This window comes from Vicugna pacos, chromosome 32, assembly GCF_048564905.1.
Source record: "Vicugna pacos chromosome 32, VicPac4, whole genome shotgun sequence".
Lineage (NCBI taxonomy): Eukaryota > Metazoa > Chordata > Mammalia > Artiodactyla > Camelidae > Vicugna > Vicugna pacos.
In genome coordinates, this window is record NC_133018.1 from 8,015,566 (window position 1) to 8,087,493 (window position 71,928).

At 49.4% G+C, this 71,928-nt stretch overlaps 1 long non-coding RNA gene across 3 annotated transcripts; it reads right to left on the reverse strand.

Moving 5' to 3' along the window:
- Positions 1 to 27,252: 27,252 nt before the first annotated feature.
- On the reverse strand, positions 27,253 to 46,844 carry LOC140690943 (uncharacterized). Of its 3 annotated transcripts, none has more exons than XR_012066355.1 (6): positions 46,670 to 46,844; positions 40,074 to 40,147; positions 39,077 to 39,154; positions 33,792 to 34,019; positions 32,524 to 32,680; positions 27,253 to 27,932 (listed from the first exon to the last, which is right to left on the reverse strand). It is a non-coding gene; the product is annotated as an uncharacterized lncRNA (long non-coding RNA). The 3 variants fall into 3 exon arrangements; XR_012066353.1 differs by lacking the exon at positions 46,670 to 46,844 and adding an exon at positions 45,134 to 45,512; XR_012066354.1 differs by lacking the exons at positions 27,253 to 27,932; positions 46,670 to 46,844 and adding exons at positions 31,020 to 31,195; positions 45,134 to 45,512.
- Positions 46,845 to 71,928: the final 25,084 nt, after the last annotated feature.

Here is a 71,928-nt window from a genome sequence, read left to right on the forward strand (position 1 = left end):
CAACTGTCACTCACACAGGGCACAGGGGACAATGCCCTCATGCCTCCCACTGGTGGCACCCTCCTCCCCCTCCTCCTGCCTTGTGGTAAACCGGTGAGCTCTGGTTACCCCACTTATAGGCTGTGTGACCTTGGTCAAGTCACTTGGCCTCTCTGGGCCTCAACTGCCTCATCTGGAAAGTGGAGATAAAAACATTCACACAGGTTGTCAAGAGGATTCCAAGGTACATAGGCTTGTAAATCCTTACCACCGGCCAACGTCCAGCCCGCAATCATGTGTAATCATATTGTATCTGTATCATTATCATTATTAACTCTAGAATCGTGCTACTCAAAGTATGGTCCATGGGCCGGGCCAGGTCGCAAAGTATTTGTCACCTATGCACAGTGAGGTATGGTACAGGGAAGAGAGTAAATATTAAGAAACTTTGGTAGTAATTAGACAGCAATTTGATATGGATTGAATCTAATGATAAAAAAAAAGCAGGGTCCTGGATTTTGTGCCTATTTTAATTTTTCATTTCATATTTATAAAATTCATTCTTTTTTTTTGGCAGGGGGAGGTAATTAAGTTTATTTATTTTTAGAGGAGGTACTGGGGACTGAACCCAGGACCTCGTGTATGTTAAGCATGCGCTGTACCTCTTGAGCTATAACCGCCCCTCTATAAATTCATTCTTTACTGAACTTTACGGAAGTGTCGTTCTGCAATGGATTGGAAATTTAAAAAAAAAAAAATACTGGTCCTTCAGCACAGGTAGCTTGAGAAGCAGTGTTCTCAACAAACTCATCACACGAATCCCGGGAGGGCTTGTTAAAATCTAGATTCTGATTCCGCGGACCTAGGTGGCACCTGAAAGCCTGCATCTCTAACAAGGGCCCAGCGGATGCAGATGATGCTGGTCCAGACCCTGCACGGTGGAGGGGAGCCTATGCTTTATCCCCTCCCTGACTCAGTCCCTCCAGTCCCTCCTACACCACAGATGCTGCCTCCTAGTCCTCCTGCGGCTAGGTGCTCACCAAGGCCTCCAGGCACGGAGGCTCCAGCTCAGACCCCACACTGACAGAGGCATTTGTCAGGAGTCTGGAGAGCAGCGGCAGCAGCCAACAACTAACAGGTGTTGAAACTGATACTATGAGCCAGGCTCCGTGTTCATAGCACTAGGATGCCCTTGCCCAGCACGCCAGCTGCAGCTCTTCTCTCTGCAAGTCCTTGAGACAATGCCTGTCAGTCCCCAGAATGATGCCAGGCAGTCAGCACTCAACCAATGGTAGCTGTTATCACTTTACTATATGACTGCACTTCCTCCTCACAGCACCTTCTTAAGACAGGGGTGTATGAGTTAGCTATTGCTGTGTAACAAACCAAATCAAAACCTAGCAGCTAAAAATGAGACACATTTAGCCATTGTTGCCCTTGAGTCTATTACTCTGCTGGATCTCCTGCTTTTCTGGGTATACCTTGGCACATATTGGCTGGCTCTCTTATGCATCTGTGGTCACCTGGGTTGCAGGGGTTTTACAATGGCCTCAGCTGGGACAGCTCATATCTGCTCCATGTGGCCTCTCATCCTCTAATAGGTTAGCCTGAACTTCTCCTTATGGGAGTGGAGAACAGAGTGAAAATAGCTTCTCAGGACCTACACTCAAGACTGTCACACCATCACTTTCACTATGCCTTGTTGGCCAAAATAAGTCACACGGACAGCCCAAAATCAAGAGGTGGGGGAAAAGACTCCACTCCGAGATGGGAGGAGCTGCAAAATCACATGGCAAGGGACATAAATACAAAAAGCAAGGGGAGATTCAGGGCCAGTTTTACAGGCTTATCCTTATCCCTCTTTCTAGATGAGGATACTGAGGGTCAGAGAGGTTCAGAGACTTGCCTGAGATCAGATAGCAGCTGAACAGCAGGAACAGAGCCAAGCTCCGACTGGACTAGAAACTGTGCTCTGAACCTCTCTTCCAGACTCTTCTCTATGCGCAAAAAAGGGAAAAAAAATACATTTTGGTAACTCAATTCACCAAAGGAAGAGGATTTTCAAATATTTTGACATCTCCAGTGGAGGTTTTGCCTGCTCGGGCTTCTGGGCCACCCCCTGCCCTCTAATCACAGGCCTGTTTTCCATCACCTGCTCTCCTCTTTCCTCCTGGGCCCTGCGGCTTCAGGCAATTTATCTTTCCCTCTTCTTTTTAATGGTCTCTTTAACACACGGGTTTTCTAACGAGACAAATCGAAGGGCTTGGGCGACAAGCAGAGCTTGCATGTGCTCATGGGAGGGGGTGCAGTGAGAAGCAAAAGGGAGTCCAGAGAAGAGACATGCACAGGCTGAGTGGTCCCTAAATTCCAGAACTGGGAAATTGTGTATCTTCAGGCACCCTATTTGCCCATCCTTGTCCCTCAAATCTAGCGGCTCTTGTCCTGGCTTCCCCAGATTCCCATAGTCCTGAAAATGACTACAGAATCCCTTTGGAATTAGTTGCAGTAGCATGGCTAGCCTAGAGACCCAGGCAGTCTGGAAAACTTTACTTTTTTGTAAGTGAGTATAACGTCTGTCCAAGCCTGTGTTCTGCCAGATGGCAGAAATACAATCATAGTTCATTCAGGGTCCTCTGCCTCCTTCTTCCAGGGCTCTGTCTAAACTCTAGAAAGATTACGGTATCCCAACTTGAATGCGTCAGTTATCAGCTGCTGCTACCCCAAAACACAGTGGCTGAAAATGATAATAAACGTTTATTAGGTCCTATAGTTTCTGTAGGTCAGAAATTCACAAGTAGTTAGCCGGGTAGTCTGGCCCCAGGTGTCTCGTGAGACTGCCGTCAGATATAAGCTGGGGCTGCAGGCTCATCTGAAGGCTTGATTGGGGCTGGAGGCTCCATTTCCAAGGTGGTTCACTCACCTGGCTGTTGGCCAGGAGCCTCTCATCTTTCTATGTGGCCATCTTCACAACATGTGTCCTCCCAACATGGCTTTTTGTCAGAGCAAGAAACCTAAGATAATGACTTGGAAGCTGCAAGGTCCTTTGTGACCTGCTCTCCAAAGTCACACATCACTTCTGCTGTGCAGTACTGATCGCACAGACAATCCTGGTTTAATGAAGGGCAGAAGGCATGAAGGTACGAATTCCAGGAGGTGAGGCTTGCTGAATGGCCATCAGGAGTGGCAGTCATCTAATCTTGTTCTTGGCTTCTGCTGGGATGTCCTTGCACACGTGTGGCTCATGGTACTTCACAGATACCCTAATTCACTCCAGATCCCAAGCCTTCCCTACCCTTTCTCAGGATGCACCAGTGTCCCTGTCCCCCTCACTTTCCACCTAACTCTGTTCTGCAGCTCAGGGAATCTTTTCTAGGCTTAGGGGCAGGGCTGCTTCACTTTTACATCCTTCCAAATCTTTTGTCATATGCCCAGTCTTTGGCTGGCTTTTAAAATTCAAAAGCCAAGATTGGATTCCTTCCTTCTCTGAGTTCTGCTGTGTCATTCTTTCCCCGAGGCAACGCATGCTGCATGGTTGGGATGCTGCCTGAGTGAGGAGACTGGCCACAGGACATAAATAAATGCACAGGATTTTTTTTTTAAAGAGGAACTCAGTTAATATTTCAAAATATTTTCCTGCCATGCTGTAAAACACTGTGTTCATGTAAGTTGCCTTTTTCATTTCTGCTGATTTTCTCTGTGACCCAGTAAGAAATACACCATATGTCCCTATTTTATAGATGAAGAAACAGGGTCAGAGAGGTTGGATGGCTTGCGAGGCCCACATCCCGGGATGGTGGCATAAGTGGGACACAACCCCATGTTTTCTGACCCCAGGGCAGCACCCTGGCCACAAATGCACTACTTTCCAATGTCCTCTGCCTTCTTTTCCCCCCGAAATCTGCTTTCTTCAAGATTTTTTCCCCAGCCACTGAAAAGGTACACTCGTGGAACATGATGCCCTTTCTTGGGCATCTTGACCAGACATAAGAATTCTCTTAAGTTAAAGAGAAGGTGCTTGGATGGTGGCATTTTGGGCACAGGCACAAGTGGGAGAGGACCTGAAGGGTCACTAGACCAACCACATAGTCCTGAAATTACACACCAGGCAGGGTCTTGCTTCACCCACAGGTGCGTCTGACCTTCTGGGCAAGGAGGATCAGATATGGAAGGCAAGAGAAACAGATGGACTTACAGACAGAGCAGCAGGAGGGAAAATAAAAAAAGCAGTGGGAGTGACCCACTCCGTCCTCTTACAACAAAGGACCTCTCCAAAAAGAGTGTCAGCATCTGAATTCGATACCAGCTCTAGAAGGTTATTAAGTTTGAACTTCTAATGAAGAACAGATGGGAAATGGAAAAAAAAAGAAAGATCAAAATATGCTTTCCATATTTCTTGCCTAAATGAAAGAATTGTCAGGAACCATCGACTGCCTTTTTCATGGTGTCACATCCACCCAGTGGGATTCCTGAGTCAGCAAAGGGTGTTTCCCCTCTGGATCCAGGTTTGGCTACCACAAGCAGAAAAGGCAGTGGTTTGTATGCTGTCCCTGGAGTGTGAAGGTGGTCACGCCACCAGCTCCCCGAGAGTCTGAAGGTCTATCACATGAGAGATGCAAGGCACAGGCTTCAGAGGCACGTCAACCTGCATTCAAATTCTGAATCTGCCATTGTCTGCGTGACTTCAGGCAGGTTATTCAACCTCTCTGCATCTCAGTTTCCTCACCCACAAGGATCTTTAATGATTTAAATAAATTAGTGTATATATAAAATAGATAAACGACAAGGTCCCACTGTACAGCACAGGGAACCATATTCAATACCTTGTAATTGCCTATAATGAAAAAGAATATGGAAAGGAATATACATGTATATATGTAAGTGAACCACGATGCTGTACACCGGAAACTAACACAACATTGTAAACTGACTATACTTCAATAAAAAATACAATATTAAAAAATAAAAAATCAAATCAAATCATGTTATCGATATTCATATCAATTATGTCCTGAGTGTGACGCTTAGTATATCTATTAATAAAACTTGGGTTTTCCTCTTTTAAAAAATCAACCTAGAGGAATAGTCTTATGGTAACTACTAAAATAACACATGATAGTTGCAGTAAAGATGGTACCATGTGTTCATCAAATGCTATTCCATATTCATCCTTCCCGGACACACAGAAAACTTACCCCCTTCTGGGTAAGTGGGGTCATGTGATTGGTCCTATGCGTGGGCATAATAAGCATCACTTCCAAGCTGGCAGTTCTCTTGCCCTCTGTTAATACAGGAGGCCTTGTGTTGAAACGGGGAAACACAGATTTAAGGAGCCTGGATCACTGAGCCACCACACAGAGTACAGCTGCCCAAGGCCCAGAGTGGATTTTACAAAATGAGCTTTGCTTACGAGGCTTCCTTGAGCTCATCTGCTGATGAAGCAGCCCAGCTTATCCTGACTAATTCAGCAGCATTGTTATTAGTGTTGTGTGGTGTCTGGAAGACCCCTATTTAAATTCAAATAGGTTACCTAGGATTGTTAACTGACTAACTGACCCACATGGAATCTGTGGATGGTTTATTCAGATCCCTGTTGGGAGCAGGCGATGATATGGCAGGTTGATTTGAAGGAAAAGGGGATAGAAAGGGTTTATCACGGGGAACCATAGAGTCTGTCCAAACCCAGTGGTCTCAGAGTATCCTAGTCCTCTCATATCAGATACATGATGTCATCCTATCTACATCACTGCCCCTCATCCCCCACTCCATCCGTCATGCACCCACCTCTTAACCACCCAGCATCATTTCACTCTCCTGGCCACAAGCTAGCCGCTCCAACCTGATGGCAGGTTTAGCTGCTCTAGTTTTGACCTTGACACGGCCAGTACATGACACTGCATCCTAGCACCTCCACTGTCACACTCCCACCCCTGGTGCTCTGCCTCCGTATGGACCAGTATCTCAGAAGAGGGACCTGGACACACTGGTTCAAAAAAAATTTTTTCTTTCTTGGCATAATTGAGCCAGAAAGTCTACATCCCAAGATCATCATGTCTAGAATTAAAGAAATGCAAAATCAAAGGGCTACAGAAGTTAAGGACAGAGTGCTAAAGAATCAAAGAAGACTAAAAACCATGGAATCATAAAAAAAAAAACCCACAGAACTACAGATACCAGCTGAGTCTAAGTGGAAATTTAACATGTTAGGCCTGCTCTACCCTCAGGCAGCTATTTGCATGAGCTGCAGTGCTCGAGGGCTGGGGGGTGGAGGAAGAGCAAGATTGTGCTTGGTTTCCAAGAGGATGGAAGACAAGGTAAGACCGTCTCTGAATCCTCTGGTTCCTAGAACCCCACCGGGAGATCTCTGCAGTCTTTCTCATGAAGCTACACTTACTTCTTGACCAAGAGTCTCCCCTTGAGCAAACTTGAGTCAGGGTCCTCTGAGCCCTCGTCTCAACTAGACCCTCACCTTGGCCCCCATTCTTGCTGGGCGCAGATCAGTCAGCTGTAGTAAAAATCCTGCTCAGTCACTTTAGAGAGAACCCTACATCCTTGATATCTGTGCCCTGGCCAGCCCTCAGCAAGAATCCCCTCCACCTTCGGTGTCTTCTTTTGGCAATTTAACATTCCCACCACCACCCCAAACTGCTCCTTAGCTAAAAATCCCCACTGTTCTTTCTCGCGCCCCTATTAGAACTGTCCTGAATAAAGTCTTACTTACCATTTTAACAAATTAGGAACTATTATTTTCTTTAACATTCTTCATCCAGCGCACTGTGATACACTGAGAGTCAAAATTCATGCACGTGGAACACTTTTTCAAATAAAATCCAACAAGTAAAATGGACAGAGTTGCTCAGCTTGAAAGTAGGAAGTGAGCTTGAAGTCCTTCAGTGCACCTCATTTTCGAACCCCTTGGCAGACCTCACATTTCTGGGGATTCCAAGCATAGCTGGGAAACCACTGGGGAGGTGGAGCGACCAATGAGCCGCATGGCTGGCATCTCAGCATCATTGCTGCTCCCCTGTATCCCACAGGCTAGAAGCCTGGAAACTATATTTTCCTAACTCCCTTGCCAGCTCAGGTTCCCCCAGTGTGAAGTGTTAACGCAATATTTAGAAAGTGGAAGAGAAGAAGAATATATTATTCTTCCACCAGCTGTGGGCAAATGCATGGACTTGGGCAGAAGGGAAACAAGGATTCTTCCAGCATCTTCTGGGTGTTCTCTGATAGACCACCCTCTTTGGTGCTTCAGGCCGCTGAGGGTATTGGTGCCAGTGCCCCGCGATCACGGCACACCCTGCTTTCCCACAGGCTGCAGCAGCTCCTCCCTGACCTCCCAACTGTTTCCCAAGCATTGAATGCCCTGTATTCAGTCTCTTCCTGCTTGAAATACCTAGAAGGGGTTCTGTTTTCCTGATGCATCCTGACTAAAACAGATGGAAGGAAGGAAGGACAGAGGGAGGGAAGGAAGGAGGGAGAGAAGGAAGGAAGGAAGGAAGGAAGGGAGGGAAGGAGGGAAGGAGGGAAGGAAGGAAGGAAGGAAGGGAGGGAGGGAGGGAGGGAGGGAGGGAAGGAGGAAGGAAAAAGGAACAAAGAAAAGAGAGAGGGAGGGGAGGAAAATTATTCCCCACTTTGTTTTCAGTTAAAACACTAAACATGGAGAGAGAGAGAGACTGAGAGAATGGAGGTCATCTTTCCTGCCCCCTGTTTAAACAAATCTCAAGTCTTTCAGCTTTTCATCTATGACCTCTCATTTCTGATCTGTAAAACGGGTGCATAGGTATTACCTTCCTTGCTTTGTTAAAGACCTCCAACTGTGACCTTCAACCGTGACCTTGCCACTTGCGAGCTGTGGCGCTCTGGGCAAGGCTGCTCGCTTCTCTGAGCTCCAGTCTCCTCACCTGTAGGATAGATGTCAAGCTCCTTCCCCGTTACCTCGCCTCCTCACTGTGGAAAGTACTCAGGCACAGCGGAGGTGGAAGGTCTGTGCTGCTGTGAGTGATGCTTTTGCCGGGATTCTGGCTGTGCCTCCTCTGAGGACTCGAGCTACTTCCAAAGCACCCCCCCAAGCTTCATCACCGTTTTATCCTCTTAATAGCCCTCTAAGGTAGCCATCACGGCCTGCATGCCTGCAACTCAATCTGGGCTCCGGTCTCAGCATCGTCACCCCCTCAGTAGGCAACTAAGCTCCCTGCTGAGCCTCAGTTTTCCTCATCTGTAAAATGGGGCCAATCATCTCCCCCTGGCAGAATCACTGCAACGGGTTTGCGGGCACATACTAGGTGGTCGTGTTCTCTCTTCCTGGTCTTTGGGGGCGGGCCAAGGTTACAGAGCACTTTACTGGGGTATCTGGGTCTTGAACCCAAAGTCCCCAAGGCCCAGTCTCATGCTCTCTGACCACTAAAGAAGGTATTGCTCTGCATTTCTGCCGAGTGTCCCAGGGAAATACCTCCACTGTAATTCCTTGGGTTTGAGGCAAATATTAAAGTTGCTGACAGCCTGCCTGTAGTCGTGACGATTTGTAATATTGATGAATCAGGAGCCGGGCCTGGCGCGGGCTGTGGGTTCAAGTGCCCAGAACATTCATGTGCTCTGTGGCCACGCCCTGACCACACCATTTCCCTTTACAGTGTGATTATTCTATTGCACGTCACTTGTTCCAACGTGAACGTCCAATGCCTCCCACACATCCCAGCCTGGGCAGACAGCTCTCCTGCCTAGAACTAGATTTCAGGCCCCAGTGAGGACGGTGGGGCTGCCACAGGTGCACAGGGACATCAGGGGACAAATAAAGGACCAGCACGCCCACCAACATCTAGAAGGAGACAGCCTTCACTCTCCAGGCAGAGGTGAGCATCTTCTCGTTCAAGCCAATTTAACAAAGCAACATTTTGCTAACCCCCACCCACAAGACCTGACCTGGACATTTTGGGAACCAGGGACATCTTTCTCAATAAATAGCTTCTCCCCAGAGCGACACAGCCGACTCGTCCTTGCGCCCTTGGAAAAGCTTGTCTGTTAGATGATCTGAGTTGCCGGGTGCTTTTCTGGTTAAACATTTATACTGCAGCTTTTGTGAATAAATAGATCCATACATGTGTCTGCATGATTAGGATTAAATATTAAGAAGATGCACAGGCAGGGAACTGGTCGGCTTGAATGAGATGAAACTTGGGAGGCGCAAATGTCAGATCTGAGTGGGGCTGAAGGGGCTGTGATTAAGAGCATGGAGGCTGACCTGTGGCTGGCCGGGTCCTGGGATGCCCAGGTGGAAAGCAGCCCTAATGTGGCTGAATCTTTTCTCTTGTCTCCTTCTTTTCATCTCTTTCCTCCTTCTCCTCAATCCCAGGCAAAGCTGGCATGGGTGGCCTTCCCTTCCAGCGCTTGCTGCCCCACTCCAAATCTGACTGCATTTTACAATTTTATTCGATTAGGTTTTACGAGCTGACTTGCTCGACGTGGCGCAAGTTGCCGGATGTGTCAGAGGCCTGGCAGAGACTTGAATTGAAATGATTCTAATTACATGTGATAATTTTTGCATTCTAACATAAAACAATGTTACCCCCCAAAAAAAATCCCATTACAATGGTTAAAAGACAAATCATTTAGCAAGTCTCTTTCTTTATTACTCTACGAGACAATTTACAAGGCAACATTTTGAACGCTGGGATCGGGTGATGGCCCAAGGCTATCCAACTGTAAGTTGCACTAAGAAAAAGGGAGTTCATCTCTTGTCATTAGTCAGAAAGTCAAATGCAATCAAGGGGACTCCATTTGGCTTGTCAAATTAGCCACTGTTTCAAGTCATTAGCATGGCAGAGCATCGCAGACAAGGAGAGGAGGCCCCCAGCTCCGGAAAGAAGCAGTCAGCTGCCACCCATGACGTTTGAGATCACCTCCTCCAAGCAGCCTCCAAAGATCCCAGATCCCTTCCCTGCGGCGCCCCTGCTGGAGGAAGGAGTCCAGTGCCCTGTAACATTCCAAGCAGCCTTGGTCATGTGACTTGTTCTGGCCAATGAAAAGAGAGCAGAAGTGTTCCGTGTCACACAGGAGCAGAATCCTTAAGAGACAAAGCATGCTTCTCTGAATCTCTGAATCTCTTTTTTTCTCCACCTTCAGACCAGCAATGTGCTAGAGAGAGGCTGCTCCAGTGACCAGAGTTGCAGGTAAAAACCATCCGATGCAGGGCAGCAGCCAACGTGGAATGCGGAAGTCCACCCTCTCCCGCCCTTGGGCATCAGTATTCCTGGGTCTCAGGCCTTTGGACTTGGACCAGAATTTACACCATTGGCTCCCCCAGTTCTCAGACCTTTGGGTTTGGACTGGAACCATGCTGCCAGCTTTCCTGGGCCTCTACCTTTTAGACAGCAGATCGTAGGACTTAGCCTCCATAATCATGTGATCTAATCCTTCTTAATAAATCCCCCCCCATATATATCTCTATCTCCCATTGGCTCTCTTTCTCTGGAGAACCCTGACTAATATACAGGCTCTGCTGATGACTGTCTATGTTCCCTCGGGAAAGTGTCACAGGCTGTCCCCAGCCAGCAGAATTTAGCAGGCAGGATGTTCAGTGGAAAGTGCTCTTGGGATCAGAACTCATGGAAGAGGGGAGAAGGATGCAGGCTGGGGAAGAGGAAGAAGCTGAGCTGTGATGATCATCCAACAAAGGTCTCAGTAGACCCCACAGGGAGCTCTGGAGCTGGGATGGTCCTTCAGAGCTGTCTCGATCTGGGACAAGGGGTCACACCTTCATCTTCCTGCATGTGTCAGTCATTGGATGCTGGCTGCCCCCAAAAGGGAGTGACTTTGTCTGAGTCAGCCCCTAAAGAAGGCACCACTTCTGGAGTGAAGGAATAAATAATCCTTCCTTCCCAAAAGTGGATCTGGGCAGTGCACCCAGCATCCAATACGGCAAGTTACTTAAAGAGTCTGAACCTCGACCCTCAGCTGCAAAATGGGACAAGCAGTACATATAGATTGCTAACATGATGTAGATAGCTGGTTGATACTTAAGATATGCCAGGCCCCAAGTTAAGAGCTTTATATACACATCAGCTTATAGGGATGTTTGAGGACTGAATTAGTTAAAACATGTAAATGCTTAGAATAGTGTCTGGTGCACAGCAAATGATATATTGTAGTAACTATTAATACAAAATACCACACATGTGCACACTGGTAGCCATCTCTTCACTGACCTCGTGGGAACCAGGAGGAGCTCTCAAAAAGGCCAATATTGCTAGGTTATTCCTCAGCTCTGAACCCCTCCATAGATCCCTCTTACTTTGTAGATAAAGTCCAAGCTCCTTCCCATAACTTCAAAGGCTTTTGCTAACCTCTTCCCCTCTACTCTGCATACTTCTCCAGCCTCATGGCCAAGTGCATGGAATGGCTTGCTATAAAACCTTATACTTCTGAGCCTTTGCATATGCCATTCCACCTGGAATGACCCCCTATTCCCCTCACCTACATGGTGAATTCCAACTTCTTTCTCGAGACTCAGCTCAGGCATCACCTCCTTCAGGAAGACTTCCCGCCCCCGAGGCTGGTCAGACACTCCCCCCTAGCGCCCCCAGCACCTCCTGGGCTTGCTCCAATCAGGCCACCTGGATTCTGATTACTCACGTGTGAGACTGTGTACCCCACTGCACGCTGAGTTCCATGAGGCTGAGGCAGCATATGTTTGGATTCTGAAAGAACTTCCCCCTCAAAAAAAAAACTCTCAATTCCCACCCCTCATCTAGGGGGAAGGGGAGCCTAGCACACAGTAGGTGCTCAGGAAACACTCCCCAGATGAATGAATCTTCAGCCCAGCCCTTTCTAGAATAACCGTGGGAACTAGGAATCATTTCTCCACGTCTCAATGGAACCTACCTGGAAATTCAATTAAAATCCCTGAAAATTGGCTACAAATTGACTAACCCCTAGAGATGCAGATGAGCGAAGCCAGGCAAGCGGCTTCCATGGTCATGGGTAATGGCTGCTGGGTTTTGAATAAGTATGTTCATAACTTGCAGACTGGGCCCCGTGCTCCCAAGACATGGGAGCACAAAGATCTGCCTTCCTACGTCACTCCTGGCCCTTGCTGTCTGCGTGACCCTCGGAGACCCACTTCCCGACTCAGAACCTCAGAGTCTTATGCTATTAACAGGAGGCCTGGAGATGAACTGAGCTCTAACGCACAGACTTCCTGCTCCAAACAAACAAAACAAACAAGCATGGTTTCTACAGCTCTTTAGCTCATCAAGTCTGAGAGTCCTGTTTCTACCTGAGAACATCTTGGTGGTTCAGCTTCTAACTCCTGCACCTGGCACTCAACGCCCGCACCCATCAGCCCCACCTTCCTCTCTTGGCCCCTCTCCTGGTGCGCCCCCTGCAGGCCCAGAGACACAGCTCACCTCCACCCACACCCCGGCGATGGTCTCCACTTCTAGATAGAGTTTCTCCCTCCCTCATGCTCTGAGCACCATGTGCCAGGTATACAGCTGGTGCTCAAAAAACCCTGCATGATGCTTGTTTTTCATTATAGGCCAAGTATGGGTTGAAATGTGTCCCCTCAAAATATACTGAAGTCCTAACCCTTGGTACCTGGGAATGGGACCTTATTTGGAAATCAGGTCTTTGCAGGTGATCGAGGGAAGATGAGGTCGTTGGGGTGGAGCCTAACCCAGTATAACTGTATCCTTATCAAAGGTGAAATCTGGACAGACATGCATAGAGGGAAGACGACGTGAAGACACAAAGAGAAGGCCATCTCCCAGCCGAGGGATGCTCAAGGCCACCAGAAGCTGGGGGAGAGCAATGGGCCTCGTATCCTTGTGCAGATGACACCAACATCCCCCTGGGCCATGGTGGAGGGGCGGAAGGAACACTGGACCCAGGTTCCAGGCCTGGCTCTGCATGGACTGTGTGTCCCTGAGCAAGTCACTTCCCCCTCTGAGCCTCAGTGTCTCTGCTACAGACTGAACGTTTGTATGTTCGTGTCCTCCCAAACTCGTAAGTTGAATCCCCAGTGTGAAGGTATTTGGAGGTGAGGCCTTTGAGAGGTGATTGGGTCATGGAGCCCCCATGAATGGGATTAGTGTCCTTACAACACAAGATGTGAGAGAAATGATCACTCTCTGCGCCACGTGAGGACACAGGGCAGCCGTCTACCAGCCAGGAAGTGGACCCTCATCAAACACCAAATCTACCTTGACATGGGACTTCCCAGCCTCTGGAACTGTGACAAATACGTGTCTGCTGTTTAAGCCACCTCGCCCGTGGTATTTGTTATAACAGCCCAAACTAAGACAGTCACCATCCATAAAATGGGCCAGGTGCACCACAGAATTTCCAAAGGCCCTTCCTGTTCTAAGACTGGGCACTTCTACTGTATGAGCACCTACTGTATACAAGGCACTTGGCTAGATACTGCAGGAGGAGGAGGAGGATCAAGCACTCATCTACCCATTCAATGTTCTCCCGAGGGCTCACCTATTACCAGGCGCTATGCAGGTGCAGGGAGAGGATGCTGACCAAGACAGACGCCGCCCCCATCCCGGTGGCGCTCAGTCTAGAGTTTCACAGACGTGCAGCCGGCCTTTGCATCACCAAATGGCAGAGGGGCAGGCAGGGGTGAGCTCACGGCGAGCCCCTGTGGGAGCCAGACAGCATCAGGGGGACCTCCGTGCACGAGTGGGCTAGCAGCCCCTGGGGGGCTAAGTGCTTGCTTGTGAGGCTGGCTCTGCGATTATCAAAACAGAAACACGTCCGGTTCCCCCAGTGGAGTGGACATAGGCCTGTCCGCCTGACTAACAATCTGTCTGTCTGGAGGGGCGGGTGAGGCTGAGCCCCCACCATGGGTGCCCCTGGGTTTAGCACTGGAGGCCCGGCCGGCTGGCCAGGCAGAGCAATTCGCTGCTGCGTGGGTCAGCAGAGCCGTGACCAGAGGTCTTCTCATCTCTGGCGGCTCTGCAGTCGGTAATTGCCCTGCCACCTGCGGCCTCTGAGCCGGAATCAATTTTATCCACTCCATCTGCCAGTAGACAGCGCCCTCCATTTCCTGCTGCCCTGAAAATACCAGCTCAGGCTTGTGCCTGGGGGCCTAGAGATGGGGGAAAGGTCTGGCCACCACCCCCACATCACCCCAGCCACGAGTCCCCACTCTTTATCTGTTGCAAAACTCAGGGTTTTTGCATAATCTGGGTTATTGATCATCACAGTAAACAGTCATAAGGACCAGTGCTCACTGAGGACTAAGTCCACAGTCAGCTCATACAAGGCTCAGCTTTCATTCCATCCTCACGGCAACCCTAGAGGCAGAACAAGTATCCCCACTGAACCAACGAAGAGACAGAGGTTCAGAGAGTCAATGTTGTCGCTGGATTTCAGCCCAGATCTGTGTGGCTCCAAAGCCTCTTGTCCTAATGAGGAGCAGGGGAAGTGCACGGTGGGCAGGGGTCTTCCCAAGGTCCTGACTCCACAAGAAGTGGGCCGTGCACCAGGCTGATGCCTGAAGATCCTCGGGCCCGGAGGCGAGAAGCCCTTCTTCGAGTTGCTTTTCAAGATGGGGCTGTGTGACCTCCATCAAGTGGCTTCACCTCTCTGAGCCTCAGCTACAGGAGCTGGGGCAGCCCCAGGGGAGGCCATGTCTCAAGTGGAGCCTGACAGTCTTATGGTTCCTTCTGATCTGCTTCGCTGCCCTCGCTGTTTTCAGGAGGACAAAAGGAAACTCTGCTTTGTGCTCAGGGTCCAGAGAAGAGTTCACTGGGACAGAGGCTCAGGGACTCCCGGCCATGTGCCCTGATGCTCGGCATCTGAGGGCAGAAGCAGGTGCTGTGTGTCTCCGAGTGCAGAGCTCTGCACCGGGCTGGGGTGCGGCAAGTGGGGGCTCTCCGTGCCAAACCCAAAGGCCATCGTCATCCCAGCTATGTCTGTTAAGCACCTTCCATGTGCTTGTCCACCCTTCTTTAATCTCATAGCAACCTCCAGGGTAGGTGTGATTGTCTCCATGGTACACATGAGTAAACTGAGGTTCACAGGCATTGAAGGACCTGCCCAAGTCACCAAAGGAAGTGATGGCCTGGCTAGGATTGGAATTCAAATCTGCTTCATTCCAGGGTCATTATTCTCCACAGCTCTGCACCTGCACCAGCTTAAGACGACCACCAAATCCTGACCAGCTCTTTCCCCAATCCCCGTGGAAGGTCAAAGGCCCCTCCCTCGGAGCAGCGAAAAGAGCACCAAGTTCAAAGTCACACAGAGCTGGCTCTTGGTCTTAATTATCAACACTAAAAGCACAAGCGACAAAAGGAAAAACAGAGACGCTGGACTTCCACCAAGATTTAAAACCTCTGTGCTGCAAACAACATCAGAAAGAAACCAGAAAGACAACCCACAAAACGGGAGACAATATCTGCAAATCATATATGAGATAAGGCGTTTGTATCCAGAATATATAAAGAATTCCAACAACTCAATAATAGACAACCTGGTTTTTTTTAAACGGGCAAAGGATCTGAAGAGATATTTCTCCAAAGAAGATACACAAATGGCTAATAAGCACATGAAAAGATGATGACATCATCAGTCATCAGGGAAATGCAAATCAAAACCACGAGATACCACTTCACACCCACTAAGAGGACGGGAATCAAAAAGGCAGATAGTCCCAAAGCTTGGCTAGAAAGTGAAAAAAAAAATCAAAACTCTCATATACTGTGGGCAGGAATGTAAAATGACGCAGCCACTTTGAAAACTGTCTGCCAGTTCCTCAAATGATTAAATACAATGTTCCCCTGTGACCCAGCAACCTCACTCCTACGTATTTTCCCAGAGGAACTGAAAACATATATCCACACGAAAATGCCACAGATGGTCACAGCAGCACTATTCACAATAGTCCAAAAGAGGAAACAACCCAAACGCCCATCAACAGACGAATGGATAAACAAAATGTACGTCCACACGATGGAATATTATTCAGCCATAAAAAAGAATGAAGTACTTACACATGCCACAACAGGGATGTGCTTTGAAAACACTATGCTAAGTGAAATAATCCAGTTACAAAAGGTCACATGTTGTAGGGTTCCATTTAAATGAAGTGTCCAGAATAGGCAAGTCTAGAGAGACAGAAGGTAGATTAGTGATTACCAGGAGCTCAGGAGACAGGGGAATGGAGAGTGACTGCTAACAGGTAGGGGGTTTCTTTGGAAGGGGGCATAATGAAAATGTTCTAATACTGGATTGTGATGACAGTTGCACAACTCTGTGAATAGACTAAAAACCACTGACACGTACACTCTGAATGCGTGAATTTTACAGCATGTAAGTTATATCTCAATAAAGCTATAAGGAAAAAAATTCCATCTTCAGCAAACCCCAGAGCTCCGTGACCTCAGCGTAAAGACTTCCCAGCTCCAAGCCTCGGTTTCCTCTTCTGTGAAATGGGATAATAACCCACACTACCTTACATGAAAATCAAGGAGAGAGTGGCTGGGGTCCAGCACACAGTAGGTGCTCACCCTGCAGGTGGTTCCTCTCCGAGTGGGAGGCAACTGGGGTCTCCCAGACAGAGGTGCACTGCATGAGGTCCAGCCTGGACTGGGCGGCGGGACTCTGGACAGAGGAGGATGCTCATTGCCCGTGACATAATTTAGATGGATGGCTCGGGCCATCCGTCAGGCTGGGAGCGGGCGGCCCAGGAAGAAGCCGTGGGGGAGCCCATTACGGTACACGTGTTAACAGCGCATCCTTTGTACCAACAGCCGCGCGGCGCGGGCAAGGGCCGCTCCCCGCATTGTCTGCGCGCTGCGGCCCTGCCGTGATGAATGGGCTGCCCGTGCCCAGGTACCACAGGCTGAGGGTGACACTGCGTGGCGGCGCTGGGAACTGCAGGCCACCTGGCCCAGAGCAGAGGTCGCTGAGAGCAGCAAGGCTGCCTTCATTCAGTGCTCAAGAGATATCGTATGTAAAGTACTTAGCACAGAACCTGGCACATAGCAGGTCCTCAAGAAATACAGATGACAATCAGCATCACCTTTATTTTCAGGGGAAAAATACAGGCACAGCCAAGTTCAAAACCTGGGTCGATCTGCCCCAGTAAAATACAGGACAATTCTTTGAATTTCAGAGAAATGGCAAATACTCTTCCAGTAGAATAAGTATGTCCCAAATATTTCATGAGACATACTTGTACTTCAAAAAAATCAGTCACTGCTGATCGGAAATTCAAAGCTAACTGGGCACCCAGTTGTGTTCTGTTTTGTTTTGGTAAATCCGGCAACTGGGTGACCCTGGACACAACACAGCACGTCACTGTGCTTCTGTCAAATAGAGAAAGTGATCATCTATTCTTATATAAAAACAGTATCAACAGGGTTGCCGTTCGGATTAAATGAGATGATACGTGAAAAGAATTTAAAGAGAATCAAGGTCCGAGCTAGTTGGGGTTAAAGTTCTCATGTTCACACACAATTTGCGACGTTCAGGACAGAAATGGCCAAACGTGATGAACGGAGGAGCCTAACAACCACTCAGTTAACGTGGGTCAGCAGGACTACTGCCTCCATGCCTTCGCCCGTGCTGTGCCTGCACCTCGCCCACCCTCCTCCCCTCCTGACTAATTCCTGTAGGTCCTAGAGGGCTCAGCCTGCTGCAAGCTCTCTGACTCTCTCCTCCCCTGGTCCTAATCCCAGTCACATGCTTCCTGGGAGCTGTCATTGTCCACTTCATCTCAGACCCTTACCTCCCACCCAAAAGGAGAGGCAGTGTCTTATTCCTCTTTGCCTACCCAAGCATACAGTAAGTACTCAATATCTGTTGAATGGGTGAATGCATACATAGTACTCAAGACTCAGAGACTATTATCTTATACCCTGAGGCATGGCAATAACCAAAATGTAAGTGCCTGAAGGTGGGGTGGGGTCCGCCCTGCTCTCTTGCTGTATCCCCAGCATCCGGAAGGCACCCAACAAGACATGTTGAGTTAATCCAGATTGCTAACATTGAGCACTGTCTTCACAGCCCTGTGCCAAACCCTTGAGTTAAACAAGTTCTCAACTATTAATTCTCATGACAAGCTAGTGCAGTAGATGCTTGTGTTATGCCCATTCTACAGATGAGGACGCTGAGGCACAGAGCAATCAAGTAAAGCCTTTTGCTCAAGATGACACCGCTGTACGTGGAGGAACCACACCTAAACCAGGACGCTGCACTGAGTCCAGTGCCCACCCTCTACCGAGGCTCCACTCAGGGGCTTCAGAGTGGGACAGGCCTGGCGTGAACATGGATTCTCACCTCCAGAGAGTGACCTCAGCAAATCTCTTCTCTTCCCTGAGTTTCAATTCCTTCCATTCATAAAGTGGAGCAGATGAATTAACCAATGCACACAATGTGTGGGAAATGCACACAGTCGGTGCTCAATAATGGATGGTCTCCCTGGTGGTCATAAAAGTCACGGTAAGGGGAAGACAGAGCGGCCTTCTCTTCTGGGGCAAAAGAAAATGTGGTGGTTGCTAAATTCCTCCTACAGGCAGAAAAATATCTGGAGAGATTTCCATTAAGATTTTTCTCCAGCAATCGGTGTCCTTGGCAGGCTACAGGGTCGGGGAGTGAGTTTAAGATGCCTGGAGCCCCCAGTCCACCAGCGGAGGCTGGAGACAGGAGACAGGAGTAAGGCAGGGAATTCTTCAAGACTCCCAGGAAACCTCCCCCTCATCTGGCCACTGAACCCCACACAAAAGTCAGAGGCAGTGGGATGGAATGGGGGGCTGCTTTGGGGCCTTGAGGCATAGTGGGGTACATCCTGTCGGAATCAGGATTCAGATCCTGTACTCAGATCCTGTCCCCCGCCAGGCAATTTCTGCCAATTTGTTCTTCCACCAAAAGTCTCACTGGTTTCTGACTTCATTCATTTATTAAATAAGTTTTTCTGGACATCTGCTATGTGTTGGTACCATCCACCCCTGGCTCTGAGAATTCAGTGATAAACAAACAGACGTGGTTCTTGCCCCTCATGGATTGCTCACAGTCTAAGACCGGGAAGGGAGGACAGATAGAGTAGGCTGATGGGGAAATCCAAGGGAGCTGTCAGCACTCAGAGGAGACACCTGACCCACTTGGGGGATCAAGGAAGGCCTCCCAGAGGAGATGACATTTAAGCTGAGACGGGAAGAATGAGTGGGATGAGGCATGCAGTGGAGAGAATGCTCCAGAGAGAAGGAATCATGAGACAAAGGTTCCAGATGGAGACTGAACATCTGCAGAGGAGGAAGTAAGCTTGGGTTAGCACTGGGAGATGAGGCTGCTGAGGTGAGTAGGGCCAGATTATGCATGACATTGAAGGCTGCAGTGAGAATGTGTAGCTTTTGCAAGGGTACTAGGGAGCTATAGAGGGTTTTCTGCAGGTGGAGGGACATGGTCAGATTTTTCCCACAGCACTAAATACAAACCCCTCTGCCTCCCCCCTCCTCCGAGGCTAGTATGACCCCACTAGTCCCGGCCACTTGCCTTATCCAGAATCTTCCTGGACCCCCAACTCTACACTCGCTCTCTCTCTGCCTACATCTTCCACCCAGACACACTAACCTTGGCCTTCAGCAGAGCAAACAGTCCCAGATCTGGATGAGACAGACCCAGCTCCAAATCCAGCCTCTGCAGCCTCTGGACAAGCTGAACCAGGCCATGACCTCTCTAAGCCCCAGCTGGCTCCTCTGTAAAATGGGAATAATCATAGTGTCCACCACACCAAGTTACTATAAGGTAAATGAGGGGTGTCTTGAAAGGGCCTGGCCCTGACACCTGTGGTTTTCTTGCCTCCTTCCAAGAAGCATGCCGCCTCCTGCAGGCAGCCCTCCCTCTCTTCTCCAGCCCTCAGAAGCACTTCCTGTTTGCGAGGCCCCCAGGTAACATGGGCAGGAAGTAGCTGGAAGATGAGAAACGTGTCTCCCCACAGCAATCAGAAACCATTTGGGATCAGAGACTGCGAGTCTTTCCCAACAGAGCCTAGGGAGTCTGCCGGGGAAAAGGACATCTCATGATGCGGGGGAGATGGACAGACAGACAAACCGAAAGGTTCTGAGGAGCTAAGCGAGGGTCCCGGTGAACGTCAGGACTTCAGCTATTTATTTTCTGGGAAAACCGCCCTCCTTGGAGCCAGACTGGTAAGCGGGCCGCCAGCGCGTACAGGGCACCGGGGGCGGGCTGATGCCTTCGCAGTGACCGCTCCCCGCGGCAGCCTCCGCGAGCGGACGGATGGGGCTCCTCAGCAGGAGAGGGGCTGCGCCTGAGGCCACTCCACCCCGGCAGAGGGTACCACATGCCCACCACTCCACCCAAATGGCCTCCGGCTCAGAGCTCAGCCTACCTTCCTGCATCTCAGCGTGGCCGGGAAGTAGGGGCTCCCGGGCATGCGCGATGCGGGGTTGGGGGGTGGGGGGAAGAAGAACAGACCCACGGGGGGGGCCCCCCGGGCGCCTGGAACCCACAATGCAGTGGGCTGGACATCATTGCTGCCCTGATGCTGGTCGCCTCTCCCAGGTGTCTCCCTCCAGGGCACCTCAGACTCCTGATCCGGTCTGGGCCTCAGCCTCTCCATCTACATAATAATGATGTATAACCCTCAGCAATAATGACTCCCACCTACCCGACTCCCAAAGTGAAGAATCTGGCAGGAACATCAATGATCATCGATAATCAATAGTTACCAGGAGCTCCCACTTAGCTCCAGGCGGGTTACCTAGAAACGCCCCATCCTTATTTCACGATAGTCACTTGTCTAAATCCCTGTAGCCAGTGAGCAGCAATTAAATGAAACAGCCCCCAGGCAGTTCCCTCTTAGAAGGGGCCAGCACTGTTCCGCTTTAAAACAATCATCTAATATTCACAGCCATGCTGTGGATTATCAGCCCCATTTTATAAGAGAAGAAACTGAGGTTCAGAGAGGGAGAGTAACTTGCACAAGGTCACACAGCAAGTTAGAATAAGGGCTGGAACTCCAACCCAGTTCTCTCCATGTTCTTAGACCAGCTGGAAGAATTTCTAGAGAGGCCGAGGAGGAGAGGCAGGACATCCCACCCAGACCACCCTCCATCCTGCAGTATGAAGACCCCCTTCTTTGCTTTGCTCAGAAGCCAGAAGCCAAATCATTCCCGTCTTTGAAAAGGAAACTTCTCCTCCTGCCCCTCCCTCTCCCCCAGCAGCTGCCCCCTTCCCTCAGTTTCCTCCCTCCCCCCCTCTCTCCCATTCTCCAGCACAAAGAGTTGCCAAGGTAACCGCATCACCAACGACTTCCCTCTTTGTCTGGGGCACTCTGAGGAAATTTATAAACCAAGTCGCTGCTCACTGACCCCTGATGACCCCCACAGGGCAGTGCAGCCCTGGACCACTCCTTCAAGGACCCCTCACCCCACCCCACCCATTTCAGCAGATTATACCCTGGTGGCAACTCCTGCTCACAAACTCCAGGTCCCAAGATGCAAGAGGCTGGGGTCCGGGGGGGGGGGGGAGGTGTTTTGGGCGTCAACTTTTAGAAAATAAACTGCAGGAACACTGTGGGAGGAGGCACAAAGAACACGCTATGTGCTTGGCACTGGGCTGGACATTGTGTATGGTTCAACTGATAATGCCTTCTATGTGCCTGAAACCGCAAAGCACCTTGGGTGCACTGCGAATAGCACCTACTAGGTGCTTAGGCCTTTGCTAGACACTGAATGGGCACAGACTATGGTCCCTACTATGTGCTTCCCTCTGTGCTAAGAGGATGGAGAGGTGTTGGCCAATGAGGTAGATCTGAGAACTAATCATGGAGGGTAGGCATCTGAGCCTAGCTCTGGAAATCCGACTTGGACATACAACGAGTAAGGGTTGGAAAAACTGGATACCGGGGAAATTGATACTCCCTGAGGGATAACCATGTACCAGGCAAGTCCCTTGCACTAAGCAACAAAGTCAGGATTTGAAGTCAGATGCATCTAATTCCACGTCCCCTTGCCCCTGCTAGGGTACCTGATGATATTTCTGTTGGCAGAGCCCCCACCAGCCTGAGGTGGACAGAGGGCATGAACAAGAAGTCAACTTTTGCTGTTTTGTGCCACTAAGATTTGAACCACCTTGATTAAGATTTAGGGGCTGTGTGTTACTGCAGTATATCCCAACCCTTTCTGACTGTTACACCAGCAGTCCAAATCAAAACCCTGAGCCTGGCTCTCATTAGCTAGATTGGTTCATGAGTCCCACCACTGAGCCAATCACCAGAGGCCAAGGGCAGGAGCGCTCTGATTGGCTTAGGTTCACATGCCTGCCTCCAGATGTGAGAGAAGGGCATGCAGCCCCACTTAAACTGGTAGACTGGGGATGGCAGAGGACTCCTTAAGAAAGTGGGGTGCTGTCACCAGAAAAAGGAACAGATGCTAAAGAGGCAAAACCAACAGATGTCCACTTTAGGGGCCTCGTGGCAGGATGCTGCACTGCTTTATGTCTTCCCTCAAATACCCCTTTACTTTAATTACACTGGACTCCTCCCACTCAAAACATTCTACTTTTACTTTCTTTGTTTTCCCTTATAACATCTACTGCCCTCCATATACTATACAAATCTTAATTATCTTCCCCCATCACTAACTAGACTGTAGCTTCAATGAAGTCAGGAATGTGTGTCTGTGTCCACCGCTGATCCCTAGGGCAATCCCTGCACACAGGAGGTGCTTCATCAGAATTTGGTGAATAGCTGCATCTATGAAAGGAGGAGGTGACAGTTCAGTTGGCAACACAGCTCAGACATGCCCAAAATTTTTTTCAGAATATTTGAACCTCTCATTTTGGGAGGCAGCACTCCACTCCGTACAATCTTACAGGATAAGCATGCATGGAGGAAGGGTTGAATGGGGGGCTTCCCCCCAAAAACCACTTTCTGCAGAACTTAGCCAAGGGTTGTGGGGTGACGCCCCAAATCAGAAGGACCTCAAATCAGAAATCCTCAACCCTGACTCTTGCAGCCTTTAGTCCCCTGGATCTACTGGGAACAAGGGTCCAAGAAACTTGGAAGACAAAAGCAGGGTTCCTGGGGAGCCAGCTTGCTGGGGCGGTTCCATCTCATAGTGCTACTGCTGCCCCTGCAAGTTCACTTCCCCAGGTATGATTGATGCTTCCAGATGAGCTTTTTTCCTCTACTTTTTGGATTCTGCTCTGGAATTTTTTTCTCCTTGGCCTTTTCCTGGGTCAATGCAGTCCTGATATTTGATTTACTGTTAACAGTATTGACTGCATAGGATTGAGCCAAGAAATGGAAGAAATTGCTTTTTCGTTCTTTCTAGCTCCTAGTTGACAACTCAGTCTTAGCGCCGGTTTGGCCAAGCCTGGCCAATGCTCTACACAGCAAAGGGAGTGGGTTTTTGTGCCTTTGTGGCTGGAATGTGACCCAGGGAAGGAAATGAACAAAGGATTGTCAGCTAAAGAGGGTCCCGCACCTGCCTCCCAGCCAGGTTTTCCCTCCCAGATAAGATAAAGGCTTGGAGAGGTGGTGCTTCCAATTCAACCAGCCTTGGATTGCAGCTGTGTGGCCTTGGGCAAGTCACTTAACCACTCTGAGCCTCTGTTTCCACATTCATTTGATGGAGGTATAATACACTCCTTACAGGTGAACTGTAAAGTGATCATGCATGAGAAACCCTTTGAATTGAGCCTGTCATCATAAAAGCAGAATCTTCTGTATCTGTCATCACCATCATCTTCACAATCATTATTACTGCGAGATTGCTGTTCTGTCCAAATACAGAAACAAGCACTCACTCTATTTAGAGAAAATGATGTAGGGAGCCTGGAGATTTTTTGACATTTATTTATTGTGATTAAATACACATAACATAAAGTTTACCATTTTAACCACTCTAAAGTGTACCGTTCAATGGCATTAAGTCCATTCACATTGTTGCACAACCATCACCACTATCCAATGCCAGGAATTTTTCCTCTTGCAAAACTGGCACTCTGTGCCCATTAAACACTAATTACCAGCTTTCCCCTCCCACCAGCCCCTGGCAAACCCCGTTCTACTTTCTGTCTCTATGAATTTGACTATTCTGGGTACCTTATATGAGTGGACTCATGTAGTATTCATCCTTTTGTGACTGGCTTATTTCACTCAGCATAATGTCAAGGTTCATCCATATTGTAGCCTGTGTCAGTATTTCATTTCTTTTTATGGCCGAATAATATTCCATTGTAGAGACAGACTACATCGTGTTTATCCATTCTTCTGTGGACGGACACTTGAGTGTCTTCCACCTTTTGGCTACTGTGAATAATGTAGCTATGAATATGAATAAAGCCTAGAGTTTTTTTGTACTTTTTACTGAAATATAGTTGTGCTACAATATTATATAAGTTACAGGTATACAATATTGTGATTCACAATTTTTTAAAGTTATACTCTATCTGTAGTTATTATAAAATATTGGCTATATTCTCTGTGTTGTACAAAATATCCTTGTAGCTTATTTTATGCATAATAGTTGATATCTCTTACTCCCCTACTCCTATATTGCTCCTCCCCACTTCCCTTACCCCGCTGGTAACCACTAGTTTGTTCTCTGTATCTGTGAGTCTGCTTCTTTGTTATATTCACTAGTTTGTTATACTTTTTTAGATTCCACATATAAGTGATATGCAGTATCTGTCTCTGACTTCTTTCACTTAGCGTAATGACCTCCAAGTCCACCTCGCCTAGAGATTTTTAAGATGTAGTAATAATACTCCGTCTTCTCTCAAATGAGAGGTTAGCTGCCCCTGTTCCTCGGTGTTCTCAGCAAATATTCAGAGCTCCTCTCCTGGACCACACATGAACTCACACTCAGGAAATACCATGATGGGGAACAGATGAACAAGCACACATCCAAGTAGAGACATTGTGACAAAGTGTATTGAGTGATAGGAGGGGGAGAAAAGAGGAAGCTGTGAAAGAAAAGGGGAGGGCATTGCTTTATCTGAACTGGAAGGATGCTCATAGGAGGAACCTCCAGGATAAGCTCATTCCCAGTAAAAGATGAAAGCCGTCTGCACAATGGCAGGGAGTTTCTGCCATTCAACACCCAATTATCAAAGAGAACACGGTTACAATGATCTGTGGCATACGCCGTGCCAGCTCATGCCAGCCCATGAGAGCCAATGGCTAAATTTCCAGGAATTTTGTGGACCGGTTGTGAAATGTGCCCATGATTAAAAATTAAATTCCATAAACTTATAATTAAATAAAATAAGCAAAACTTACCACTTCCTAATTATTTGACCACATTTTATTATCATTGCTCTTGAAGTTGTTTACATCCATCGCTCCTATCTGGTGGAAACCCACCTGATGGTATCTGTGCATCTCCCAACTCCACTCTCCACCACATCACGATGGTAGCTTGAAATTAGCCCCAGTAGGAATATTTCCAGACATTAGTAAATGCTCCAAGCCAGGGTTTGATTTATTATTGATTTTATTCTCTAGAAAGTGATATAATAAAATGTTAATAAAGCAGGTTAAACGTAAAGATAGGGTGTGTCCATTGCTATTCTGTGTGGAAGCACAAACAGTGGAGGAAATATTCTTCCAGCCTTGGAAACCCATTATTCAATTCAGGAAGCAGTTGCCCACAACACTGAACCAGTAAAGTCCCAACATCTATCTCTGTTTTTTTTTACTCCTCAACATAAACAAAAACATTAACCATGATCCATATTAGAGCTACACGTTAAATGTGAAACATGTACCAGCACACTGTGGAGCCATTACAATGCCTTTAAAATTACAAACAAGAGCTAATGGGTTTTTGGTTTGGTTTGGGTTTGGTTTTTACTATTTCTGGACATGGAAAAGCATTTAATGAAAGGTAGTTTTGTCACTTCAAGGTAGTGGGCCATTCAGGTGGCCTGTGAGGACACTCGGTTGGAGTGTCTGAAATCAGGGCTGCTCCAGAAAACCCTCAGAATCATCATTCTTAGAAAGCAGCCTGACGACATCAACTGGCTGGCGGTGGGGGCAGAAAAAGGTCAGTGATAGACACGTGCTTAGCACGCACGAGGTCCTGGGTGCAATCCTCAGTACCTCCATTAAAAATAAACAAAGAAATAAACCTAATTCCCCCCCCAAAAATAAGTATGTCATTAAAATGTTAATTTTTTTTAAAAATCAGCTAGTTGTTAGAAGGACTGATGGCTAAGCTGATTCCACTGCCACTGTCTATGCATAAGCTTGGGGAATTTTCTGAGCCCCAGGTTCCTCCGCTATAAAAATTAGGATAAGATGCCTTCCTTGACTACATCCCAGAGAGGCATGGGAATTAGGCACTGCTGAGTGAGTCGGGACTCGTCTGGACGCAGGTGATAGACAGCCAATGTAAACTAGCTTAGGAGAGAAAGGGGGGATTCACTGGTTCTCAACATTTGGATACTGGGGTAGTTCAAACATTCAAAGGAAAAGCTCTTGTTTCTCGCTTTTCTCTCATCTCATGATGGTTTCACTCACCTTCTCTAAATACACCTTCTACCTTCTCCGTGTGGCTGGTACCTGCCCTCCAAACTTAAGTGGAGGAGAAGCTTCATCCAATGGGGTCCATGTATCAATCCCACAGACGGGCTCTCATTGGCCTTCCTTGGGTCATGTGTTTGTCTCTTGCACCAATCACCATCACCATAGGGATAAGACTCTGTGATTGGTCAGACCTGGGTCATGGGACCACTTCTGCAGCCAGGGTGGGCAGAATCTCTTTCTAGAGGAAGGGGGTTGGGAAAGCTTTCTAGGCAGATAAAATTCATCAGTCCTCTCTGGGAGGTGAACGTGTGCTGGAAAGATTAAAGCAATAAGCATGAAGGATGAGAACAATTATTCTCAGAATAAAGGGACAAGGTTGTCTGTATCTTACACATGGACTTAATTCATTTAACAAACCATCTTTTCATGGTGTAAAATTGATCCCGTAGCTCCAGGCTGGAAACCCGGCAAAGACCTCAAGACCCAGGTCCTGCCCACATCCGTGGACTCATTTTGGACCTCTCATCTCTCACAGTGCCCCAGCCCCAGTGGGCTTCAGTTTCATACTGTGTCTCTCCCTTTTCTTCCTCAAAATCTTTCACATGTGTTTCCTCTGCCTAGAATGTTCTTCCCCCTAACTCCTTAACCCCAGTTCATCTTTCTAATCTATTTCCCTCTTAAGCGTCATAGACAATAGAGACACTTGTCTTGCTCACAGGACATCCCCACGGCTGAGCCACAGCACAAGGCACAGAGTAGATACAAAACAAGCATTTCTGAAATGAATAAATAAATGAGTATTTATTATTCCAAGGATAAAAGAGTCACAAATTTCCTGCCTTTACGCACAGATTCATTCATTCTTTCATTCTGCTAATACTGCGTGGGCTGGGAGATACAACAGTAAACAAGAAAGCCTTCTTGCCTTCCAGGAGATCCCGGTTTAATGGGAGAAGGTGGCAGAGAGAGTCACACAGGGAACTGGCACAAAGTGAGCATGAGGGCAGGGACACCGATGGAGCAGAGAACACAATTTGCGAAGACAGCAAACACTTCCCAGACAAGGTGAAGCCCAAGGTAAGTCATAGATTCATAGAAGTTAGGTGAGTGAAGGAGGCAGATCTAAGGGGGTGGTACTGGGGTGAGAAGGAGGTAATTCCAGGCAGAGGGAAGAGTGATGTAAAATTTGGAGGCTCATTGGACAAAACATTGTTTGCAGACAGAGAGGGAAAGAGAGCACACACGCACACCGTAGAGGGAGGTTTGTAAGGATTCGGGAGGCTGACTCTGGAGAGACTGAGGCACGAGGCATACCCAGAACAGCCTTGCAGCCATCCTAAGGAGACTGGACTTGATCCAAACGGGGCCATCAGATCCCACTAAAGTATATTAAGCAGGAGCATGGACATGGCCACACTGTGTATCACAGAGACCTCTTCAGGTGGTCCATCGCCTACGGAACACAAGGTAAGATTAACATCACTTTAAGGGCTTCAATTTAGACAAACTCATGATTCCATGGGAGGGGCAGATGGGGGAGGTCTGACAAGGTCCTGCCTTTGGAGCCGATATTACAATCCCTGCCATTTAGAATCCTCACATTCTAGTTTCCCAGAAGCAAAGACTCATAGAAATAAGAGAAACCCTGCCTCTTAGACCCAGGAAAAGGGAGGTACAGCACCTCCATCTGGCAGAGGACAGGAGGATGCAAGGTGGACACCTAAAGTCACAGCATTGCAGGGACCTGGAATCACAGAATTAGAAGCCAATAACATCTCTCTTCGCCAGCACAGGGGACTCAGTGGCGTTCGGTAGCCCACGCCCTATGAAATGACACAGGAATCCTCTCGGGAAGGTGGCCGTGGTCTCCCTAAACCTCTTTCATGCACGGTCCCACTGGGGCATCTGGTCACCCTCCCATGGCTGCCTCTTACGAAGTGCCCACCCTACACCCCGTCTGAGCTACCCCCCCGCAGCCTTCTGACCTCTGACCCACTCCTTCCTGCTGGAGCATGAATATTTTCTTAGCTAGCATCGGTCCTTAAAGATAAATGCAGTTTTATTTCTCCCTCACCTCCCAGGGTGCCAGAGTTCAACTCAATTTTCTTAGATTAAATAAAATTTCAAAGTGTCAGTCTCTGGCAAACGACGAGTTGGAAGGTGGTTGATTTTCCTAACCCGATCGCCAGTCCAATTACAATTTTTAATCTATATGTAGATAATGGTGAACAAAACCCCACAGAAATGTCAAGAGTGAGGAGGTTATTAGCTTAGTTTTAATTACTGTCCATCATTCTTAGCAACTGGAGGGACCCAGCAAATTAGGGGAAGGCGGCATTCCTCCGGAAGAGTTCAGCCAGGCCCCTGGGCTGCGGTTCGAGGAAACCATCCCCGCAAGGAGACAGTCCAGGGAGCAGCCAGCGCACATCCCCCACACCAGCCCCGCCACGAGTTCCTGCCCAGGGAGGCCTGCGGACTTGGACTTGGGCAGAATCAGTCACAGCTGCTGATGCGATGTGACCGCAGACCTCCCTCCTCCAGCATCCCTGCAGGCTGCGCGCCTCTCCCCCGTGCTCCCACCCTCTTTGTGTCTAAAATATACCTAGAGGTTATACTTTTGTCTTGATGATAAAAGTAACACATGCTTATTGTAGGAGGATGTTTGGAAAATTGGGGAAAATGAAATGGAGGAAAGAAAAAAAACTTATCCTAATCTCACCCACTAAGACAATTGTTAATATTTGGGGTTATTTCCAGTATTGTGAATGTGTGTATACATATATACGTACATATATATGTACATGCATACACAAATAAATAAAATAAAACATATAATACAAGTATTTATATATAAAATATGTAATAAAATATACACTTAATATTAAATTTATTGTACAGTGTATAATATGGTCTTAATTTATAATATTTATATTAGTATAAAAATAATTATAAGTAAATTATAATATATGATATTATAATTATACACACACAGTTTGGAGTTATATTACATGTGGCTTTTTACATCCTTATCAGAAACAGCTTTTCACTTCATGACTGTTACTTGCAAACATCATTTTAGTAGTTGCAGAATATTCTATAGCTTAGACACATTTCACTAATCCATCCTTTATTATTGTATATACAAGTCAACACGTATTTTAATAGAGATGTGACAATACTTTGTTTAATATTGCACTCTGTTTTTTTTTTCACTTAAGCTGTTTTTCATGTTGTTATGAATTCTGTGACTATCATCTTAATAAACGACTCAACCTCTAACAAGTATTTTTGAGGATTAATCTGTGCCAAGCACTGTGCTAAATTCTGGAGATGTAAAAATTAGAATCCAATAACCATTAGAATCTTTTAGGGTGCCTGTCCTTATGAACCATACCTTTCATTAAACTGAATATATATACTAATCAAATTAGCCATTCCGTTACTGGAGATTTGGAGGGATTAATGTTTCTCATATTTGTGCAGAACACTGCCTTGAAAATTTTTGTACATAAACTATTATCTCTATTCTGAAGGATTTCCTTCTTATAAATGCCCCAGAATGCAAGGAATGGGTCTAAGGGTATTAATATCTTCAAAGTTCTCAATGAGAAATCTAGTTTCTACTTAAATGAAGTTTTAGGAGTGAAATTGATTTGTGACCTAAAGTAAACACACACAAAAAAAGTCACATAAAATTAGACCCTCTGTTTTAATTAATTAGAAACAGTGTTATTTTTAATGTCTTAAAGGTTGTCAGAAAGATGTGGTGAAAGAATAATATCTTATTCATGAACAGAGATGGACAGTTTTTTAAATTGCTCACTTTCATCATTTTATTTGTGGAAAAAAGAAAGAGAATTGGAATAAAGATATTAAGCATGTAGGCAGCATGAATACAGCAACCACTGGGTGCTTCAGAGGGCCACAGGAGATGCTGTGCGTATCAGTGTGACACAGGATGGTGCTGATGGGAGACTATTATCAAGGCTAAGCTGATGGTACCAGAAAGTCCCAGATCTCAGGGAGCTCACTATTTATTAAGTATCCACATATAGCAAATCTCTGATGGCCAAACTTTGGACTTCCCTTCACTCAAGAGATTAAAAATAACATTTGAGGCTTCCTTGGCAACACATTAAACTTAGCTGGGGTGCTTTTTAAAATTACCAATGGCTGGGCGCCTCTCTTAGAGGTTCCATATCTGTGGCTCTGGGTGGGGTCTGGGCACCAGTATTCGTAAAGCTTCCCCAGTAGATCTAACATACAGCCAGGGATGAAGACTCTCTCCGGGTGTAATCCTCCACAATGGGGGCTGGACACGCACCCCATTGATCTCTCCCCACTTTGGCATTCTAAAATTTCCCCAGCCCTCTGCTCGCAGGATAATGAGGCTAATGGCCAATCAAGCCTTAATGAGGATTGATTCGTTTATTAAGCTGCAATTACATGCCAGGTGCTTCCCGCTCCCCAAGCCCAGGAGACTCAAGGGCAAGCAGGATGTGGCCTGGGAACGGCTGGGGATGCAGGGACAGAGAGAAGGCAGAACATCATCAGGGGTTCACAGGGTGGACTTGGGGTCCAAGCGCCAGGGGAATCCCAGTGGCAGAGCAAATACATACCAGTATTGAATGAGTCTGGGCAAACTCAAGTCTGAATCACTTGGACGTGTGGGGGTCCCATCAGAGCATGGACAACAAGGTTCTGGTGGACAAAGGGCTGGAAGATGGGTTGGGCAGAGGGGAAGGGGCAGTCTGTTAGGGAAAAAAGCCCAACCAGAAGCAGAGGGCACTCGGGAGAGAACCCACTCAGTTAGGCAAACTATCAGGGTCCTTCCTGAGACTCTAGTCTTCCAGAAGAGCCCCCTTCCCTGTAGTCCCATAGAAGAACTGGTGTGAAAATCAGCAAAATTGACGTGAACGTTCCTTAAGGAGAGGGGTTAAGGTTTGGGAAGGGATTTGACGGCCAACCACCCACTCCTCTTCTTCTGCAGGGAGTCCTTGCAATATACCCCAAAACAATATCCAAACAGGTAGCCAAATTCTTCTTACTGACAGCTGGACAGTCACCCAGTCCTCCTGCCCCTGGCCCAGTGAAAAGCTCAGCTAAAGGATGCAGCAGGGAGGTGGGAGCAGGCACTTCGTGAGCCAACAGGTCCTCTCTCCCCAAAATCAGGGCATATAGCTCATTCATCCTGAGACATTCAGGGCTCCGCATCCTGGAGGCACACTGTAAATATTTCCAGGCATGAGGAATGGGAACGGGATGGGTAGGGACAACGTGGAATGGGGTAGAAAAAGGAGTGAAGTGGAGAGAGTTGTGTGAACAGAATAAAATGACGTGCAGCCGAGTGGAGTGGGATGACAGAGTGCAACAAGGGACAGGGTGTAACAGGGTAGGACAGGATGGAGAGGACGGAATAGAATGGGAGGCATTAGAATGGGAGGGACTAAAGTGGAATGGACTGGAATGGGATGGGATGAGATGGAGGGGTGGGTGGAATGGGACGGAATGAGGTAGAATCAGATAGTACAGGAAGAGACGGGATAAACGGAATGGAACAGAAAGGGGTGGAATAGAATAGGCTAGAAGGAGATGCCAGCAGGACAGAAGACAGAGCTGAGGGCATCTAGACCTGTGTCCACTCACAGGGGAACCCTGAGCAAGCCCCTTTCCCTTTGTGGCCTTAATTTCCCCAGCTGTGTGTTGGGACTAAATTATACCCAAGGGCTCACCAGCTCTGAAGACGCTCTAGTCTTTACAGCAACCACGTAGTCATAATTCAAAGAATATTTGCTGAGTGTCCATCCTTTGCCAGGCCCCGGCTAGATACTCACAGCCGAGTCAGGGAGCCAGACCACCCCCACCCAGAAAAACGCATACTGCTCACACTGAGAACTGCTCTGGGGTGATCTCATGGATCTGGTGACTTTAACTTCTCTCCAGGTTCTGATAGGCACTTGATTGATGCTCTGCTTTCTAAATAACCTTTCTCATAAAGAAGAGAGAATCCATGGGGAGGGTACAGTCTTTCCTCCTTCACTCACCCTTCCCATGCTCCAACCACTGTCCTCCATCCGTCACTGGTGGAAAAGGAAGGAAGCTTTGAGAGTGACCATTGCCATAAAAGGTCTGGCTTGGTGGGGACAGATGTTGAATGACGTCTCTCTCTCCTTTTCTCAAGAAGACTTTCGAGATCCAACCCTCGGAATGACATGAGCTTTGAGTCACGCGCACCATCATTATTCTCACTCCTTCCCACTCCCCCTGTCCCCGGCACTCCAAACAGGCTGTCCTCACTGGACAGACGGATTTGTGGATGGATGATCTTATTAATTCTTTGGTAGGTCAGACTAGATCACCTTCCACTCCCATCTGCGAGCCAGCCCAGACATTTCAAAATTCTATAAGTCCAGCATCGTGCCCCAGAGAGAGGAAGGAAAAACAAAAAAACAACAAAACAAAACAAAAAAAAAAACAACCTCCCAGGCCCTGAACCATCAGCCACTTTTCAAAGAAAGTCAAGACTCTGTCACATTTTTTTCTTCCCTCCCAAAATTAAAATGTGCCTCTAGTATAACTTGTTATCAAAAATAGAAGCATTTTATCTATCTTTATTGCAGAACAGAGATTACATGGAGACATTCAATTTGGAGTCAATTTAAATTTCAATTGTCTGTGAAATCTAAATCAATAGGGTATAGTTCAATGACGCTTTAATAAAACAGGACATAACAGAGAAATCATTAGGAATTACATATGATAAGAGATTGGAGCAAAGCCTCTGTAATGGTGGAAGGGACACTAGAAAATTACCCCCAAGCATTCGCAAGTAAACCAACTGCTTCCTTCCCCCATGAGATGCCTGAGAAAGCTTAATTGTGCTGTGAGCCCTGGGAATCCATCTCTGTCAAGCCAGTGATTGGGGGACAATTTACAGTGAGTGACAAAGGCAGGGGGTTTGTCTCGACTAGAATATGCTGATCAAGTTTCTCCATCCGGATGCCTTGAACGTGTGTTACGCCCTCTTCAATTCCCGACCTTTCTCTCTTGTCTCCCCACCACTGGCCATCTTTCCCCTGAGATCTGTCCTTCAGGGGACCCCTAGAAGGGTCCACCTTGGGATAGGATGCTCAGAGGCAGGGAGGAGGGGAGACAGCTGGACACAGTGGATGACAGACCAGGCTTTGGGGAAAGATAACTGAGGAAGGAATCCCAGCCCCTCTCCTGCGTCTTGAGCAAGTTGAAACAACCCCAAAGAAAAAGCCCCCTCCCAAGAGCTTACATTTTCTTCCTCCCTCAGTGCTAAACTTACCCAGATTTCTGAAATTTCTCAGGCAGAAGAGCCCTTGCCGTTCGTCTGCACTTGACTCACCCATGACCTGGAGGATGAAACTAGCGAGGGCGGGCCGTTCACAGCAGCAGCGAACGTTCGCTGAGCCGTCTCACCCTGTGCCACGCGCTGAGCCTGCTGACTGAAGAGCATCATCTCAGCTGATCCTCATACAATCTGTGAGGTGGGGCTGCTGCTGATCCCAGGATCCTGGAGGAAATTTAGGCCCAGAGTGGTGGAGCCACCTCAACCCGCAGGGAAGCCCAGAGTCCCACAGCTGAAGGCAGAAGAGCTGAGGGGTCAAACCCAGGCCTGACTGGCTTCAAAACAGGCAGTGAGCTGCCTGTTGCTGAAGGTATCCAAGAGTCTGGGTAATCACATAGCAAGAAGGCAGTGGAGGGAATTCAGGGAAGGGGAAACACCAGGATCAAAGCCATATGAAGAGGCTCCCTCTACCACAGATTTTCTCAGCCTCAGTACTAGTGACATTTTGGACTGGATAATTCTTTGGGGGACAGGGGAGAGGGCTGTCCTGTGCACTGGCCTCTGCTCTCCAGATGCCAGTAGCAAACTGCTAGCTGTGGCAACCCAAAATGTCTCCCGACAGTGCCACGTCCCCCTCCCCTGGGGGGAAGGGGGCAGGAACAAAACCTCCCTAGTTTGAGAAACTCTGCAAAAATTTCTGGAAAAGTCAGGAGACATTCATGAAGACCAGCGCTGACAAGGAAGTGCAGTCTTACACCCTGGCCATTCCTTCCTAGGAGACAGCCGTGCACTGCAGCAGCCCTTATATCACGGCAGAAATGCTGTATATCTGGTCCCACTGTCAGCATCCCAGAGTGGCAGAAGGATTATCTGACTGTGTGTAGAAAATAGAGAGAGATAGAGAAGGAGAGAGGGAGGGAGGAAGGGAGGGAGGAAGGAAGGAAGGAAGGAAGGAAGGAAGGAAGGAAGGAAGGAAGGAGAGAGATCTGAATATAGGCATTTGACCTAAATGCAATAAATTTGTGCCGTTGGTACTACCAGCCCCCAGCCCAAGTCTGAGCTGCTACAATAGGACGTCAGTAAGGCTGGACGTATTGAAGAATCTGAGTGCAACAGAGCTGGAAGGATCCTTAAAAAGTTGCAATCAGGAAGCTAATCCTGGGCTGTGTGTTGCAGGGTCAAGGGTGTTGGCCACAGGCATCTTCCTTTGCACTGCTCCCATTCCCCTCCACCTTTTCCCCCTGATTCTTCTACCCTATAGGCCACCACGTGTGGACTGCAATGGACCGTCTTGTTTTCTGCCTTCTGGTTGGGCTCTGCCAATGGGAGGTCCAGAAGGAAATGAGAGAGGGTGGGGATGGAGGTCAGGGTACCATCTCTCCAGCTCCTGCCTGCCAGGGTCTCTGAGTGGTGGCTGTATCCCTCACTAAAGGTCTCAGCCCTTGCCCAGAGACCACATAACCCTCCCCAGTCACATCTTGTTTAGGAGTGATGATGGTCCCCTCTGTTACTAGATCCCAAAGCCTGCACTGTCCCGTGTGGTTTCCCTATGCCCTGCCCACACCTTTGTAAGCAGTTCCTTTATTAAACTCTTTACGAATTATCCCAGTGTGTATGTGCCGTGCGTTTCCTGCTGGGACCCTGACTGATGAACCACATGATTCTTTACTCAAACAAAATCTCATGTAAAAGCACCATAGACAAAACAGACCAAGACAGGGCTCCTCCAGCCATTCAGCATGCATTTGTCTGGTGTCTGTCCTCTGCTGGACACCGTGTGCTGGGGGCTGAAGAAACCCCGGGGAGGGAGGGAAGCAGGGGTCCTGCCTGCTGGAGTGTAGAGTCTCACAGGAGGCAGAGGTGGGAATTGTAACCGGAGCTCCTTGTCCCCCAATGCTGTCCATGTAAACACCTGCCATCTGATTCCATCCATCCCATTCCCATTTTTCAGATGGGAAAACTGAGGCCCAGAGAGGGAAAGGGACTTGCCCAATATTTAAGACAGTCCAGGCTTCTGGAAGTCGATTCTACAACTGGAATCCAGCCTTCTTCATTTCTAGTCATGGCTGGTGTTTAGTGAGCTGTTACTAAGTGCTGGACCCTCAGCTACGTAATCCCAGCGTTTAATCTCCTAACAACAGTCGCTGGTGGGAACGGCTGGCATTGTTTCATTCTTTTTTAAGGCTGAGTAGCATTCCACTGTATAAATATACCACAATTTCTTTATCCAGTCATCTGCCGATGAGCATTTAGATTGCTTCCAAGTCTTGCCTATTGTAAACAGTGCTGCTATGAATAATGGGGTGCATGTATCTTTTCAAGCTAAAGTTTTCTCTGGGTATATGCCTGGGGTGGGATTGTAGGAGGGAAGAGGAACCACCTCTTGAAAGCACATGCACTTGAGCCAGTGTCTAGGTATGAATGCTGGCTCTGCCACTTGCTAGCTGTGTGACCTTGGGCAAGTTGCTTAGCCTCTCTGTGCCACAGTTTGTCATCTGTGAAACATTGTCATAGAGTGGCTAGGAGATTCTAAGTGTGTCAGTGTTTGTATTTAGAACACTACCTCGGATATCATGAATATTCTTCACATGTTTCACATTTTTTAAATACATAAAGGAAGAAAGGAACAAAAAGATAAACCAACTTATTTCACAGGTGGGGAAACTGAGGCCAGGATAGGAAGGACTTGCCACATCTGAGTTATTATCAGAGCTGTTGGGCTCTTTCCAAAGATGGCACAGGGTGAGGCTGGCACCAGAGAATCCAGTCCCAGCCTGTTGTGATGACTCAGATGCAGAGACGCACAGTGGAGGTGGCAGGAGACCCAAGAGCAAACACACAGTGTGACCCAGGGACCCACCGAGACTTCTCCGTGGGAGCCTCTCCCCCACCCCCGTCCCTGCCCTCACACGCCCCGAACGTGCCGCTCCAAGACACGGGCCAGATGGATTCCAGAGAGTTCTAAACGTGCGCCTCTCCATCTCGCCATTTAAGAATAACTAGGGATCTCCAGGCTGTACGCGGAGGAACAAGAAATACTACCAGGCCTGGGCGGAAACCTAATGAGAAACCGAACACGGCCAGACAGAAGCTTAGCAAGAAATACTGGCCCGGGCTCCCAAGAAGAACTGCGGGCCCCGGAGATCGGGCGGGCGGGCTGCCATCTCCCCCCACGGATCGATCGCGCGCAAGGCTGCCGACCGCGGGGAAGTAGATAAACGGGAAGATATACGACAGGAGGGACCCAGGGCTGATGAAAGGGGAAGAGAAGGCAGCTTAAATCAAGGGGCAAGTGCTGCGAGAGAGAGGAGATAACACGATTTGTGCTTATGGTTAGCAGGGAGAATCGGTCGAGGAGCGGGCGCCGCGAGGCAGGGGAGCACTCGGGGAGGACGACGAGGAGGGGCCGGGGGGAGTGCGCGGTGCTCCCGGGGAATCATGGGTGCTCTGGGAGGCGAGCCGGAAACAAGTGACTAAACCGGCAAAATCGCTCCTGGTCCGTTTGGTTGTGGCCCCAACTGCCTTTTAACCTCTGCCCTTTTTTTCCCAGCTTTCCTGGGCCTCCCTGAGGGCGCTAAAAACTGCCCACAGCTGCCTCCTCCTCCCACAGTGGGCACCATCAGGACAGAATTCAAAGCCCACGTCGGGGCGATGTGGACAACAGTGAACGCTTACAGGGAACGTCCTTGGTGCCTGTGGCTGAGCTCGGAGACTCCTATGTCTTATTCCAGCAGACAGTCACTCAGGACTGAGGCACCAGGGTTGTTCCCATTGTACAGAGGAAGAAACTGAGGCTCATGGAAACTAAGGAACTGCCTCCAACATGGTAGAGTGGCTCTGGATCTCCAGACTAGGCAACTCTGGCTCCAGAGCCCACCTGCTTAGAATCCCAACCGTGATTCTAAATGGACTGGATTGCCATCCACAGTAGCTGGGGGATGAGCTCAGAGGGACATTTCTGCACACAGCTCCTCAGAGGAAGGCTCACAGGGTGGAGCCCCGCTGCCCAGTGAGATAACCAGTGCCCTACAGTGGGCCCTCCCGCATGCTTCCTGCACTTCCTTACAACTAAACCTCAGAACCCAGACCCTCGTCTCAGGCTCTGCTTTGGGGGGGGGGGGGAACCAGACTGAGACAGGACTCCATCTACCTTAAATACAAGAAAATGTAAGAATCAGGACTGCCTAAGCCAAGCCAAGTCTGGGGGACTATATGAGGAAGGCGATTCCTCTCATGTTCTCCAAATGTGTTCTCCAGCCCAGAAAATAAGAACCCTGGCTGTCACCTTTTCTCCCCTCAGAGAAGTGCTGGGGGAAAGGCTTCCATCTTTCTTTTCACTCTTGACTTTTTGCCGAACCTGCCGATGCATGCAAGCTCGTTATTCAGTGCAATGTGGAGGCTCATGTGAATGTTTAGAACTATTAACAACTTGTCTTGAAAGTACACTGAGAGCAAAACGGTCTTGAAAAACTCTTAAGACTTAGAAATGGTTGCCACATCTTGTAAAAACAACTTCCCAAGAGAATCATGGCTCACCTGATATCAGGCTGCCCTGGGAATGATGCTGCAGTGGGCATCTCTGTGTTCCCAACAGAACAAACCAGAGGCGGGTCATTGGCACTTTTCTCCCTCAAGATTGATGGAGGGGAAGGCTTATGACTTTCACAGATTCTTCACTTTCAGCAAACAGACTAGGGAGTCTAGTTCTGTTTTAAAAAATGATTTTGAGTTGATGATTAGGGAAGGTGATCTCTGTAGAGGTGGCAAAATGCAGAAAACCTGAGACCCAAGGTTAAGAAGTCCAGCCATTAAGAGCAGGAAGGACAGCATTCCAGGCAGAGGGGACAGCACGTGCAAAGGCCCTGGGGCAGAAGCAAGCTAGGTGTAGTTGGGAGACCCAATGGAGTCAGTGGAACTGGAACAGAGAAGTGAGCAGAATGTACCCTCCGCTCAAGAGTTTGTGGAGTGTGTATTTTAGTCCTCTAATGATGAGAGCCAATAAAAGGCTTCAAGCAGGGGAATGAGCTTTCAAAAAGCAGACCCAGAGACTGGCATGGGTGGAAGATCAGAATGCAAGATGGGTCAGTAGTGGTGCTGACATTTCATTCTGCTGTTCACTGGATGCATAACTGCAAAGATTTGATCCCATCAGCTGGTGGTAGCTTAGCACAGACGAATTTGATTTTAAACTTCTCATAAAATCACTTGCATGCTACAAACAATCTGATTCCCCTGGTCCAACAGAATCAAAAAGAAAATAATTTATAAAGAAAAAAAATTACCTGTTCACACCTGAGAGACTTAGAGTTCAGAACTAGACTTCTTCTTGCCCTGAGCCCAAGGGGCATGCTGTCTGCTGCCTTCACAGAGTGAGAAAAAAAAAAAAAAAGGTGATCAGAGTTGGCTCTCCACAGGGGAACATCACTCTTTGCTGAAACTGTCAAAGAAATCACACATATTTGGCAACTGCAATGCTGTCTGGGTAATGCCTGACACTCTGGGGGCCTGTATTCTCTCACCCTTCAAAGCCCAGTTTGCACTTACACATCCAGCTCACCCACACATGCCCAGCTGAATGGATAACATGAAAAAGACCAAGGACATCAAGTGTTGGCAGGGATGTGGAGGAACTGGAGTGCTCATTTATGGGTGAGAGTACAAAATAGCATAGTCACTTTGGAAACCATGGAGCAGTTTCTTTAAAAAAGTTAAACATATGCTTGTTGTGTGACCAATTAATCCTGCTCGAAGGAATTTACCTAAAAGAAAACATAGACTCTCAAAAAGTCTGGTGCAAGAACATTCGTAGCAGCTTTGTTCATGATAGGCAAAACCCAGAAATAACTCAGATGTCCATCAACAGGAGGAAAACAAACACACTGTGGTATATTCATATTCTACTGCAATAGAAAAGAAATGAGCTATTGACACTTGCAACAGTATGGATATATCTCCAAAGCATTCTGCTGAGTGAGGGAAGCCAGACGGAAAAGGCCACTTACTGTAAAAATTCTATTTACAAGTGCTAGAATAGAAAAAACTATGGTGATTGAAATCAGATCCAGAGTTGCTTCTGAGGATGGAGGGATTTCCTGGGAAGGGTACAAGGGAATTTTTCTGGTGTGGTGGACATGCTCTCTCTCTTAACAGGGACATGGGTTACATAACAGTAAGCCTATATCAAATTGACCTAATTGTATATTTAAAGATCAAGCATTTCACTGAATGTAAACTATATCTTACATTTTAAAGATGTAAAAAGAAACAAAATTCACTTACTTTTGGCTATCTTCTCTACCCTCTCCAGACTAGATTCGGGGCTCATCTTAGCCTGGAAGCTCCCAGAAGCAGACCTAGAGATGAATATTTGCATGCAGATAATTTATTTGGTAAGAGAGAAGGGAAGTCAGCCAGTAAAGGATGTGTTATCAAGCAGGTAATCACCGTGGGCAATAAGGCTCAGTCCTGTCACCCAAAGAACACACTGTCACCCAGAGGGGAGGGAGCTGGGGTATTTATACACCAACTTCTATTAGTCATTGTTTGAGGCATAATTCATTAGCCTTTTTAACTGACCAGAGTGTGGGCAGAGCAGGTCCAATGGCCAGAGGGAGCCCTCCTAGGGAAATAAATGCAGAAATGTGGGTGTCAGGCTGGCATGCACTGAAATGATGTGGGATGGGGTAATATTGGCAGGGCCCCAAAAGCATCCACTGCAGGCCTCGTCTTGGTTGCTCCCATAGCCTCTTGCATGCATATTTATCCTATAGGGATAGAGTGATTAAAGGCTCAGGTGATGGAATGAGGCTGACTTGACCTCAAATTCCAGCTCTGTCCCTTTCTTCATCACAACCTGAGCAAATGGTTCTTCTTCTACAAAACAGGAGTCCTGCCTTGTTGGGTAATTCAAAGATTTATCCCTGTTCTGTGATTGCCACAGCACCTGGCACATCACAGGAACTCCATAAACACTAACAGCAATGAACAGTATTATTACTATGTCATTCATTCTATTTGCCCAAAAATAAAGTCCAAATTAACATTTTTTCCATTAGGATTTTTTCCCCTTCGATTATTTTTAAGATTTAACTGTTGAAAGAGAATACATTTACATAGTTCAAAATCCAAAAGGTATTAAAGGATAAGCTGTGAAAAGTTTCCCTCCTTTCACACCCAGTGGCCCTCCTCACAAGGGACCAAGATGATCAGCATGTTTGTGTGTTTTTCCAAAGATATTTTCATACAGCATTCTAATATATTTTGGGCTTGCTTCTATTTTTCTATGGTGGAATTCAGTACTTGCTGGTATTTGATTTGGCATAAATAACATATGCATTTTTAACTTTCCATTTTGAAATAACTTTAGATTTGTAGAAGAGCTGTGAAGATAATATAGAGTGTTCTGGTACATCCTTCACCCAACACCCCCCGATGTTAATATCCTACATGACCATAATACATTGATCAAAACTAAGAATCTGACATTGGGCCATGCTATTAACTATAGTACAGATTTTATTTGGGTTTCACAGTTTTTTCACTAAAGTGGATCCACCCCCAAGATAGCATGTTGCATTTAGTTGTCACGTCTCCCACATCTCCTCCAATCTATGACAGTTTCTCAATATTCCCTTGTTACCATGATCTTAACGCTTTTGAAGGATCCTATGCAATTATTATAAATTTAATGAATCTATATGTCTTCTTATCCCTGAACGGCACCAGGACACCCCCAAATTCCACACTTAGAATTGCTAGTTCAGGGGAGGGGCATTGAGCACTTCATGGCTGTCACTGCCACCAGAAGGCTGGAAATTCAGACCTCCACCAGTGCTGTGTGACCGTGGACAAGTAGTGCTCCCTCTCTGGGCTTCAGACTCCCCTTCAGTACCATGAAAGAGTGAAATCATGTTTGCATCTCTGAAATTGTATGGCAAAGCAGTCTACACACTCTAAGCCCTCTTCAAGATTTCAATGTATGTTAGCATATTAAAGACTCTGGAAAGTCCTGCAGTAAAGACACCTGTTTTAATAGAGTTTAACCCAGCATTTCTCAGATGTATTTGACTTCTACCTATTTATCTCCTGAGAAGATCCTTTGGGACATGGGGACTAGGTGATACATAAGACCTGTGAACGGAACTTAAATTTGTTGGCAGCCCAGGAGCAAGTACACTGCCCAGAAAAGGCTGATCATGAAACCAGAGCTGGGGAGAAAGCTTGGAAGGAGGGACACGAAGGGGAAGGCTGAGTGAGGTCATGGACACAGACTTCTCCTTGGCTTCTCAGCCCTTCTGAGCTGCCCAGACCCTGGGCATTGAAGGATCCACACAGAGACGTACGTGGTACCCCCTGGGAAGGAAATTTGCAGCATCCATTAAAATTGGCAATGCCCTCAGCATTGAACTCAGTGATGACGTGTCTAGATCCAGCCATACCTGGATCACTAATCACTGCCTCATTGCTTGAGGCTGAAAAAGAAAGGAAAAAATGTGCATGTATGCACGTGTGTGTGTACACCACATAATATACAACCCATCTCAAGAAGGACAGTGCGACACTGGGAACAGTGGCTGCTTCCAGACTGAGGACCTGAGAGGGATCTGGAGACAGAAGTGGGAGAAAGTGACTTTCCACTGATTACCCCTCTGCACCTTCTGAGTTTTATACTTATGTTAGTGTTACCTGCTTAATGAATTTGAATGATAGTTTCTAAAGAATGAAACACATTTTGATTTACCCATACAGTGGAATGCTGTACTATATGCAGCTGTTAAAAAAAAAGGAAGGAAAGAATGTACTAAAATGGAAATATCTCCAAACTAGACATATATAGAATATCACTCATGTAAAAAAGAGGGGTAAAGAATATAAATATATGCTGAATATATATATATATAGAAGGATATAAAAAACTAGGAATCATAGTTATTTGTAGGGGAGGGGCTGGCATAGAAGTTGGAGGGAGATTTTTCACTGTCTTCCTTCAAATATATTTATATACTTTACACATAAATACATTTAATAAATTTTATTACATATGTGTGAACAGTGAATATGTTACCTCTTCAATTAAATAGATAAACATGAACGCAGGACATCAGATAAACTGTTAAGTGAAAAAGAAGCAAGTTTACAGAACAGTGTATATAACTTCTTTGCCCCCCCAAAAAGTGTTTGTGTATATATGTGTATATGTGTGTATATATGTGTGTGTATATGTATTGTGTGTAAATGTGTGTGCGTGTACACATATTTGAAAGTACACACTCTTTCTGGAAAATTCCAGAAAAAAAACTGCTAACAATGGATTCTCCTGTCAAGGGGGCCAGGGGACGCCCAGGCCTTGTCCACCTGGGGAAACATTTGATTGTTTACCATGTGCATAAAACATTTTTTTAAAAGTTTTTATGGCTTCTATGAAAGGGTGATCACCACACCAAGATTTTTCAAGCAAAAATTTAGAAATGACTTTGGCATTTCTCCCTTGGGGTGGGTTTGTATACATTGCAGCCCATCCATACTCTGGAAGATTCTTCAGATATTAAAATACTTGAGAAACCAAATGTGCCCTTACTTAGACGGACCTAAAGAGATGTCCACCATGTACTATTAAATGAAGAACAGTTTCCGAATCAAAAATAGAGTGTAATTCAATTTTTGTGGGAAAAAAAAATCTGCGTAACTAAGTGTACACATGCCTATGTGTTACTTTTTGCAAACACACATGGAGGATTCAAATCCTGACTCTCACTTATGAGTTGTGTGATTTTAGACAAGTGACTTAAAATCACTGGGCCTCAGTTTCCTCGTTTGTAAAATGGGTGCAACTATCCCACCAGCCTTGAATTAACCCACTTGATTCTTCTAGCGGTGGAGGGCATAATGCCCACCCCACGGTCAGCACTGTGTAATTAAGAGCTGTTATTCTCACACACAAGTTTTAAGTGCATCCTAGGGATGAGGGACCGGTGGTGTTTACACCACATTCTGCGCTGGTTACCCTAGAATATGGGACTTGAGTAGGGCAGGAAGAACCATTACTTTCTATTGCTTGAAACCTTTTTTAATAACAAGCATGCATTCTGTTATAATTAAGAGACAAGAAACAATAAAAGTAAATTAGTTGGGGGGTGAGGATGGGGGAAACTCCATCTGAACCACAGTAGGGGAGAAAGGAGCTGCATGTACGTGACCATGCCTCAGACCTCACACCTATAAAGAAGACAGGACCCAAAGCAGCTGCCGCACATCCCGCTGCTAAATCTGTCCACCTTCCTCCCGCTTGCGAGACACAGTGACCGGACTCAGGAATTACATCTGGGATGTTCAAATTTGTGGCACTCAGAGCACCAGAACTTTCGGCCAGTGCCACTGTTTATCGAGCATTGTTTATGACCCCAGAGGAGGGTCAGGGAAGAGAGGGGACATGAGGACTGCAGCCCTGGACTCTGGGGACTGACCCAGAATTGGGTTCAGCCACCAGGGTCTAAACCACTGATCTCTGTGGAAGGATGCTGGGGGGGGGGGCAGTATTTCTCCAAGTGCATTTGCAAAGGGCTTCGGTACAGAAGGCTTTGAAACCATCTGCCGTGAAATCCTCTCTGCAGCCCCCAGTGAAGAGCCCCAGTTGATAGACCAAGAAATGGATTCTGAGAAGAAAAAGACTTAACTAAGGTCACAGCTGGAGATCAGAGGAGGCTGCATTCAAATTCCGGTCCGTCCACCCCAAAGCCGTGCCATTGACACGACACTGCAGCAGGAATGGGATCCACCAGACCACAGAGAACCCATTCATTCATTTCAGCACCTATGGGACCAGTTATTTTGCACCTGCAGTGAGCCAGGGCCTGACTCAAAGAGTGCAAAAAATTCGTTCTCCACTTGACATTGACTGACTTAACACCCACTCTGTTCCGGGAGCTGGGTGAGGCACTGGAGCTACAGTGGAGAGGACAGACAGGCACGGCCCTGCTCTCAGGGACCTCTACAGGGGAGACAGTTGCTTATCCAATAACAAAAGCAATGACATAACCTACAAAGAAGAGAACCACAGAACTGATAATGAGAATTTGACCTAATCCCTGGAGAAGTGAAGCTTGTGCTGAAATCTGAAGAATGAGTGGGTGTGATGAAGGAGAGGAGGGAAAGAAAGGGAGTCCAGTCAAAGAGGATGGCATGAGCCAAGGCCCTGTGGTCAGAAGGATAAAGGACCCAAATGTGATCCTTATGGCTGGAACAGAGAGAGTGAGGGGGAGTGCCACATGAGGTCACACAGAAAGGGAGACAATGCAAACTCATTCAGGGAGCTGGGACCAGAGTAAGGATTTGGTCCTCACCTTGAAGCAATGGGAAGTCTTTGAAGAGCTCTGAGCAGGAACTGACATGATCAGTTTGTATCCTCAAGGTGGTGACAATCAAATGAATGTGAGGGGCGTGTAACAGCCAATCAAAACCAAAGAGAGACACCGATGGCAGTGTAATCCAGGTAGCTGGGCAGTTGCCTGATGCAATCTGAGCAGTCAGGAGGCTTCCAAGAGGAGGTGATGTCCTGAATGGGACATCTTTTAAATCTATCATGGACTCCCAGTTCTGAAAGGTTCAAACCAACTCCTTCCAACAAGGATACAGGCCCATTTCAGAGACGAGGCCCAAGGACTCCAGGTGACTCTAGTGAAGACACACAGTCTCGTGGTGGCAGACCAGGCACCCTAGGGGGCTGGCAGGCTCTCCTGGTGGGATGTCCCTCTGATGTCACAGAGACCTGATGATGTTGCGGAATTCCGGCTGACCCTACGGTCTGAGTCTCTAACCCATTAGGTGGGAGATGAGACACTCCTCCCAAGAGAATCTCCTTCTCTTGGCTGGAGAGCTCCCTGAAAGCTGGCTGAGCAGCCCCCAAGGAGGCATTTAGGTAAGAGGACCCCCAAGGAGCCTTCAGACTGAATTTCAAGGAGGGCTGAAGCTGAAGGAAGAAGGGATTATTGGCTCTGCTCTCTGGAGGGAGATTGATGGAGACAAGTCAGCGAGTGGGCAGCTCAAGGGAAGGAACATTTCTAGCCCCTTTCCTGCTAAACAGAGAACACCCATGATGCCTGCAGATCCAGGCAGAGCCCTGCTGGGAGCAGAGATAATAGCTCAACAAAAATAAATCGATATGAAGAACTCTTACAACTCAACAACTAAAAGAAAAACAGTCCACAAATTCAGTCCTACAACCACAAGGAACTGAATTCTGCAGACACCCTGAATGAGCTTGAAAGAGAACCCTGAGCCTCAGAAATCAAAGCCCCACTGACACATTGATTTCCACTTTGGGAGATCCTGAGCAGAAAAATCTAACTGCATCATGCCTGGATTAGTGACCTACAGAACTGTAAGCTAACATGGATGCTGTTTAAAGCCACCAAGTTTGGGGCTATTTGTTATGCAGCAATATAAAGCGAATCACGCCCCTCACCTCTGTAAGTAGTACCTTTACTAAACTAGGCTAATTTGAATCTGCCGTCTGTTTCCTATGGGACCCTGTAGGGTGCATTATTCAACTTCTCTCTGCCTCGGTTTCCTCCGCTGGAATAGGAGATAATGGTAACAAAGCTATTGCGAGGATGCAATAAGATGGTGCACGTATGATCAGGTGTGGCCGCTGTCTTGCTCTCTGTCCATCCCCTGCTCGACCCCTGCTCCACCTACACCCTACTCAGGTGGACATGCCTGCCTCCTGCCACTGCCATTGATGCTTCTAATCCCTAGGCCAGAACGTCCCCACCTGCTAGTTTATCACAGGGAAGCATCTACCCTCGGGAAGCTCGTTAACCTGAGGGGCTGTGAGGGACGTGCCCAGCCCTGGTTCCCCCGGTAACAGATGAGCCCACCTGACGTCGTCCCCCCTCTGTGGCCGCCTCCTCCCCGAGTGGGGCAGAGTGCCGTCGAGTCCTGTGCTGGCGGCCGTACACGGTGGGGAGTCGCTCCAGGACCCCTTGTTTGGGGCGTGTAAGGCCCCCTGTCCGATAACCTCTGATGTCCCTGTCACTGTCTCCGGGCTCAAGGCTCGCGGCCCTGCCGGGCGCGACCCAGCCGGCGGCCAGCCAGTCAGGAGGCGAGGAAACTCCCGCGAGAGCCGAGACTTCAGGGGAGGAAGGGCGGGAACCGGAAGTTGGGGTGTGGGGTCCCCAGGCGGCGTCCACCAGCGCGTGGGGCCCTGTGGCAGCGGAGCGCCACCAGAGGCGTTGTTCTCTTTCATGATGTCGAGGGCGTCCTGTTAACTCAGCGTGTGCTTCCAGGTTAAAGGCAGCAGCCCGGGCTCGTGGCCCTGCTGACGCCCGGGCCTGGCTGGTGGCCGCGGGCCGAGCGCAGGGGCCGGGCGTGTCTGTTCCGTGCTTGGCGGCTGCCTGGTCAGTGAGACAAGCCTGCCCCCCGCCCACCACCCCTAAACAACTGCAGACACGGGCTTTAGGGCTGTTACCTCGGGGACAAGCTTGTGACTTGGACGTGGCCTGTTAACCCGGAGGGGTTTGGTTGGGGCCTGCGGTGACGGCGGGATAACCAGAGTGCCCTTGGGCTCCGGGTCCCAGCGATGCGAGGGGCGGAGCAACGACACAGTGATGGGACTGCAGCTACACGCCGCCTACAACGCAGTGCAACAGGTGGGAGACCCACAAAGGGCCAACAAGTCATCCGCCATAAACCACTATCGGGTCTAGAACAGCTGTGCGTGACCTGCGGGACCCCCGTGGGCATCCATAGTGACCAGTGGCCATGAAGTCCAGGAATGGGCCGACAGAAATGCCGTCCACTGGCTTTTCCTTACAACCCCACTGCTGCCAGGCTAGGAAGGGACTTAAACACAACTGTCGTGGGAACCGGCTCTCAGCACGTGGGCTGGGAGGCTAACTCAAGCCCCCGGCACCGTAACTGGCCATCCCAGGAGCAGTGGTCCCAGTGCCCCCGCCGCATTAGCCCAGAGGCAACCAGTCAACACCATCCGAGCTCAACTGTTGACCATCAAAGGATTGTTGACTTGCTTTTGCCCTTGACACGGGATCTACCCCCAGGGGAACACGTTATAAAAAGGCCCTGAGACCAGCAGGTAAGTCCCCTGCTGTTTGGGTTTGCTGCCTTGTGGGGAATAAAATCAGAAATGGATTTACAGATCTCACTTGTCTTCCACCTACCTAGGACTGCTGCGGTAGTTAACCCGGGCCCCTGCTGGAGAAAGGCACCACTGTAGTACCCTGTGGTCCGTCATTACACCGCCTCTCCAGTATTGGGCACCGGCCGTGCGGACTGGGGCGGGCTGGCGGTGGGTTCTGCAGGCCAGGACAGAGCCACAGGCGGGGGTGATGGAAGCTCCGAGCGCTGCTTCTGCTTGTCTCGTGCTTAATGGCCATGATCTTCTCAGCCTTGTGCCTGTGTGTGTGTGTGTCAAACATCTTACATTTCATCCTGAGTCTGAGTGGAGGGAATCTGTTTGCAGTTGAGGTAACAAATGTAGCCTCCCTGTGAGATGGATCTGACTGCTGAGTCTGCTGCGAGAGGCTGTGGTCGTCCTCTGAACTTCCTTGAAAAGTTGACCCGTTAAGCGCCTGGCTTCCTCTTGGCTCTTTAGCGGCTGGTGTCTGTATTGCATCTGTGGTATTTGGTTGCAGGGCTGAGTGGACTGGACTCTGACCAGACCCCCTTTCCTCAACGCCCAGCAGAATCTTCCGGGTCTCCAGTCTCCTGCCCTGTTGTCACACCTGCCAAAAGTCAAAGCTCCAAATGTGGGTGGTCCAGTCTCTTCCAGATGCCCAAGTGCCTTTGAGATGAATATACCACCCTTCATGGTCTAATTATTTTGACTGAAGATTAGTGGGATCTTACTGCTCCTGGGGGGTACAGATCCATTGTGAATGGTTTATGCATGCTGAATTTAACCCAGTTTCCAACACAAGAGCTCCCTCCACAGAGAAGCCCGTTTCAATTGCCTCGGCACCGCTCTCTTCAGTGCCCTGGGGCTAAGGCAGGGGTCCAGCAAGGGGAAACTTCTTAGCCAGTTCTCTCAGGAGGGGGCTTATACCTGGGAACCGGTTAAGAGGCTAAGATGGGGACCACAGGAATTTCCCAATCTTCCTGGACTCCTGAATATCTCTGTTGCTACCTGCAGGTCTGGATACCTGGTCCTAGCTGTGCTTATTTCCCTGTTGCCATCCATTCCCCACTAGGAAATCTGCTGTGGGACTCCCAGCACAATCTAGATGTGCATATTAAAGGCAGTTGGATACACACACATCCCTAGCCCAGTGCTGGGAGACAGAAACCACGGAGAGCCTCAGCAGGTCACGCACCTCGGTCCTCTGGGATTTCCCCTTGGCAGAGCCTCTTGGGGAAGATCTGGTTTTGCACTTTTCCTAACATGCAGGTGCAGATGCTGGAATGGCACTCAGGGAAGCCACCAATGAGATGGCCGGAGGCTGGAGGTGGGGCTGTCTGAGGGGTTCCTGAACTGGGCAGAGGGTCATGTCTCTTGTTCAGAGATGACTTTAGGAGACATTCATTTAGTCAGGCTCTGTTTGGGGGGATATTGTTGTTACCAGCTGGAGCCGAACTTAGATTCAGTTGCTCATTGCACAAAAGTCAATATTTGAGAGACAAGGGTTGGTGGGAAAAGATGCTTTATTTGGGAAGCCAGTAACCTGGGGAGATGGTGGACTAGCATCCCCAAAACTACCTCCCTGTTGCCAGTTAGGGGGCAAGAACTTTTAAAGGAAAGCTTCAAGGGTGTGCAAGCGGGGGTTGCTACATACAGAACAGTACAGTCAGCTCTGACAGTCATCTTGAAACTGATCATGCAGTGGTCTGGTCGGCACCATCTTGATTGTTTTAACCACAGTCTACTCTTGAACTCCAGGCTTGGTTTGTTCCCATTTCCTGGAAGCCAGTTCTTGGAATTTTGCTTGACGGAGAAGCTTATGTCGTGGGTGCAGTCTGGTCATCACGCAGTTAGCTTTTCCCCTCTGGTGGCAGTTACAGTATCGGCAAAACCACTCAGGAATGTTCATCAGACACTGTTGGTCCTGCAGGGAGGAACTAAAGGTTCTGTGACTCTGTTGTCCTAATCATTAACAGCTTAAGCCTGCTCTTTTGTGACTCAGCGGCAGCCTGGGAGACTACAGCTTTTCTACAAACAAAGAGAGGTGGGGACATGATAGGGCCTTTGTACTTGGGAGGGCCCTGCAAGGTCCTGCTCGGTTTCATTGTAAGACAGATACTATCCTTGCTCTTAAGTAGTGAACAGCCCAGTGGATTCAGTAAGAAGAAACAATCATAGCGATGACTGGGTTCTAGGAGATGATCTTTAAAGGCAGGATTTCTTGCCATGTCTGAACTCCTGGCCCTGTCTCTCCTCTGAGGATTTCAAGAGGTTGACCTCAACCCTGCTGGCTAATTTTCTCCTGGGGCCCCCACTGGCTTCCTGGCTTCCAACAGCCTTATGCTGGTATTTACAGCAAAGCAGCGCCCCTCTTTAAGAGTCTGCATAGGGTGCTGGACAGTCACAGAAATAGTCAAAATAAAATCACATCCCCAGTTCTTCTCTGGACAAGTTCATTCCCAGGCCTCAGGTTCCTCCTCATCTGCAAACAAATATAAATAGAATAACAGCCACTTCCCAGGATGGGAGAGATTAAATAAACGACATTGCAGAGCACCTCGTGCAGAGCAGATCTTCCATAAATGTGAGTTATCCCTTCCTCCTTACCCCCTTCTTGCCCCAAAGGGCTTTTCATTAGTGAGTCAGGAGGAGGGGAATGGTTCTGCCAGCAGCCTGCAGGGTGATGCTGGACATCTCTTGGGTTCTGAATTTGGGGGATACTTTCCTTGGAAAGAAACAGACATTCAAATAAACTCAAGTGAGGCAGGTAGGGAGAAAGAATTATTATAAAGGTGGTAGGGGTGGCTCATAGAACCTGAGCTGGAATGCAGCCAGTTCTCAGGAAAGGGCTGGAAATAGGGATTAGGATATGCTAGGAAATCAAAGACATCCCCTCTCTCTGCCTTGCTCCTTTCTCCCCTCTTGGCCTTGCTTCCGTTTGTAACCACTTCCCATCCCACAGGCCGGATAATGGCCGTCACCACTCCCCTGAATACCCACACTGAGCTAAGGGACTGCTTCCCTTAAACCTACTTCCAAATTCCCCAAAGCTTTCATTGGTTCAGCTTGGGTTGGGCCCTCCCCCTGATCCATTCAACGGCGTCCGGGGTGGGGCCATGGTGCACAAGCATGGCGATTCCTGCTTAACAATGTAGGTGTAGAGTCAAGGATCGTCTCCAGAGAACTGGATGTGCCAAATGGTAATTGACTTGCTGAGATGAACGAGACACAATACCTGGCCTCAAAGAGCTCAGTTTCAAGAGGGAGACAGACCCAGAGACAAGTTCCACTCCTACTTAGGGAAGGACATCACAACAATAGGATTCGGAGGTCCACATCAGCAGCACGGGGTGGGAGAAGTCCCCAGAAGCTGCACCGACCGCCACCCCGAAGCCATCCTTGGACGTGATGAGCTAATTAATCACAATTATTATCTATGGCAGTGCCAATCCACCTGCTCATGTCACAAGACATTAGTTATTGCCAAGAATGATGAATCCCAGGATGTAGAACATGCTAAAAATATTAATCTACAAGTGAAAATGATTTTAATTGGATTTCGCCCTTGGGGTCGTGTCAGGGTCCCGCTTTCCATCAGACTTGTCCAGTCAGCACAGCGGACCCCAGCCTTTCAAATTGAAACCGTGATTGGCTGGCAGAGGTTAATAGAAATGTTGGGAAATAAATAGGTTATTGATTGATCATAACAATCAGCTGACTCCCAGCTTACCTTGCTGACCTCGCCCACCCAATTTTACAGCCAACTCAGTTAGCATTTAATTATAGATCACTTTTACAATACTGTGTATTAATGAGCAGATGATACGGCGGGGGGTAGGGGAATTCTTACTGAAGAAGTTTCCCGGTGGCAGAGAAATGTGATGAGACCTTCTGTCTTACTTGGGGACTCAGAGTGAGAGAAGGGAGGGTCCTAAGAGGAAGAGTTACTCTCCCCACATCCCTGCTAAAACCTCATCCCTTCACTCCCACATTTAGTGGGCCTGAGTTTTGTGCAGGGGACCTCGAAACACAGCACCATATTTGAAATAGCCCCTCCACTCAGGACCTCACTCTGGGATGCAGAGCTTCTCAAAAATCTGCGAACACAAGAAATAGGTGGCAGACGGCTTATTTAAAAAGGTTGATTCTGAAACACACCCCCGAGATTCTGATTCAGAGGGGTCTGCCTTTTGAACCATCCCACCCAGCCTCAGAAATTCAGAGGCAGAGGGGAACCTCATTTAGAGACACAATGGCCTGATTGGGGAGGGGGAGAAATTCACACGAGGAAACAAACAAAAGCCAGAGCTCTGGGTGCCTGGCTGGCAACTGGTCCAGGGTCCACTGGGACCCAAGGAAAGCAAGGTTGGCTGAACCTGGGAGCCATCGCCGAGCAGAGGACGCTTGCTTGAGTAGGAATCTCCCAGGTAAGCCTGAAGAACAGTTTGCCCCCCTAAAGGGTCGCTTCACACAGGCATCAGTGGTGTGGCTGGCACTCCCTATCAGGGGGACAGTCAGCATCTGTCTTTGCCCTTCAAGGGGGTGGCAACCTGGTTGGAGAAACAAGCGTATAATCTAGAATTGCCTCCTCTATTCTAAGTGGCTCCCTGCTCGCCCCCCCTCCTCATGCTCCCACCCCAGCCTCTTGTGCCCCAGTCTTGCCTCTTTCCCTTCCACACATCAGCTCATTCCTATCTCACTGTTTTCCCCGCCTGACCCCTCTTCCTCCTGTTGTTACGTGGCTGACTCCTCCCTAGCAGCTCAGTGCCACCTCCTGCCACCATATGACCTGGTGCACCCCTAGGCCACACTGCCCCATCTCCTTTACTTCTTCCATAGCAACGAATGGTGGGAAGTACCAAACACATTTGTTTCCATGTCTGTGTCCCCCACTGCCTTGGGAAGGGGAGGGGAGGGACTATGTCCAGATAGGACATGGTGGCCAGAGGGGCCTCATCCTGGGCTCTGAGGAACAAAGAGGACCGGAGAAGACAAAGGAAGGTCGCGAGCTGAGTCCCAGCCCTCCAGGCAGGTGAAATTGCAAGCCGAGGGTTTACCTGTTCTGCACGTCGTGTACATAATCAAGATCTGTTACACCTGAGAAAACGAGAGGCTGGAGAGGAAGTAGCCACGGCTACCCAAGACAGAGGTGCTGGAGGCTTGGACCAGGGGGATGACAGAGGGATGGAGCAAAATGGACAGAATCAAGAGATATTGATGATTTCTCCCCAATTTCACCTTTGAGCAACCAGACATGAGATGGGGGTGCTCTCCACTGAGATGGGGGATGCTGGCAGAGAACCAGGATGAGGGAGGAAACATCCTGAGTTCAAGTGAGAGAGAAGCAAAGATGTACCTTAAAAGAAACCATATCTGTGGTCTATTTCTGCGTGAGGAACCACCCCAAGACCTCATAGCTGAAAACAATCAGTTCTTTTGCTCCTGAACCTGGAATCTGGGAAAGGCTCGGAGGGGACAGTTGGCTCAGCTTCACGCAACAGCAGCTGGGGGCTGAGCCAGGGCTGTGGATGGGAACAGGTCCTCGACATACCTCTTCACAGCCACTTGGGCTTCCTCACAGCATGGTGGCTGGGTTCCGAGTGAACATGACTCAGCCTTGGAAGTCGTATGCCACCATTTCCTCTGTACGCACAAACCTACTGAGATTCAAGGGGATGGGAGGAGGACCAGAGTCCCATATGAGCAGAGCCTGTGGGATGGGAGAGATGCTGGCAGCCATTTTTGGAAAGTGCAACCAACCACAGTGACAAGAATAATGAACGGTTACTGCACATTGACTGCACCAGAAACTTCATGTGCCCCAGGGTCCCCCCCGCCTCACGATAATCCCAAGAAGGAGGTTCCATTGTTAAACCCCATTTTACACAAGGGACACAGAGGCCTGGACAGGTGAAGTGACTTGCCCAGGTGACACAGTGTCTGAGTCCAGATTTGAAACTGCCTCTCTCCCAGCCCCGAGTGGTTCAGGGCGGAGCTCCAGCTGATGTTTTCTGTAGCCCTCAGTGCCCAGCACGGGACCGGCCCCAGACCCCAGGGTGCTGGCACTGGGCAGGAGGCTGAAATCAAAGACTGTGAGGCCAGAAGGCCTCCGTCACTCCCAGCCTGAGAACCTGGGAAAGCTTCCAGGCGGTTGAGGCCTGACCCCGATGCCAAAAGGTGATGTCTGGTATGCGCTCCCTGGTGGCCCAGCGGTCCTGGGATCATCCCTGGGAAAGTGCCCCAACGGCCTGGGCTTCCATGGTGCTCCGGTCTGGGGCCCCCACCCCCCATGCTGGAGGTTCCAGAACATTCCATACATTCCAGGGCTTCTCCATGGGAGGAGGCCTCCTTCCCATAGGAGAGGATCCTTGTGCAAGGATTAGGAAACTCATTGTGTTTCAGGCCAGATAGCACCAGCTCCCCCCAGGGGCCTCTGTCCTCCTGGCTGTGTGGCTTTGGCCCTGTTGTGGTCACTTTGCCTAGAATAATCTGTTTATCTGCCATGGAACCTGGCGGACATGCCCATGGAGAGTCAGCCACCAGGACTGCCACTCCTGGGGTGCCCGCATTCAGGTGGGCTCAGGAGCTGGGAGACCGGGCGGCCCAAGATGCAGGGGGGCTGCCTGTCAGTTTACTCAGTGACTTGACCTAGTTGCTCCCCTGCGGACCCTTAAGTGGGTCTACCTTCCACGTGGATTCTGTTGGCAAGTCGTAACCTGCCCGGGGCCTGGAGAAACCACAGGTGTGTGAAAGAGGGCCTGGGGACCCATCACATGCTGATACATTGCATCTCCCTCTCATTGAAGCCTTCCAGCCTCTTCGAGGCACACAGTGTTATCCCCGTTTTACAGATGAAGAAACTGAGGCTGAAAAGGGAAAGATCACCAGCTCTCAGTCACACAGCCAGCAAGGGGTGGAGCTGGGGCTGCTCTGTGCCAAGCACGGTGCAGAATGCCCAGGCCACAGCCATGGTGCAGGCAGGCATCATCCCTGCCCTGATGGAACTGAGACCAGAGGCAGCAGCACATGAGCAAAATAAGTATGAAATCACAAGCTGCTCAGTCCTCCAAGGACACAGGGGACACACCTCGCAGGGAGAAGGAGTAATAGGAGAGAGAAGCCGGTGTGGAGAGAGTGACTGGGCTCAGTCTAACAGAGAAGACGGGCTCAACACTTGGGGATGATGTGCCCCCGTCGGCATGGTAACAGTCTTGAACCCAGGATTCCCCATCCTCCAACTGTGTGTCTTTGGGCAAGTCTCTGAGCCTCTCTTAGCCTCAGTGTCTCCCTCCTGTAAGACACGAGAATAGGGACGCCCATCTCTCAAATGTTGTGAGCGCTTTATGAACCAACATGTAGGATTCACTTAGCACAGAGCCTGGCACACAGTAAGCACACGGAAAATGGCAATAGCGTGGGCTAGCGCAAGGGGTTTGGAGGCAGAATGAGGAGAAATGGTCACCCCTGCAGGCAGAGCCCCCAGAACCATCTTGGTCCTTGGAAAACTCCAGAGGGAGGGTTAGGGAGACCCTGAGTTGCCAGAAACACTGGCATCATCAAAATGAAGTGAACCCTGCCAAGAGAACAATGATGAAATGAAAGCCAAATTCAAAGTTTGCCCATTTTGCAGGGAAGACCAAGGCTTCAAGAGAAGTCACTCGGCTTCTGTTAAGAACAGAAGCCCTCAGCAGAAATGAACAAAGACTTTCCCAAGCTTCTGTCCAAAACTGCGTTCTCCCCAGCCTCTTTTCTTTCTCTACCATCCCAGGCCCACCCAGTGCCCTAAAACTCTGGAATCCAAAGGGTATCCCCAGAGAGCCGCCTCAAATGCCCCGAAGGGTAACCAGGTTTCTAAGACCAGAAAATGAGGCGGTCTTGGTGCAACCCCGCCATCTGCTGGCCATGCTGAGAACTGCAGCTCTGGCTTGGCCACTCTTGAGTGCTTGCAATGGGCTCAGACCCTGCGTTCCAGGAACATACAATACACAAACCAGAGACAGACAATAAACAAGGACTCAGACAAGTAAGCAAGGTAGTTTCAGACAGGCACAAGTTTTAAGCACGATAGAAGCAGATTTTTGTGATTGAGCAGCGGTTCTCAAGGTGTGGTCCTGAGATCTGGGTCCCAGAGAGAGATTAATTTGTCTGTTTCATCTCACTCCACGAGTGCACAGTGGAGTTTTGCAGAGGCTACATGGATATGTGATACTGTAACAGATTGCATGCAGAAGCAGATATCAGAATTCAACAGACTCTGTTTTCTAGTAAGCCAAACTTAAAGAGATTTACCAAAAAACAACAATGCTGTCTTCTCATTAAATTTATTTTGTTTTGGAAACAATTATCTTTCATAAAGAATGTGTAGTTTATGTCAGCATGCAGTGTTTACCATTGTTATTGTTATTTTTCAATGAATTAAGAAACAAATCTTTTTAAAATCTCAGTTTTCATTCCCAGTATGGTAATGAATTGATACACAAGTCTTTCTAAAATATCTCAGTTCTAATTTCTATATGGTAGACTCTCTCTATGCTAATACCTCTCTCCTCTTTCTTTTCCTCCCTGTGAGCTGTTCCCTGTCCTTGGAGAACTGAGCACGGCTGCCTCCCCTAGACTGAGCTCCATGAAGTCCAGGGTGATGCCCATCTGCTTCTGACTATACCCTGGGCGCCCCACCCGGTGCTTCACACAGAGGAGGGACAAGGAGATTTTGTTGAATGAGTGAAATGAGGGGCTAGCTGAGCCTTGTGAGTGAGCAGTGTCCAAGCAGGCTCGAGGGTGACCATTCACTATATGCTAAGAGGATAAAGGGGTCTTAGGACCAAAATGTTTGAGAACTGACACAACAGACTTGCTGTGGATGGTGTGGTCCAGGGAGACATCTCTGGGGAGGTGACATTCGCCTAAGACCTAAGGGCCCCAAAGTCAGCCACGTGAAAAGCGAGGAACACATATTCCAGGCAAAGGGACCAGCCGGTGCAAAGATCCTCAGGAGAGAACAAGATAGCTGTGTCAGAGGAGCAGAGGAACAGGTCGGCAGCCTGGCATCCCTGAGAGTGGGGCAGTGCCTCTGTACATGCTGACTGCGTAAACGGTTTCTAGGTGAATAGAGGGAGGGAAGGAAGGAGTCAGGAGAGAGAAGCAGAGAAGAGACATGGCTTTTCTGTGATGCACTGTCCTGGGCACAAAGTAGTGCTATTTAAAAATACAGCAGTAGTATTTTGATGGTTACACAACAATGAGAACGTACTTAATACCACTGAACTGTGTATTTTAAAATGGTGAAGACAGCAGATTTTATGTGTATTTTCCCACAATTATAAATACCCAGTTGTAGTGACTTTAAAGGTCATGGTCTTGAGCAGAGACTGGGAGAGCCTACTCCTGTGCCACTGGTTCCCCCCTCCCCCAAATTACACATCCCTCTGCCTCCTAAACTACAGCCATTCCTTGGGTGTGAATTGGTTTCTAATTTCAAAATGGTAGTTTAAACAAGAGAAGCTGCATTCATGGGTGAAAAGACAATGCTCAGTTCACACTCCATGGCCGGATCTGTGTAAAAATATTTTTAATCTACAGCAGAATTTCCATCCCTGGGAGGCAAGGACATGGAAAATGTCTTCTGCAGTCTGTTAAAGTAAAACAGTGGGTCGCTGGATAAACTCTAAAGAGGGCCTTCGGGGTCTTTGGTTGGAATGGAACCAGTCTCCCCTGCCAGGCATCCCCCCAGTTCAATATGTCCCCATCTACTCAAGCACAGCCCTCAGGCAGGGACCACAGTGGCCCCTCCCTCCATGCTGCCTATTAAAAGACTGAACTGCCTCTTTCTACCGGGAGGCCGGCTTCCCAGCCCATGAGGTCCTGCTCCTAATGACTTGATGTTCAGTGGCGTCAAGGCCAGGGTGAGCATCAGCAGGCCTGGGGCCAGGGTTAGGGGGAGGAGAGTTGCCTACACAGGTAAGAGTCAAGAACACGAAAACACACACACACACACACACACACACACACACACACACACACACACACACAGAATCTGAGACTCCCACCACCATCATCAGTCTCAAAGGTGGGCGAGTCCCATTCCTTCTGCCTCCAGAAGGTTCGTTATCCAACAAGACACATTTTTGCCTTCCTGGGGCCAGGACCAGCCTCTCAGAAGCTCTCCGTGCCTGCATGGCCCCCTTGCAGCCATACAGGACTCCGAGGCTTCCTCTCTAGTAAGATTCTCATGTAGACTTCCAGCCCATGCCCACGTGCCCTCGGATGTCTTCCTGGAGCGGAGCATCACCAGGGGACTGGAGTGATGTGCTTTTCAGTCGGCCCTTCTCCCAAGACATTGCTGTCACCTGCCTGGCAGGAACACGGCCCCCTCTGCTTTCCAGTCATTGCATAACTACCTCCAACCGGGGAAAGCGTTTCTAGGTCTTATTTCTCTTAAGATGGACCTAAGGATGGTCCTCCTTTCAAGAGGTTCTAACCAGTTTTCTAAAATTTGACCAGAACGTAATATAAGCAGGACTCTGAGAAATGTTTCTGAGCCTCTTGCTTTGTGTGCAGTGGAGCAAGGTGGCCACAAGAGGGCAACAGGCACCTGCTTCCCTGATGCAGGCCCCATCCCCGCCTCGCCAGCAGCCAAGCCACCTCCTCCAAGCTCTTCTTGATGCATCACCTCTTCTTGCCTTTGCAGCTCAGGCCTCTGGATCACCCCTTCAGGCCTCACCGCCAGTTCCACTAGATTGGCTCTGAGTCCCTGGCTGACAGTGAGGCTCTCAACCCCAGAGCAGTATTCAATGACCTGAGCCACCTGCCTACAAGGCCACTAGGTAGGCCTCTGACCCTGCCCCTGAGCGGATCCAATCCTCCAGGCCCTGCCATGAGCTGTCCTCACCCACAGACCCTTACTACCAGACTGAGCCAGTAAAACTGGTCCCTCTTCCCACCCTCCTCGACCTGGTACCCCCTCTTACCCACACCCAGGAATCCCTAGCCTCCTAGCTTCTCCTCTCTGCTCCCAAAGGATCCTCCCCCAGCCTTGCAGAGATCAAAACTCCCTTCCGGCCAAACTCTCATCTCAGGGCAGCTAAATTGCATAGAAATTAGAAGAGGAAGCTGATCTAATTTATACCAACGTGTAAATGGGTGATAGATTTATAACCCTTCTGACTATCTCAATCTAAAGTTTTATGTCCTAGGGCTTCCAAAACTCGAAAGTCCCTAAATCAAGGACTCTAGGCCCTGGCCTGGTGACTGATGAGTCCATACATAAAGGCATATCCTCTGTACACACCAGACAGGCATAGGCATTTTTAGGGCTACAAAAGCTGCGTCCACGTGTTTGGACTATTACAACTATCAGGCTATTATTTAAAAGAACCAAAACTCAGATGCAGGTTATAAGGGGTTAATAGGCTATGTCCTGTGGCAAAACCTTGAAAGTTGACTATGCTTCTGAGCCCACCCCGGCAGACACCACTCCTCCATTTGGCCTGAGCCTCACCCCAGTCCCGGCACCTCCTTTAGAGTACTGAGATCTTTACTGGCTTCACATGGCTCTTCCCCAGAGCAGTCACCACGTCCGACACCACTACCTCCACCTCTCCCTGTGTTAGTTAAGTCCAAACCTGTGTTAGCCCAGTCCCAGCCATGCCGATATCCAAGCTGTTAATAGTAATTGTTACGAGGAGTGTTAGACCTGTTGTTAGTCAGAAAGAAATCCACAAGCTGTTAGTTTCTGCTGAAAGGAACAGATCAGGAGGGCAGGAGTTAGTCAGGTGAAGGAGAGGTTAATTAAGAGCAGGTCAGAGCCAGGCCAGGAGCCTGGAGCCCCCAGATGGGCAAGGTTGGCTGTTAGTGGTCAGCCCCCCTGGGGCAGCCAGGGCAGGCGGGGATTAGCTGGGTGAGAGCAAGAGTTAGTGCAAGGGAGCCAGAGATTAGCCCAAAGAGACCAAGGTGCCTACTGGAGGTGAGGCATAAAATCACCCCCAGGTGTGGCCCTGGCTTAGCGGCTGGCGGGCTCTGGGGGAGGCACACTGGGGTCGGGCCATGGGTGCGAAGAGGGCAAGAAGCCAGGGATGAATTTCTGGCTGGCCTGAGGGGCTGTGGGACCCTGTGGGCCCCTAGGGTTCATTTGTTGCTTCCCACTTCTTCCCCCTGCCAATCCTGAACCCAAGATCTGCTTTCTTCCCAGCTTTCTCAGATTTCCTGGTGTAGACAGTCCTTCTCAATGACTTCCAGTGGGAAAAATGACTCACACCTACTTCCAGTGTGGGAAACCTGGATCTCCCACCTCTGGGGATGGGGAGGGCTCTAGCCAACTTCCTGTTGTAGGAAAGGCCCCTCTCACTGATCTCCTGGCCATTCCTTCTCACCGTCTGGTGATAAGGCGAAATCCCCCTCTCACTGACTTCCAGTTTAAGAAAAACCCTTCTTCCCATCCCTCAAATAGGAGAAATGCCCCCTCACGCTGACTTCCTGAACTAACTACTCAGTGATTCCCAGTGTGGTTAAGACCCTTTCAGTGACTTCCAACTGGGGAAGTCTCCACTAGCTGACTTCCAGTGTGGGACACGCCCTTTGCTGACTTCCGGTGTGGGACGCCCCCCCCCATTGATTGCCTGTGTGGCACCAAGCCTCTACCGGCCACTTTCCAGTGGAGAGGATTCTACCCTTGCTTCCGTCCAAAGAAAGCCACACGGGCGCCTTCTCTGCTCCCTTAGCTGGGAAGAGCCCTGTGCTCCACATCCTAGACCCACAGGCCTCCCCACAGTCACACCCCAGAGGTTTCCCGGCTCCCGCCCACTCCTAGTAGCAACCAGACTTCTGTGCAGAGGTGAGATGCTGTGCTCAGAGGCCAGCCAGCCTCCCATATCTCCAGGACCACCTCTTCCTCTGGGCCGCTGGTGTGGATAATAGGGCCGTCCATCCCCTGCCTCAGACGTGGCCCAGTGGACTCTGAACTCACAGCCAATTGGGGCTGCAAAGTGGGGCATCTGTCTCTGCCAGGCCAGCCCCAGGACCTCTGCTTGCCAGAAGGAGGGGGACCAGCCCCCAGGGGAGCCCAGAGCTCGGCAGGGCTGGGGTTAGTAAGAAGAGAAAACAGGGTTAGTAGGGGCTGGGTTAGTAAGTCAGAGCACAGCACCAGCGGACAGGGGCACCTCAGCAGACACACACGGGAGGCACTAGGAGAAAAGAAGAACGCACACAGGTCCATTAGTTCGTTAAGGGGTGGTCGGGGTGCAGTTGAGGCCCCCCTGGGGTTAGATGGGTTAGTAATTGAACAAAAGAGCTGCCTACGGGAAGGAAGCTGAGGAGGAAGTGTGGGGAAGAGATGGTTAGGGGTTCAAAGCGAGTGTCTGGCCCCAGGCAGAGGGGTCTGTGTGCAGACCACCCAGAGGGACCAGGGCCTGCCCTGGGACATGAGCGGGCAGGTTTTCCGAGTCTCCCACCCCCACCCTCATGCATATCCAGATGTGTATTCAGTATCTGCCCTCTGTCAAAAGCTTCATCTTCCTGGGAATCCTCACTGCAACGTGTGGGTGAGGATCAGGCCACTCACTCTGCTGCTGAGGAAACCGGGGTTCAGAGAGGGCAAGTGACTGGCTCAAGTCACCCAGCGGGAAGTGGCAGAGCTGGCGAGTCCGATTTGCATGCCCTGTCCTGCAGTGTGGGTCTGCACAGAGCTCCCAGGCCTCGGGCAGGGCCTTCCGGAGCCTCGTCTGCCCCCACATCCCAGCCCCTTGAAAGGCCCGTGAGCTGCAAGGTTAGTAGGGTCTGGCTGCGGGGGGTTAGTAGGGCATGCTCGGGCCTGGTTAGTGGGTTAGTCGGTTGGCAGAAGGCCAGGCACCTCGTCACACGCCACAGCGTCCCGGCCGAGCCCTGGGTTAGTAGGTTAATCACACCATGCAACACTGCCCCCAGCCCCTCCAGCTGCAGCTCCAGAGGCCTCCCGCCCCCAACCAGCCAGGGAGCTGGGCCTGACCAGGGCAGGGGGTCTGCCTCCAAGCTCCTCAGCCCCACCCGAGAATCAAAGCTATCCACGTAGACCCGGCCCCCATAAATTTTTCTTCCCTACTTCTCAGCCATGGGTCTCCGGGGCGCTTCCCCAGACACTTCAGTTCCCCTGAAAATGGACGCTGCTCCTTCCAGCTGGAAACCCCCTGCCTGGTTCTGGTCATCCCCTTCCCGGAAGGCTGGATCCTGTCACACTCAGGTGCACGCACACACTCGTACACACACCAGCATATTCCCACAAGAGGTCTGAGGCCCCGGAGCCACTGTGTCCAGTGGAGAGCTCCTCCATCACCAACCGCCAAACCTGTGGCTACTCCAGCCCCTGGCCTGCCCTCCCCGCAACACTGAAACTGCATAGAGCTCGCCTGACCCCCGGCACCAAGTTCACACTTCCTGGCCCCAGGGAAAGGGCTGCCTTTCCAGCCGATGCTGCGAAGCAGCTGAGTGTGCCCTAGTTTTGTCATCTTTTATCACAGTTGCAGTTTTCCCACAGAAACCGCAGCCTTGGATCCAATAGTTCCAACTGATGCTCTGGAAGAAAAGGGTTCTGTTGCCGGTAAACTTTGGGGGGTAAACACTTAATCCTGTATCTGTCCTTGAATATTCACAATACCCAGCAGCACTTTTAAAGGCTCTGATAAGTCCTGCACTGCAGAAACCTACCGAATTTGAACTTTTTTTCTTTTTTCTTTTTTTTTTTTTTGTAAGAGCAATGACATTTCCTAGAACTTACTTTGGGGCTATCTGCACTCATTTCTCCCTGAGGCTCTCAGCTAAGCCACCTCTTTCTCATCCTCCAAGGTCCTGATTAGTTCAGCCTTGCTGGGAAGTCTTTCCAGCCTCCTCCAGGATCTTACTCCCACACACTCAAGCACTTAGAACCTGTGCCTCAGTAGACTGCTTCCTGCTCCATCCTCCAGTTCTCTGTGTGAGCTGGTTTTCTCCCACTCAGCATGGCTGTGCAATCCTGAAGGTTTGAATCAGGGCCGTAACTTCAATTATATTCCCCTCAAGTGAGTCACACAGGGAAGGGCTCACATTAGGTGCTCAATCCTGATGAGAAGAGTAGATAATAAATTCCCCAGGAAGCATTTGGAGCTACTAGGGAGGCCATGCAGTGCCACCGATTCCTCGATCTGATTAGGGAGAGATATTAAGAATACAAGAGGGGGAGGACTAGTCAGAAATGCCTCTGGATCAAAGATGCTGGGCTTACCGCCCAGGGGGCTCGGAATAGATGTAAACTACACGTAAACTCCCAGAGGAGCGTTAATTGAGCACCTACTAAGAGTCAGTCGCTGTGCCAGACACGTGATTTCACTGATTTTTCCCTGTGCCCCTACGGTGAGCAGATGGCTCATTTCAGAGCAGAAATCAGACTCACAGGGGTGAGGTGACTGGGTGGTACAGCAAAATGCACACCCTCTGGCTCCAAAGCCCAAGATCTTCACAAGACACCCCTCTCCCGGGAGCTCCTCCTCGCTGCACTGGGTCTGGCCGGTTCTGTGTCTCCCCAAGGCACCCGGGGCCACCCTAGCACGTTACCCCCCAATACTGTCTCTATTACCCATACCTCTGCCCCTCCACCCCCTCCCTTTTGGGGACAGGAATTCTAAAGGGGAGATGACACCAGCTTTCCATGCTTGTGGTGACCACCTAATATGGACTGAATTGTGTCCCCTCCAAATTCATAGGTTGAAGCTATAACTCCCAACATGACTGTGTTTGGAGATAGGCCTTTTAAGGAGATAATTAAGGCTAAATGAGGTCATAAGGATGGGACCCTGATCCCATAGGACTGGTGTCCTTATAGGAAGAGGAAGAGACACCAGCTAGCTAGCTATTTCTCTCCCTCTCTCTTCCTCCCTCCCCCTCTGTGTGTGTGTGTGTGTGTGTGTGTGTGTGTGTGTGTTTCTACCTGTGAGCCAAGGAGAGAAGCCTCACCAGAAACCATCCCTGGCCCCTTGGTTTTGTACCTTCAGCCCCCAGAACTGTGAGAAAATCCATTTCTGCCGGTTCAGCCCTCCACGCATGGTATTCCGTTAATGGCAGCCCAAGCTGACTCACCCAGGTCCCCTCCCCACCCCCAGAAAAGGACACTGGGCTCCTAGACTTGCCTAAGGAAGGCCACAGCTGCTCCTGTGCGAGCACTGGGACCGGCCCCTCTTAAGGAGCTGGAGGGAGTGAACAGGGAGGCAGGCAGGCCAGTGAGCCCGCAGCCGCAGCCGCAGCCACGTGATGGGGGAGCTGCCTGATGTGTGTGGAGCCTGCCGCTGCTCCCCAAGGGCAGGAGTGTGACAAGGAGCAGGAGTCTGAGATACGGCTGGGGTGATCCCTCAAGCCTTGGGGTGAGGCTGATTCCAGACCATTCCCTTTGGAAGGCGAGAGCAAGGCTCAGCGTCTGTCTCCTTCTGGCGAGCCTCCCCAGCCTGGGTCTCCTCATCCCCTGGAAACTCTCTCCGTCCAGGATAGCTCTACCCCTCCAGCTGCCCCTCCCAGAGCTCCACAACTCAAGGGGAAGGCCCAGGCTGCCCCCCACCCCGGTCACCATCCAGGAGAGCAGAAGCGCAGGAAAGCCCCATCCAAGAAGCCCCCACAAGAATGAGCGTCACTCACTCACACAGCCAACGGCACAGGGCAGACCCAGCCGGCGGCGCCCCGGGAGCTGCGTCCACCCTCCCTCCCACCGGCAGCTCCTCTTTGACACCCAGTCCTGTGATCCTGCCCCTGTCCTATAAGGTCCTTTAAGACCCAGCCTTGGCGAGGTGTGGTCAGTCAGGCCCTGGCCCAGGCTGAGCTCTGGTCTCCAGCAGGGCTGCCAAGAGAAATCAGGTCCACTCGGGGTCAGGAAGGGCCTCCAGGCCTGGACAGAGGGCCCAGCAGGCAGGTCCAGACAGACGCAGCGGGGACGGTGGGCTGCCGGCCTCCCTCACATCCCTCGAGCTGTCCTCCAGAGCCAGGTCCTGATCTCAGCTGAGAACCATCCCAGAGGGGCCTGTACCCATGGCAGGCTCCATCCCAGGAGTCAGGAAGGATGAGGTCTTCAGGGAATTGTCCAGGGTTCCAGTATTGTCCAGAAGGCCGCTTCCTGTGTCACCATGGCCAGAGTCTAGGGTCACCCGGGCTCCAAAGAGAAGACCTGGTCAGGAGTCCTGAGATGCAGCCAGGGCAGAGCCGCCTGGAGGGGGCACAGCAGTCTAGAATAAGAGCACAGCCTCCATCCCCCAGCTCCCCACAGCCCAGCCCCACACCCGGGGGGTGGGCACCTTCAAAGACGCCCAGTCTCCCTCCTGTGCCACCAGCACTTAGACAGGGTGCGGTGAGGGCTTGGATGCTAGAAACACGTAAAGAGGATGCCCCACCTGGACAGGGCTGTCACAGGGGATAGAAAAGCAACAAGCCCAGGGTCAGCCCCGCGGGCGTCACGGGCAGACAGGGAGAGTCCAGGTGGGCAGGAAAGGCCTTCACAGCCTCCCAGCTGAGGGGCCCTCTGTACCACCCTCCCCCAATACACACACACACACACGTGCACACCTCCCAGGACGGGGAGCTCATCTCCTCACTGAGACGATGACAGAGCATGTTCTTACCTGAAGATCAGAGAGGGCGGAACCACATCTCATGTTGCCCTCTGGGGCCTCAGCATCTCGCTGGGAGAAGGCGCTTGGTCCACGTTTGTGCTGAATGAAGGAACGGGCTGAAATCTCTGCCAGGAACCCACCCGGAGTGGTCTTGATTCAGTCCCACCCCCTCCACCGAGACCACACAGAACAAGCCTTCCAGCCCCTCGACTCCAGACAGGAGTGTTTGGGCCAGGTCTGGGTACCTGGGGAAGGCCCTGGGTGGGGAGACAGTTATCCCCAAAGAAACTCAGCCTAATGGAACCCCCTTGCTCCACACCTACCCAGGCTTACCTGGCAGCGCCCAGCCAACACTTTGGCAGCCCGAGCTCAGCTCCCAGCTCCTCCCCCACGTAGACCCCCGCAGGCCCATCCTGGAAGACAAAGGAGCCAACCACGGCGCAGGAGAAAACCGCGCCCAGGCCCCCTCTCCATCCCGGGCCGGGCCAGAACTCTGCTGACAGGAAGGCCCCAGGAGCTAGGGAGGCTGGGCCCAGACACACCGGCCCCCCACCTCCCTTCCTCCCACCCCCGAATACCCTCCTTGCTGCCTTTGCCCACCTCCCTGTTGCCCGCCAACCACAGAATGTGACCCCTGGAGAAGGCAGGACAGACTCAGCTTGACGACAGTTCAAGTGAGCACTGAACAGAGCCAGCATCCAGAGCTCTGATCCCAGCCCTGCCATCCTGTGCAGTCCTGGGAATCCGGCCCTCTCTCTGGGCCACAGGGCCCTTCTGGTCCTGACACTCACCCACGGCGCACGGTAACAACCCCGAGTCTGAGGCCCTTCCACTCAGACTCAGTTACCTTTCTGCCCCGCGCCCCCGTCCCCCTCCCCATCTCTTTTCTGAGGCCCCAGGCACCAGAGGAAGCTTGCAGAGCCAGAGGATGGGCTGGGACTCTTTGATGACCACCCCATGTTACCAGTCTGAGAAGACCAGAGAATGCCCACTCATCGTGACCCAGCATTGTCTCCCAGGGTTTGCTTTCAGTGACAGCTAAGCTCTGTTCATCAACTGGCAGACCTGGGCCTGGGAGTCAGGGGTCCTCTCAGCGTATTTTTAGAGCTTGCTGTCAGCTCCCGGACTTGGCTCACGGGTCCAGGGCTGGAGAGGTACTCAGACCCTTACACTGCCAAGCATGTGCCCGAGGGTCACGGTGCCAAGGTCCCCACTTGATTGCCACGCGAAGGGCCCCTAGCCAAGTTTGAGAAGATGTCAAAGGGCCAGAACTGAGAAGGGAAGGGCCAGCCCAAATCACCCGGAGTCCCCAGCCTCCTCCTGACACCGGGTTTACAGGTACTCAAGATGAAGTCACTCAACTCAGGTCCTCAGAAGTTACTGAGAGTGGAGTTTATAAAATTCTAGCCTTGATGCCAAAAGTGGGCTGTGAAAGTTACTTTCTGGGGCCCCAGAAAACGGAGACGAGCTCTTTGTGGCCTCAGAGGTAGGAAAGTGAGTGAGCCACATCGCTGAGTTCTTCCCCCACCTTGGGGATTCTGGGATACTGGACTTTCCTGCACCGACCAGGAGAGGGCAGGCTGGTAGGCTGGGGGCTGGTACTTTTGAATACTTATCTGCAAGGCTCCTTCCCAGGGTGATCATGAACATCTCGAAGAACCCGGAAATTCCCTTCTTTCTCCTCTGTCCCAGGAACTTGCTGCAGTCTGTAAACAGACCGTGCACTGCTCAGAGCAGCACTGTTTGAATACAGTGACCCTCTCCCCTGGCCCTGGGGCCCCAGAATCCCTGATACGACAAACGCAATGGAGATTTCAAGGGAAACTTTAGCTCCTGCATCAAGCTGACAGCTGTCTAGGAGGGTATCAAGGGCTTTGAGGTCAGACAAATATTGGTGAGACAGTGGCTTCCAAATCCAAGGTTAATCATTCTCAAAGGCTTAGCCCGTGCCTGGCACAGAGTTAGTGTTCCAATAATTATTTTCCCCAGTTAATGATTTAAATCTTTGGGTAACACTGATGTCCCAGAAAGGTGGGCCACATTTATCCTGCAGGATTCTATGCCTCCTGGGGCAGGGGGCTGTATATACCTCACTTAGGAAGCACAGATCAAATTTCAATCCTCTGTCTCGGTGAATGGATAAATAAGCGGGAGTACGTCATATAATGAAATCTACTCAGCAGTGAAAAGGAACACACTATTGATACATACTATGACAAGGACAAACTTCAAAAATATTACCTGGGGTGAAAGAAGCCAGGCACAAGAGACCACATGCTGTATGATTCCATTTACACAAAACGTCCAGAAAAGGCCACCCTCTACAGACAGAAGGTAGATTTGTGGTTGCCAGGGATTAGGAGCAGGCTGGGGATTAACAGTAAATGGGGGTGAGGGATATTCCTGGGGCAAACTGGGATATTCTGCACAGGATATTCCTGTGCAGAACTGGGTAAATTTACTAAAAGCCATTGAATTCTGCACTTGAAATGGAGGCGTTATATGATATGCTTACACGAGGTTAGACACAAAAGGGTTGAATTACTGACACATGCAAGAACAAGCCTGAATCTCAAAAATATGTTGAGCAAAAGAAGCCAAGAACACAAGATTCCACAATAATGGAATTTTAGGGAAAATATCTACTTTACAGGCGTAGAAGGTAGATCAGTGGTTTCCTGGGGAGGGGATTAACAGGGGACCATTTTGGGTGATGAAAATGTTCTGTATCTTGATTGTGATGGTGGTTACACAGATGTATACATTTATCAAAGCACACTGAAATGTATGCTTGAAATGGGTGCATTTTACTGCATGTAAATTATACCTCCGTCCAGTTAGCTCTTCAAAACTCATTTAGATGTGATGACACAGGACAAGAACCAAGAAGGGTCCAATCAAAGGCCACAGGGAGACCTGGTGGTGAGCTTCTGGGTCCCAGCATCTCAGCTCCCACTAGCCCACACAGACCCCACCCCACCCCTGATTCAAGTCCAGGCCTGGGGCCCCAGCAGGGAAGCTTTGATCGAGGGTTTGGACCCCAGAGCATCCTAGAGGTCCTACCACCTCTGAAATTCACAAGATCTCCCGCACATACGGATGTTGTGGTGGACCTGACCACACAGCCCGAGGCTGGTCTCCACCACCCCCAGGGGTGCACAGAAAGAGAGGAAGGGTCACCTGGGTTACTCCTCTGATGCTGTCAAGGTCATGGTGGCCACGTGAACGTGTCTGGAAGACATGGGTGGGCAGGGAGATGCCTCCAGCTGTCAAGGAAAGAGAGAAAGGGATGGGTGGATAAAGATGTAGCCATGGGCACATTGGAGAAGAGATGCCAGGGTCCTGTTCTGAAATTACAGCATTTGCCAAAACTGATCTCCTTGGATGTGGATCAGAAGAAGCAAAAGGAGAAACCAAGAGGTATCTTGGCCTGTCCAGTACCAACCAAAACATCCAAACGTGTTGGAAAGGACCTGGGCTTCACTGCCCGGCTTCCCATTCTGTTCTGCCACCTCGAGCAAATCTGTTACTCCCTAGGGCAGGTCTTCTTATCCACAAAAGCGGGGTGACTACGGTGCTCACCCCACAGGGCTGCTGTGAGGATTACATGAGATGAGAACTGTTACCTATTAGCTTGCATTCTCTTATTTTCTCACTTTATTATGACTACCATTGTCCACACTGCTCATTAGCACCATCCATGGATATTCATTTTTTCCCCCTAAACTTTGCACTATTCTTGGTAATAGACAAACAGCTACCAGGGAAACGTGTGTTTGGTTGCAGTTTCAGGACCCCCTTGGGTTTTAGGGTGTTTTTTTCCACTGACTCTAGAATAAAATAGCTGCTCAGAGAGCTGAGGCATGTGAGAGACGTTGGCCTAAATTGCTTTGGATGAGTGAGTGCTGAGAGATGGCAGGAGCTCCTGGGAATAAGATGTGCCCAGCGCCTCGCTGGAGACAGGAGGGAGAGGCTTCTGCGCAGGAGCAAAAAGCACCATTTTTTTTTTTTCCTGGACGAACTCCAACACAACCTACCCAAAAGAAGAGCTTCACTATTCAAATCTCCCTCAAATAAGGGAACCCCCGAGCTGCGGGTGGGGGACACCTTTACCTGACAAAACAATGGGTTGGGTTTTTTAATTCCCATTTTACAGATGAGGAGACTGAGGTTCAGAGCAGTGTGACTTGCGCCAAAAATCACCCAGCTAGGAAACGGTGCAACGGGATTCTCAACACGCCTGTTGAACCTTTAAGGGGCAGAAGGCTTATGTCCGGATATGGGGGTGGGGGTTAAATGAGAACGGACCTGGGGAAGGTAGGTATAAAGTGCGAACGCTCTGGTCGCCAGCGTTACTGTTATAGTGGAGGGAGGAACTGGCTGTGATTGCTAAACCATCAGGGTCGGTTTATTCCAGTTGCTTCCACGGTCTTGAGGCAACTGATTAAGTTCACTTTAAGAAAGGAAGGTAGCGTAGTGTAGTAGTTATGCCACCACATTTCAGAGCCAGACTAGTTCTGGGTTCAAATCCTGACTCTACAGCTAACTGACTGTGTGACCCTGAGCTTGTCCCTTCACCTCTCTGAGCCTCAGTTTCCCATCTGGAATGCCCGATTCCCAGCCTTCTCATGGGGTCTCCAAGAGGCAGCACCCAGCAGGAACCTTGGTAAACAGTTACCAGCCGGTAGCTGGACTTGGTTACGGTTAATCATCTAGCCCATAGCCCTGAGTCCAGGAGAGTTCAGCCCCTCCCCCCACGACTCACCCAGTAGCTTCCAGACGGGCCCACCTGGCACCATAAGGGAGCAAGGGACACCTGTCTCATCTGATGAGATCAGCCTGGAGAGGAGTGGGGAGACAGATGTCACCCTCAGCCAGCCTCTGCCTCTGCCCCTGAGCATCTCTGGCTATTGTTCCAGGGAGCTCCAGCTGACAGATGAGCCGGCCTCCCAGACAAGGGGAAAGATCCTTCCCAAACAAAGGGGTAGCCTTTAAGTTATTTGCCAGTGCATTGAACCTGCACAAAGGCCCCAGTGGCCACAGAAACTGTCTGAGGATCACCCCGGAGAAGGACCAACAGTCCAATACAAATAAAAGCAAACAACTAAGTGTCTGTACACGATTCAGGGGATGTGGAAATGATCTCAGCCGGCATACAGGGGATGCACTAAAGCAGCAATGTCTTTACTAAGCAGCTACTGGGTGGTGGGCACTTTACCCACACTGGTTCATCACTTCCCAGCAGCCTCTTAAAGCCGGGATTAAGACTCCCACTTCACAGTTGAGGAGACTGAGGCTCTGAGAACGGAAATTTCTTCCTTACTGAAGTTGACACAGAGCACAGGTAAGGAGGAGGATTTGCACACAGATCCTTGTAATTCACTGCCTTCTCTTTCTACCACCCTACCAGACATCAAGGAGGGATAAATTCAAAGAGCAGAATCCTGCCCTGGCGGAAGCAGGGATCTGGTCCAGAGGAAGGATCTTAAAAATGAAGATTAAAAAAAAAAAAGGAAACAAATGTAAAGGCCAACAATATGGAACTGAGTAGAGCGTTTCCATCTATTCCACAAAATACCAACCTTCTTACAGTGATTTCTGCCAAGGACGTCGAAACACAGAGAAGCACATCTAATGTCACTTTTCTTGAGGCAGTATACATACAGCACAATTTCAGTTCGTATTTTCAGGAGTAGAAAATATACTACAGGGAAATATGTGAAAATGGTAAACATAGTAGTTATTCTTGGATGACAGAACTGTGGAGTTTTCATCTTTTTTTTTCAGTCTTTTCCAAATCTTCTACAATTATTTGAAACGTACTGTATTTTTTAAAAATCATATTTTTGAATTCATTTTGAATGCAGGCAGAAAGAGTGGTTCTTCTAAAGCTGGTGATAGGAAGTTGTGGTTCCTTTTGAGGACCCCGAAGACCTCGCCCCTCTCTTCCTTGAAGAAGTGAGGAGAAGGACCAAAAATGGCAGCCAGAGGGCTGCAGGATAGACTTCAGATTCTTTCTCAGTGGCAAGGGTCATTAAGTAATAAAGTAGGTGAAAAGAAGGGGGAGCAGAGGGATGTCACCCTTAAAATTCTTCCAACGTGAAATTGACCAAACTCAATGCTGGATGAGGATGTGCCACCCAAAGCTACCCGCTGGCGAAAGAAAAGGTCCCCAAGGAAATGTTTTTGCCCAGACTGCTACATGGTTCTAAACCTAGAGGTTCTACACCCTCTAGGGGTGAGGGAAGAGGTCTGGGCACTGTTCCCTCAACCTACGGTCTGACCATCCGCAGATGATGAGAAGGAGGGGGGGGGGGTCTGAGAAAACATCCAGAAGACCAGCCACACCCCAGTCCTGCTGACTCATCCCCTGGCCACGTGGCCTGGACATCTGAAGCCACGCCCCGAAAGT